The sequence below is a fragment of the Gracilinanus agilis genome, chromosome 1, assembly GCF_016433145.1.
Source record: "Gracilinanus agilis isolate LMUSP501 chromosome 1, AgileGrace, whole genome shotgun sequence".
NCBI classification, from domain to species: domain Eukaryota; kingdom Metazoa; phylum Chordata; class Mammalia; order Didelphimorphia; family Didelphidae; genus Gracilinanus; species Gracilinanus agilis.
In genome coordinates, this window is record NC_058130.1 from 498,187,205 (window position 1) to 498,259,293 (window position 72,089).

Genomic DNA, 72,089 nt, shown 5'->3' on the forward strand with positions numbered 1-72,089 from the left:
GTTTTGTTACCCAATCTTCTGGTAAGTCATTATAAACTTAGCTCAGTTAAATCTGATGACCAACATGTAATCTATCCCTAGGTCATACTAAAAATTAGTGTTAATTTTAAAGGTAGGTAATATTTTGCCAAATAAGCCTTCAATTTTAAAGACCTTCTGGATAAAATACTCCCTTCCCAAAGTATCTATGTGAATATAGTGAAAAAAGCTAGTCAGATTGATCATACAAATATAGAATTTTGTATAAAACCATTATTTGACTGAAAGATTCACATCGTAACCCTATTGTTGCAATGTTGCATATTGCTAACCTATAGTGATAGATAATTGTTGCTTCAGCATTAAGCTTTTTCTAGAATAGGGTTCCAAGGTAGCATAACCATTTGCTTTGGGAGTCAACTGGATGTTAATGTTTCAGTAATATAGAATATTCTCAAGGGTAAATTTAGTTGTGTTTGGAATTAATCATATATATTTCTTTAAGCTTTTAAAGCCTGCTAGCTTGCTGTATGTATGTTGCATCTGTTTATATGATCCATGAGTGATAGTCCCTAAGTGTATTGTAAATACTTGCTATGTTTTCTATGTAGCCAAAGTAAAATAATTTTTGTACTTGTCTACATGTAATCTACAAAAGTAAACGACATTAAATATTTTTAAAGAAAATAAGACACATTGGGTGTAGCCTTACATGAAATGAAATTGTCTCTTCTATGCCTATTTTCACAATCTGTGTCATCATAATCATGTGGATCTGTCTTCCTGATCCCCAACATTTCCATCTGATATTACTTGTGAGAGACACAAAGGAATATGGGGAAAGACTTGTGAATAGGAATGTTGAAGTTTATAGTTTTCTGTCTCTAATAATGTTGACTCTTGTGACTGAAGGTGGAAAAGAATGAATGATTTGACATGGAGTGGCCCTTTGAATCTATCAGAGCTTCCCTAATAAATGATGTAACAATAAGACAATTTTCTAATCTTACTCTCCTCAAATCCTCTTCTTATATGCTATTGAGAAATGGAGGTTCCTAAGGATTATTATACTAATGGTGCATAACTCTGGCATGCTTTACCCAGTTGGAATGGTTATAAGATCATAGAGAACTAGAAAGGATCTTAGCAATAATCTAGATCAAGCCCTTGATTTTATAAATGAAAAAACAAAAAAACAGAGGCTTAGAAACATTAAATGACTTGCCCATGGTCATACAGCTAATAAATGTTAAGGGGGGGAATTTAGACTAGGTCTTCTTGATTCCAAGTCCAGCATTCTATCCATTTGACTAATTTTTTGTATGATCTATGGATGGATTGCATATCTGTAATCTGAGGCCCAGCAGAGATAAGTTTGAAAAGACTCAACACCAGAAGGTTGGACAACAGATTTTATACAACACACACATTTACAAGAACAATTAATTAATGCTTTGAAATCATCGTAGTTAACATTTATAGAGTACTTTGAGGTTTGCAATGCACTTTACAAATGCCTCATTTTTTTCTCTCACAACATCCCTGTGAGAGAAGTCCTACAAGCATCCTTATATTAGAGAGAAAAAAAAACTGATATATAGATAGAGGTTATGACTTGTTCGGGGTCACACAGTTATGATGATGCAGAGATCACATATGTCAAATGTTATACTAAAATGTTCATAATTTTTCCAATTAAATAACTCAACTTGACTTGTAGGTCATCAACCTTGATAAACACAGGAAAATGCAGCTACTCTTGCTTTTCAGCATAGCCCATTCAAATATTCAGGGGCTGATAATTTGCTGTTTGGATTCCACAAGTATTTCCTTCTTTTTTCCTGACTTTTGGGGATTTCTTTGGTCATCAGCATCTCACCAAAAGGGAGAAAGAGAAAGGAAAATAATGGAAGTCCAAATGTCCATGAATTTGGTTGTTTATTAGCATTTAGGCGAAAGGTCTGGTAAGAAGGGAAGTTGAAATGATTGAGTAAAGTCTAGGGATTAGTTGAGGATTTCATTGTTCAAGGCAGCCCTGGCTCTCACCATCATATTCATTTCATAGCTGGATGTACTTCATTTTTCTACTTATGGACCTTAGGCTACCTAACTACCAGGCATGTCACAGAGCACTTACTTTAAGTGCTTAAATGATGCTATGAACTGCATCTACAACAGAAATGTCTCTCAATGTCATGCAAAGATTTATATAATGACAAATATATTTGATCGTCTTGCTAACTATTTAGCAGGTATACAAATGGTGAAGGAGCCCAATTAATCTCATTTCTCCCTGACTTATATCCTCCCTACCCCCTTTATAGGCCCACAGAAAGGGGGAAGAATATTTTACCTTTTTCCCACCCACCTTGCTTAATAATTAGCTTCACTTAATACCTAGGGTACACAGCATGTCCAGGTGGCCCTGGGGTTTAATTAATCATCAGATAAATATTTGATTTGGGTACCTTTGAAGATTTTCTGCAACTATTTTGTCTTGATGAACTTGTATGTCATTGACCAAATTCAGCTGTCCTGAAGAAGGTAGGTGGCCCACAGTATCTACAAAGGGGAAAAGAAGAAATGCTATTAATTGCTTTCAGTCACCTGATTTTCCCATCTTATGGATTTTGTCCTTTTGTAACTTCAAAGAGAAACAGCATTAAGAACTCTACACCCCCATTTTGATCTATGCTGAAGATTTTTTATATCCACTTACAAAAGTCTTTGAAGCATTGTGATTGAATCAATCCTCTTATTTTCAATTTTGATCCTCACCTGACTACATCCTTCCCCTAGCTCCTAAAAAATAATAAAAATAAAAGAGAGAAGAAAAAAGATTCTGCTAACACAAGAGATAACCTAACTAATCTAGTTAGATAAGAAAATAAAAAAAATCTTATCAACCAGACTAATCTCATTATCCTTAAGAACTGATCTGGCATTAATAAAAATTTAGTTTTGGAGGTTTTGAAAATGTTTTCAATCTGTGAGGCCTACTTTTCAAAAGAAATATTTCAAAAAACAATTTCAAATTTCTCTTAAAAGATTCTAAAACATTGTGATTTTTGTTAAATAATAGGAAAGAAGATGGGTTCTAACTAGTATCATTTACCTATTCCATTGATGCCTGAACCAATGTCTGGATTATCTGGGTACTTTGAGGAAAGATAAACTACTTTTGATTCATTAAGTATGGTGTTAAGCAATCTTGCTGCTATGAAAATTACAGAACAACTCAAGAGCTATTTTGGACTGGCCCTGTGATTTCCTTGGTGCAGGGAATTCCAATGAATTGGGTATGACTGAAACAACTGAATAACAAGAACAATTTCCTGAGAGAGCAGGAATGAAACATATATAAACATAGTCCTCTCTGTAGAAATTTCAGACTATGGGTGCAAAATGCTCCATATATTTGCTTTATTGTTCAATCTAATATCTGAAAGGAGAGTTCAAGGGAAAGTTCAGTGTTTAGGGAAATATTGGGAAATACCATTTTAGAAACTTCAATTAAAAATAAAATTAAAACCTCATCTAGAACTTTCTATACCCAACCCTGGCAAATCCTTTTACATAATCATCAAAGAGACAATGAGAAAATATAGTGCCCAAAGAGTATGTTTGCTCTAGTTAACCCAGGGATCTTAGATCAAAGATTTAGATCTGGAAGGTATCTAGGAAGTCAGAGTCCAACACACTAATTTTACTGATGAAGTTACTAAGGATATGAACAGTGAAATGAATTACCAAGAGCTACATAGCTGGAAAGTATCTGAAGCAGGTTTTGAACCGAGGTCTGACTATCCCTAAATCCTGTACTCTATCTCTTCTAAGGCAAGTCAACAGAATCCACTCTGGTCTAGAGCATCTCCTCAGATCTCAATTAATGATGCAGAGTATCAGAGTGCAAAGAGTACCAAATTTGGAGTCATGGGACCTATGTTTGAACCTGGCAAGTCAATAAAACTCTCCAAGATCCAATTTCCTTACTGACTCCATGTCCCAAGTGCCAAGCACTGTGTTAAGGGTTATGGATACAAAAGACATTGGTGAAATTTTCCTGACCTCAAATAGCGATAAGTAATGTAACATTTGTACTACCTTAGTGGATTGTTATGATGATTATAGGGATCATAGATTTGGGGACAAAATGTACCTTCAAGATAATCTGGCCAGACCCCTTCATTTTACTGAGGAAACTGAGGCTAAGAAAAATGAAATAAATTGTTCAAGACCAAAGAAGTAATATGTTTCAGAAATGGCTTTAAGGGCCAGGTCCCCTGACTCCAAATGCAGCAATATTTCCACTATACCCTACTGCTTTCTAGTCAAATGAAGAGAATACACGAAAAACACTGAATAAAATGTTACGTCAATAGAAATGTTTTCCTTCTTCCATTAAAATCCTCCTCTGATTCCTCATCCCTGTGTGGAGGTGGTCCTGAGTGGCTGAAGGCTGTCCTCCAAAGGAACATAAAATTTGACTGGTCCTACCAACTTGGAAAGGCTTCAAGTACAGGCCCAGTGCCTGATTCTATGTTTGTTGTCTGAGGGACAAGTTAGCAAAGTTTGGAGAGTTTCATTGCTGGTTGACTGCAGAGTGGCAAAGGATTTGGCCATGGTAATTTGCAAATACCAAGTTATAGAGGGGTTGTGATCGGCTTTGGTATAGAAAGTATCCATACTAGTGAAATTATTGGATCTTTAAATATTTAAATACTACTCCTACTCCTACTCCTACTCCTACTCCCACCACCACTACCACCACCATAATCAACTGTCATTACTATTATTGTAACAATATCCTACTTGATCTCTGTGACTCTATAGCAATCTGATCTTTATGCCTCTGCCATGCTAATATCTTTATTAAGCTTTACTTCCTTTATGAGGCTACTGGCCTCTAAAACCTTCAATGATTTTCATTTTCTTCTCATATCCAGACTAGTTTTCTTTGCCTGACTTTCAAAGTCCTTTGTAGCCCTTACTTAACTCCAAACACATTGCCAACTATTCTCCAACACCAACTCCTCTACTTTAGTCTGACTTACGTCGCTGTCTCATTACTATACATTATTTGTTCTTACTTCTCTGCTTTTCTTTATACATGGTCTTCCCCAGATTTGTATGTTCTCCCTCTTATTATCTCTTTATCGAAATCCTCCCCATTCTTCAAGGATCAGCTGAAATCATATGTCTTTCTGGAAGTTTTCCCTAATAGCTCCAGCCTTTGTTAATATCCCTCTCACTTGAAATCACCTAAGGTTCAAATACACCATTAGAACTTTCAAATTTGGGTTGGCTTGTATAGTTTACTCTTATTTGGTGTACCCAGTCATCTCTTTCTGAGTGGCCCATCAATTTCTTTTTGTGCTTCATAGTTCTTGTGTATCTACAATCTCCCTCCCTACTCATTATCTAGAATTGTAAGGATGGGGGATGGGACAAAAAGAGCCTGAAGAAAGCCGTTGGTGACAGGTGACAGTTGGGGACAGTTGGGGATCAGAGAGAATTCTGGGTAATTCTCCAGAGGAAGAAGGAGAAAAAGGACTTTTGGTAGAGGACTAGAGAGAGGGAGGAGGTGGACATCTCAGCTTGAATACAATCCTGAGGGCTTCCGGAGGATCATTCTTTGGACAATGATACCCTGATTCCCTGGTCAAAGGCATCCCATTGCTTCTCATCCAGCAAGACTTCAGTCAGCTAAGTTTCTGGACTCCATTTTGGGAGCGATCTCTTAGGCTCCTTCACCATTACCCATCCTTGCTGAGAGACCCTTTCTGGTCTAACTTGCAATTATAGAAATAGGAAATAGAAATAGAAATTGAAGGAGAAGTGGCGAGGGGAGACGCTTGGGAGCAAGAACCCCAAAGTTTCTCATCCGAGTGACGGTCCCCATAGAAATAGAGAAGAGGACACCCCAAAATCCCTCTGCCCTTCACCCCTCTCCCCAATCCCTGAATTGTGATTAATAAAAGCCATTCATTAGTCAGACAGCGTTCCAGAGTGCCTGAGAGACAACAGGGGAGGAGGGAACCACAGATTGGTCTGGCTGCCTCCATCTTGAAGCCAGACCACTTATGGTGAAGTTGGCTGACCTCGGGGGAGGGTGCGTGAACCTCACCCTCATTTGGAATCGGATTGGGGTCCCCCATACCTTCTCTTATAGGGAAGCCTTGCCCCTAACTCCTGTGGGGTGGCACAACCATCCAGATCACCCAGTTTTGGGGTGACACCCCCTCAAAGTCTCTTAGTATATGATCGGCAGGAGGGGAGAGCTAGAAAAGAGTCTCACCCCTACATAGACTCTCTCTATCTCCCCTCCATCCCTAACATTTGGATACTGGCTCTATTTATTCTTATAGAATTGACCCTTAATTTCCTCATCTGAAAAAAGCTTCTCCACAGAATTGTTAGCAGTACTAGATGAGATAATATATGTAAAAAAATTTTCAAACTTTAAAGTGTAAAAAATATAATGGTGATAATGATGATGATGATGATAATAGTTGTTAACATTTTTATAGTACTTACTATGTTCCAAGCAGTAATATGAAATGACGATGAAAATTATAGAGAAATTTTCCAAAATACATGCAGCATGACAGATGCTACAGAGATTACCAGGTATGACTCAGGAAGAATAGCCTCAGAAGTCTGTGCAAAAGAGACAAGAGATCTTGGATTCAAATTTGATCTCAAATACTTTCTATCTAGGTGACCCTGGACAAGTCAGTCACTTAACCCCCACTGCCTAGCCCTTAACACTCTACTTGGAATCAATACATAGTATTGATTCTAAGTTGGAAGGTAAGGGATTTTTTTAATGCACAGAAATTGAGTAGTAAAATTAACTTGATAACGTCAGTCCTGGCTGACCTGAGAATGAGACAGACAGGAATGATACAACAAAGCTTTATTTTGAAGAAAGGAAGGGGCAGAGGGAAATGGGAGGCTGATGGCAATAGAAGTGGTAGTGGAGTGGGGGTGGGAGAGGAGGGAGAATGAGGGAGAGTGGGGGAGGATCAGAGCCAGCAAAGATGGCTGTGAAATCTCCTCCTGGGTGGAGAAGGGGGCAATCTTTCATAGGGTGGTAGTCTGGTATGAGGTAAACTGGATTGCCTCTATTGGTCAAATTGGAGTACTTGAGTTCAGTTGATTGGGTGGTCCTAAAATGACTGGGAACCTCTGTCTCTGGGGGTGGGAAGTTATCAGGCCTTATGGTCAGTGATTTGGGGGGTCATTTATGTAGGCCTGACAGCAAAGTCCTGATGTTCTGCAGGGTTTTACTGGGGCTTTGTCTCACAGTTTGGACAGGTGCTGGGGTGAGGGCTGGGCTACTGGTCTTGGCAGAGATTGGGGGTAAAGAGGGCTTTGGTCCCAGGGTCTATCAGATAACTTAACCTAGGGATCCAAATACTGTCTTACAGGTATCATTGACCTGATCAATGAAGAGAAAATCTTACTCAAAATGATCAGTATAGTAGCATTACATGTACTTTTACTTTTAGGAAGAAATCTATTATGATGGAGAGAATCTGTATAAGGGCAAAAGAAAGGAGAGAACAAAAACCATATTGTTGAAGAATGATGCAACAGACTGCTTTATTAGAAGTTATAATGGATAATAAATTCTGGAAACAGGCACACTGTGGTAGTGGCAGGGGATTTAAACTATACAAATTTTACCAGGATGATATTGCTTTTCTAAAAGCAGAATGGATTACATAGGTCTAAAATTCTTTGATGATAATTTTATTCTTCAGAATGTGGAAGAAGAGATAAGGAGAGCTGCTGTCTTAGACTTAATCTAATAAAGAACTGGTTGTTGAAGTAGAAATTAGAGGAACTTTGTGAAAAAGTGACACCAGATTTTGCCTCAGATAAGAAAGTATAATTTTATCTGCATTATAAATTTTGAGATGTTAGATTTTAAACAATTCAGAGAAATGATAGGTAGAAGTCCATGGCCTAAAATCTATAAAGGAAGTTAGTCTATTAAAAAAAATTGAAAATAGAAGCAAAAATAAATGTGATAAGAAAGAAAAAAGGAAATTATCTAAAGAAAATAAGGCATATCTACTAGGAAATTCAGATTTAGATTTTAAAATCTAAATACTCATTTAGATATTTAGATAATAATAATTTAAATAATTAGATATTTAGATACTAGATAAATATTTATCTAGATATTTAGAAAATAGGGAAAAAGGGCTAGTGATTGAGGCTCACTATAAGAATAAATTTAGAAATGTGAACATTCAGAATGACCCTGTGAACTATGGTATACTTAAAAAATAGAACCTTAAAAACTAAGCTTGGGTTGGAAGAAGAGGCAAGAGGAAGAGTAAAAATGAGAGACCATTACTAGGAGTAGAAGGTATGATAAAGTAAAAAACACTGAAATTAGAACAGAATCATTCAACTGTTTTATTGTGTTGTTTTGTTTTGCTTTTAACAAGGGGAAGAGAAGGTCTTTAAAATTAAGGGGGGAAGGAGAGAATAAATATTTTATTAATTACTTCCTATGTACTAAGCACTGTGCTAATTGCTGAATGGCTATTATCTCAGTTGGTCCTTACAACTCTGAGCTATTGTTATCCCCATTTTACATTTGAGAAAACTAAGAAAGACAGATTAAACTACTTGTCCAAGGTCATACTGCTAGGCTATTAAGCATATGAAACTAAATTTCAACTCAGGTCTTCCTGAGTCAAGGCCCAGACCTCTGCACATTGCTAACTAGCCACCTAGGGTTTATAGAAGAAAAAGGAGAATGTGGAATTGATTCCAAGATAGGAAGGAGATGCTGACAGAGTACTTAATTATCCTCAATGAATTTCAAACCACAAAGTGCAGATGAACTATATCTCAGGATGCTGAAAGTATATTTGCATATGCTTGTGAAACAACTGTTGCTGATTTTTGAAAAATCATGGAGAGCAGGACAAGTGCTAAATGACTAGAAAGGTGAATGTGGTCCCTATTTTGACAAAGGAAAAGAAAATAGAAACTTCAGAATTTTAGCCTGATTAGCAGGACTCAAATTCCTTACCAATACTATAACATGCATGTGTGTGCAAATGGCCTCGGTGACAATATAAATAGGCACTTTAAGAACTGGTGGAATGATTTGAAGCAAACTGTTATGGTTTATGGATTGATGTCAACCTGGAAAGAAGTACATGGTGGAGAACCAGTGAGATCTGTCCATGGTGCTGTTTTGTTCAACATTTTCATCAATAACATAAGAATACATGCATGACATACTTATTAAATTTTTGGAAGATACAAAACTGGAAAGGACAGCTAATATGTTTCTATCCCCAAAAGATTATCTTGGGCTCAAGACAATCATATAAAATTTAAATGAGATAAATTTAGACCTATACTTGGATTAAAAAATGAACTATCCAAGTTCAAATCTATATAACAGTTCATATAAAAAATCTGTGTGTTTTGTTGGGCTACAAACCTACTCAATGTGATTCAATTGTATGTCATGGCAAGAACAATAATGCAATGAAATGCAGGGGGCAGCTGGGTAGCTCAGTGGATTGAGAGCCAGACCTAAAAACGGGAGGGCCTAGGTTCAAATCTGGCCTCAAACACTTTCTAGCTGTGTGACCCTGGGCAAGTCACTTAACCCCCAATGCCTAGCCCTTACCACTCTTCTGCCTTGGAGCCAATACATAGTATTGATTCCAAGATGGAAGGTAAGGGTTTTATTTATTAAAAAAAAAGAAATTAAATGCAAACAAGCTGTGTTTAGACATCTATTGTCCAAATATAGGTTTGGGTAGTCATGCTGAAATCTGGCCTGGTCAGATTATGCCACATTTGGAGTGTTGTGTTCAGCTCTGGACACTAAATTTTAGGAAAAGCATTGACCAGGTTGAGAACTTGGAGGAAAAGAGCCAGGCTAGAAAGAGGATTTGGAAAAATACATACCATGTAGGGAATGGATAAAGGAATTGGTCCTCTTTAGAATCAATAAAGGAAGTCTTCAGGAAGGAGCATGATAACTGTCTTCAAGTATTTAAAGAGCTAATTCATGGAAAAAGGATAGGAATTGTTTTGCTTGACTTAATATGGCAGACTTGAAACAATGGATGGAAACTGCAAGGAGGTAGTTACATCTCAGTATATAGAAGAATTTCCAAAAAATCAGAGCTAAACAAATGTAGAATATCCTACCTTGGCATATAGTAATAGTAGTACCTACTATTTATACAATATTATGCTTGAAGATTTACAAACCTCTATACACGAATTATCACATAATGTAGCTTCTCTTTCATTAATATGTCTTCAAGTAGAGACTGGATAACTATTTGCAAGGAATATTTTTGAAGAGAACCTTATCCAGTCTAAGGTGGGGCAAGATTGCCTCAAAAGACACATCCCACATCTGAAATTATTATTTAAATAGAATTTATATTATTTAGAATAGAATAGAATAGAATATTATTTAACCAGAATCAAGGAATACTTCCAATGACCAAAATACATCTATTAGTGCAGTGCATTATTTTTATCCATAATGCAAAGAAAACAGAGACAAAATGAACTTTTTATTTCAAAATAAAATTATAATTAAAAATTTGCATCACTTAATGTATCTGATCTATGTAGTCATAATTTTTACCATCTGACAAGTTTAGCTGAGGAATTTAGAATTTAGAAATGCCCTATCTTTGGAACACTGTCTTTACAATTAACACTTGATCCTTATTCATTGATGGTCAAGATCGGTTTAAATGACTGAATTGAACTCTCCTGGATTCCTCAATTGTTTAAAAATTTAGTTGCATTTCCTGTATCTCAAACTACATGAACATACTGGATGTTTCTGGGAAACATTAAAATTATAGCTCTAGGTGGAAAACACTAGCACCATTCATCAATAGAGAGACTCTGCAACAGTAACAGGTACTTTTAAACAGTGTTTGGGAAGCAATTTTATATATAGTACCCATATACATATTTAGACAAACCTATGTGTAGTAAATATTTGTTTCACTCTCTTATCCTTTAACTGTGTCCTAAAGCTGGTCTTGGCCCTATTATTGAAGCTTGTTTCATTCTTCCTTTTCTTCCCCGCCAAAAATTCAAATCAATCCAGAAACTGTTTTCCCTTTGGGAGTTGCTGCTGGGTCCAAAATGTCCTCATTAGGGAAGCTTCCCTGAACTGCACAAATCATACCATTGTGAATGATGAATGCATGTGGGACCATTACTTCACACACAATGACATGAGAGTCGAAAACATGTGAGCAGGAAGCCAAACCCAAGAGAAAATTGGAGTGTTTCCAGCTTTCCAGTGAACATAGAAACTCAGCACAAAGAAACCATCCTCTGGAATCAGGTATCTGGTGTACCATACTGCCGGGACATTGCTAGAAAGAAAGTCCCATAGAATGAGTATGCCCAGTGGCTCAGACAGCACCTAGCTGTAACTCACCATGATGAGGTTTATTAAAGTAATGACTGCCTATAAAGTCAGGGTTCTAAAGGAACCCTGCAAGAAGGTTCTGAAGAATGAGGAATACTGTATGCAGGAGTTTAGTAAATGTTTCATTTCTACCCATGTTAACGCCGAACATTCTCCAACACATCTTACTCCTTATTTTAAAATGAAATATACACTGGTACATGCAAATATGCAAAGGAGCTGTGATTTTGTCAGTGTTGGGAGCTCCCCCACTCCTTCCATTAATGCAATCTATCTATGACTTAGTTAAGTCCTAAGGAGTTGCCTGAGTAACACAGCTAATAAGTTTACGGGATGGGATTTTTGCCTTGGTTTTCCTGACCCCAAGCCACGCTTTGCATCCATTGTACCATACTTCCTGTAAACAATTACAAAGTCTTTTAAAACATTCTAATAAATGACCCACACTCTTGAGTTTGAATTTTTTAACTCATATCCAAATGCCTGAAATAAAAAAAATTCCTTCCTATGTTTGGTACTTATATTTACTCAGCTGCAAACTTTAAGATTGAATTTACATTCTCTATATTATTGTGTGAAAAGAATCTCAGCTTAAAATAAATCAACATTTACCCTTCTCAGATGCTAAAAAGGCATGAGATGACTAGTTATGAAGTCAATCATTAAAAGCCAAAAGCCTTCTAGATGCTACTCAACTTCTATCTTTCTAATAAGTGATATTTTTCAGACCTCAATCTAAATGTAGTGTGGTTCCATGGTGGAAATAGCATAGGGCTTTGTGAAACCGTCTATAAGGTCTTAGGTTAAACCTCCTTTGCCAAGAAGGTAAATAGCATATGCTATTAAGTTTTCAAGCAAGGTATAACTAAAAACCAGCAAATATGATGGAGGCATTGCTATAGAAGGTTAAGTACTGAGGCTAGAAAGCATAAAAGGATAAAAAAAAACTAAAGTTTTCTCAGCAAAATCTCCATGATATAAAAAGTTATGGATTTTTGTTTTCAGTACAAATAAATATCATTGAAAATACAAAGAATTTCTTTTACTAATACCAGACTGGCAATGGACAGTAACTAGAATGATGAATAACAGAAGAGGGGCAAATTCAAGTGAATGCTAGGTAAATTTCTGGGTAATAAATTATCTGTATTTTCATACCTTCATTTCTCAAAATAAGTTTCCTGATCTGATGACAATAATTATTCCTGGCTGATTCCTCTTTGCTTTTTGGAGCCTCAGTTGGATTAAAAGACTCAAATTAAGCACCACCTCTCACTTCTTCCTCTCCAAATTACCTTGTATTCATTTTGTAACTACTCTGCATATACTTATTATATATGTACATATCACTTCTTCATTATAACATAAGGTCCTTAAAGACAGGTGCTATTTTGGCTTTGCCTTAGTATCCTCAATTCTTAACAATCATTTAAATGGTTGTTGATTGATTATGAATAGCTTCTGGAATTGACCATTGAACCCATAGAAGTCTTTATGAATCTGGTCTCCCTATCTCTGGTCCCTTGATCTCATTCAGAAGGCACAAAAGTAGTTTAAAAATTAATTAGAACCCTTTCTTATTTAATCTGAGAAAGTCAAAACTTATCCTAGGACCCTGTTGGTGAACTTATGGCATGGGTGTCCCCTTCCTCCTCTTCACCCATACCTGAAGATATTTCTCACATGACCCACTCCTCTGCCCAGCAGCCTAATGGTAGCGCTGCCTCCCTCCCTTGTCTGGAGTAAGGAAGCAGCCCACATGTGGCAGTTTGGGCACTTACTTGGTCTCTAAAAGGTTTCCCATCACTCCCCTAGAAGGCGAACTTAACCTTTGGCAAGGCTGGGCTGCTCTTTCTAAATATGAATCTTCATAAAAGTAATAGGGATAATCAAATCAATAGCACTGATACGTGGAAGATGACTATGAGTCCAGTGACCAGGATAAAAGTGTTACTGGTCATGGGACCAGTTTCAAGAGCCTTTATTCTCCTACTCAAAATCGAAGTAAAATTATTTGGCAGTCCAAAGAAAGAGCTTCTGCCCTCATACTGCTTTCCATTTTTACTACCGATTATACATTTCAAACATTGATGAATACCCGCATTTAACCACAAGGATCACTCAGGTTTGACTAACATTAAATATGAGGGGAATAAACAGAGCAATTAAAACCAATAATTATTAATATTATACCTACTTTACTAAAACCAATTGACAAGACAACCCTTTTTGCCTCATTAAAAGTTGAACATTAGCCAGATCTATTGGAATAATGTTAAGATTATGTCTCAAATTGGTATCAATCAAGTTCTAACTTTAGCTATAATATCAAATTTTCAACTAGGTGCAAAGAAAATGAAAATCCAGCCATACAGAATCCCAAACAGAAATGCCAGTCACAAAAAATACTGACAATAGAAAATATTCTTATGGCTCCACTGCATTCACAAATCTGATGATATCTCTACTCAATCCAACACATTCATTTACCCTATCATGTTTATTACTGACTTTTTGTATCACATAAGCTTATTTTATCACTAAAAGTTTGGCTATAAGGTGATTAATTGTCTAGTTAAGCAATATGTGAAAACAATCTTATGAGGAACACCTTACTTTTTCTCCTGCTTTAGGGGCTAGAAAAACTGCCCTGTGTTTTCTAGGCTTCTTTTATTTTCATTAATTTGATTTACTTTCCTTAGGGCCATTGTTCATGCCAGAGGAGGTCATAGTCAGATTGATGAATAGATGGAGAAATAATGAGGCGTGTGACTATTTGGACCACTTCACCATTTCCAAACATTCATGATTTTATTGATGAAACTACTCCCTGAATAAGTACAGATTACTGCCTCTCTCTCTCTCTCTCTCTCTCTCTCTCTCTCTCTCTCTCTCTCTCTCTCTCTCTNAACTTGTCCAGGGTCACACAGGTAGTGTGAGGCAGGATTTGTACTCAAGTCTTCCTGACTCCAGGCCCAATACTTTATCTACTGCACCACTTAGCTGCCCCTACTACTTCTTAGCTATGTGGAATAGGGGATAGGGACTGGCCCTAGGATTTCCTTGGTAGAAGGAATTCTACCACTACCAATGCTATGCAGCACCATCTCTGTAATTCAGAGCTTTGCCTAGAGCATAGGGATGTTAAATAATTTGTTCAGGCTCTCATTGCCATTATGTGTCAGTCATAGAACTTGAACTGAGGCCTCTCATTACTTAGCTGTGTGACCTTAGATGTCACTTTTTTTTTTGCTTCAGAGCATCATTTTCTTATTTTAAAATATATTATATAAATTATTATATTTTAATAATAATTTAATTTAATAATAATAAACAATAATAAATTATCATCATATAAATATATTATATAAAACTATATCTTGCGTGTTTCTACTTAACAGTTCTTTCTCTAAAGATTGACATACACAAATTACTCTTCAAACAATATTTCTTTTCTCTTTGTTCTGTGCATTATGCTCTTCATAATTTCATATAGGTCTATTCTTTAAAAATTAACATTATTTTCCTCAATTGTGAACTAAGAATATAATGATTCCAGTAGCATCCCCACTCTACTACCCTAAGAAGTCTCAGGGATGCTCAATAATGCCTAAGTCACATTATTAGGAATAGGACCAACAAGTCCTTTTCCTACCACTGAGGGGATTGAATATCAACTAGTGCACAGCTTTTCAGGAGTCTTCCCTCTCTCTTCACTAGTTTGAAAGAGTACAACTTCCCATTTTGAGGTTCTTTTCTCCCTTCCCCAATACCTGGTCCCACTACAACTGGACAAGAATTCTATTAAAACCTAAGATTTTTTTATTTTTTAATAATTTTTTATTTTTAGAAAAATTTTCCATGGTTACATAAGTCATGTTTTTACTTTCCCCTTCACCCTCTCAACCCCCCGCCCCACGTCCGCCGTAGCCAATTCGCATTTCCACTGGAAAAACCTAAGATATTTTTACTGGTTTGGGGGCATACCACATTCCCCTTGGGGGTCTCATTGGGGGCGCCCAATTTGACCACCATATTCCCTGATAGCCTTTCTTATTGTAGGCACACTATCTCAATAAAGGTGACTTGCTTTATTGTCTTGTGTGCTCTGTATTTTCATACACTGGAGTATTGGTATCTTTGATTGAATCTTTCTAAAGTCTTCATTAAGACAAGGAAGAATAATAATACTTGCCCTGCCTACTTCACTGGTTTGTTGTTAGGATTAATGAGATAAAGTAAAATAATCACTTAGTAACCACAGTGTTATATAAATGTAAACTATCATTATCATTATCATCATGAAAGATAATAATGACGACAATTCGTGACTCTTGATACCTTATTTTCCTACAGTGTGTGCAACATGTTCCCCAGGTTTTGAATAAAAATAATTAATAATCAACAATAATTATAAAAATGAGAAGTAGTGTGGCAAGTGCTGGATATGGTAGACTCGTTCTCAAAACCTTCTTCTGATGCTGTCTATATGACCACCAGCAAGTGGCTTAAGTTGCCCAAATCTAAGGGAACATTAACATTATAAGCTACATAGGTAAATTGCAAGTATTTGATATGTTACCATAAGACAGTGGTAATGATGAAGATGATGATGATGATGATGATAGTGTAAACTGATCCTGTGAACTGTTAAGGATCATATCACATAGCTTGAATCAGGGTTTCTGAAATGTATAATATTAATATTGGAAAGTATCTGAGAGGTACTGTTAGTTCAATTCCCTCATTTCACAGGTTAGTTTAATTTAGTTAAGGAACCACACCATTTGTATCAAGCTAGGACTGGAATATGATTGGTTAGCCCACTAAAAAGTACTTCTTTGTATGAAGCTTACCCCTCCTACACGAGTTAGCACATATATACATATATATGCTTATGAAAGGTTGCCTGGATAGGGAAAGCATTATTTTAGAACCAAGAAAGATATAATCCAAAGTCCCTCTGTTTCTTCTTACATACCAATGATAATGCCTTGACACAATAGAAAAATGGATTATCCAAATAATCAAGAAACCTGACAAAGAACAGAAAATAAGCATCTTATGACTATGTCGTCCCATTATGCATCAAAATATTTATAAATATAGCTTGGTGTGAAGGTATTTGAATTCACATTACTCAAAGTTATAATTATATGTAAAATATTGTAATTGGATCCAACCCAGTGAAAATATGTGGTGCAAAGCAAAATAATGAGGCATTTGCATTAACTAATCAGGACCCAGCTGTAGAAATTATGATGCAAAGATATTATGTCCATGGGAATTGATGTATGGAAGGTTCAGATTGCCTGCAATTTTCCTTTCATGTTTAATTTTTTAAATATAATTTCCACCTGGAGATCTTTTAGGTGAGCAGAGGTACTGTCTATCACCAGCATGGTTCAACTTCACTGGGATGCCTCCAGTGTAGTCCTGCCTGAAAGCAAAAAGATAAGCACAATAATCCACTGAAGCTTCTTCCACGCCTATCATGTAAACCTTTTCTAATTGCATTTATTCGGTGGTGCCCATAATAAAGTATATATGCAAAAGATTTCTCCCTTCCAGACAAGAAACTAATGCATAATATACAATTTCCCAATATGAAGCCTATTAGTACCCTTTAAAATTATTCATTACAGAAATAAAACTTGAGATGTCAGATTGTTTTCTTCTTCATGAAATTTACTATAGGAAGGTCATGAATATTTGCTTTGGGCTTTGGATTCTAAATGAATTTTTTACTAAGTACATAGAATGCAGGACATTATTTAATCATTTCCAAAAGATCCATACTTTTCATTCCCAAACAATGCTTTCATCTTCATTTTACATATGGAGAAACTGAGTCACAGAGCTTGAAAAGTCTTGATAGCAGGATATATTAATCTGGTTCAACAGTGCCAAACCCTCAGATAGTGGATGGAATGAGTACTGGATTTGGATTCTGGGAGAACAAGTTTGAAAAAGACCTAGCTTTGTAGACATAAAAAAAAATATAAATCTAACCTCTCTGAGCTTTGGATTTCATCTCTTTCAAATTAAGCATAATACCTACAGCATTTAACCTCACAGAATTGCAGGGAAGCTCTAATTAGATTAAACAACATAAAATTCTTAGTAACTCTTTTGGAAAGGGAGGTCCGGGTGAAACTGGATGTTTTATTTCATTGGCTGTAGATAGCCTCTAGCAAGGAGATCCATTCTAGCTCTGTGACAGTTTTTGAGAGACATCTGGAACTTGTCCAGAGTTATATAGCCAATATATATCAGAGGTGGTGGAACTGAGACATAAGTCCTGGCTCCAAGTCCAGCCTTCTAGTCACTATTCCTTGCTACCTTTCTTTAATAAACATTAAAGGCTATCTAAATATAATTTATTGTTGTGATGGTGGTGGTTCTCTTTAGGTTATAAAATGATAGTGATGTGAAGGCTACAAAATAAACATTTAAAATAGATTGGTCCAGCTTTACTCCACTCTCAATGCCATTAAAAAGTCTTAATTCAATGCCTATTTACCCGTTGTGCTCCTTTATATACCCAAAGCTCTGTAGATCAAGTAAACAGATTTGAACACAAGCCTCCTGTCCAATGAACATGTGCTAAGCATACCCTTTCCCTTTCTTCTGTGCCATGAGAACCAAGCTAATCAAAATAGAGTCCAAGTCCTCTTGGACAAGGGTTCATTTAAGCCACATCTGTTGCTCATCAAACTTCCATTTGGAGAATGGATAGTTCTTTTTTGCAGTTATAGTCTTCTGGGCCTTATGGTACCACATACCCTGCCTTACATTTCCTAATTCACCCGAAGCATCCGCACTGTCAGGTCCCTGGCCTGAACACTGCACTCCTTATCCTTCCACCCCACTTCAAAGGATTCCTCACTTGACTAATTCTAGAGCATAAATTGATTTTCTCTCATTTGTTGTGGTTGACAATAGGAAGGCTGACACAGCAGCATTGCTAAAATGACAGCTCATTTCTATTCCAGGGGAAGGAATTCCTATTAATGCTCTTAATGAGGAGCGTCCCTTTGAGAGATGGGGAATCATCTATGCTTAGCAGTAACCTGATTAGGATTGCAAATACTTAGTACTTAGAAAGGAAGTAATCAGACAGGGGGGAAATGATTTAAGCAGATCCAAATTAATAGAAAGAATTAGTTCATTGCAGTTTCATAATGGTGGCTTGTATATTTGACATAGAAAGATCACAGGGCAGAAGGCAGTTTTGGTACTAGCCTGCAGATGCACTGGTATTCCACTGGGAAGGGAACTCACTAAACAGATAGACAGCTATAGCAAAATCCTCTTACATTTTCCTAGGGATGAGGATGGAGGTGGTGGTGGTGGCAATATTATAAATTTCAGGTCACTGAGGAAAAGTAAAGAAACTATAAGTTATGTTAAGGCTGATATATTTGAAAACATTTATTAAATTCCCATTATATTCGAGCTTATAATATTCCTATTATCTACAAGAATATTCCTATCCAGTACAAGCAATAGTTTACCTAAAAAATGCAATCAAATGGATATTTATTACGTGCAAGATAGTGTGACACATATTGAAGTACAAAGGTAAAAATGATTCAATTCTTGCCCTTAAGCTTAAAATCTGACAGGGTATACGTATGTGAAACATAGACATAACTAGTGTGACAATGATATGTCCTAAGATTTTGTTAGGAAATGAAGACAAGATCACTGACTTGTATTCTACAGATGCCATTATTTTCTTTCCCTCTTTGAAAACTGGAATGACAGCTCCCTTTCTCCAGTTTGGCAGTGCATCTACAATCCCTCACTATCTCAGTATCTTTCAAGGATCACCGACAGGGGAATATAGTTCATTTTGACCTAGTGAGTTAAGCTCATCGAGGACAGGTCAGTGCTCTCTTTCTCTCTGTACTTGTTAAATACCAACTTCCTAATAATGATCTTTGCTAGATCCTTTTTCCAATTATTTGCCTTGGCAGAGAAAAGAATAGCAAAAGCAAAGTTGAGCAACTTTGCTTCTTCTGCTAGCCATGATCATTTCACTGATTCTGAGAGCAGCAATCCCATTTTTTATCCTACTCTTTTCTCAATATAAGATTTAAAAAAATTATTTTTAGTTTTCTTTGTCTTTCCTCACCAGTCTTACCTAAGGCATTTTGTGCTTAGGGTTCTTGACATTATCCCTATGGAACTGTGCCCCATTTTTGTATTTGTATGAACTAATGGAGAATGAAGAAAAAACACCTAAAATAACAAAATGTCTTGAATGATTTAAATTAAAAATAACAATAAAAGTAAATCTCAAATGAAATTCAAAGAACATGCTTACTTGGGAGAATAACATTTCCTTCTTGATAGAGAGGTGGGGGATTCTGGAAGCTCGTAGAATGCCACATATGATAACAGACATCACTGCTATGATGGTTTTGTCGGAATTTTTGTGGTGGTTTCAAGGTATGGTCCTAGATGAGTGTGTGTGGAATATTAGGAAATGACTATAATGTTATCCATAAAGTTTAAAAAATGAAATACAATACAAAAAATAAACTCTTAGTTGACTGGTGAGTTCCCTTTACTACTAACTCTGTTGATTCAACTCACTTTTTTTCCTTCACTAGAATTGGTTTTTTGTTTCTTTGGCATTTCATCCTTGAGAATTTCCATATTTCATAGGCTGATTTTCCTGTTAGAATTTTAGTGAACAAGATCTTACTTCTCCCTTTTCTGAATAAAAATTCTAGAAGGGACGTCAGTTCATGAAGTATACAAAATGAAATAAAATACAAAAATGAATAAATTTTTCCCTTAAATTGAGGATATAAATGAAAGTATACTTAGCATTTCCTCTATCACTGATTGGAGGGATCATTTCACCACCAAAATTCCCATCTTTTCCACCACAGTGACAATTTCCTCCTTGTTGGTAAAAATCATATTCAGAATAGAATTTCCTTTTGTTTGTTCTTCTACCTTATGATTAAGGCAAGTCAAGATGTTATTATCTATTCTGCTTTTGGTAGAGATTTTGCTCCAGCATAATTAAAATCTCCAATCTCTGCTATATGATACTGGTTTCTATACTGGGCCTCAGTCCTGTGACATAGCAAGTGGAGTACTAGCCTTGGAATCAGTAAGGCCTCAGTACAAAACCCACATTTGACATGTACTAGCTTTGCTTGATTGGGTAAGTCACTTAGCATATGAGCCTCAGTTTCCTTATCTGTAAAATAGTGTTAGTTCCCTCATAGTATTATTATCTGACTCAGATGAGATACTTTATCCAGAAGGAGAAGTGGTTAGAGAGTCAAATGACTTGAGTTCAAATTCTGCTTCTAACTTATTACTTGTATGACTTTGTTAAAGTTATTTAATATCCTCAGATTTCAGTGACTTCTCTGTAAAAGGATAAAATTGGGCTAGATGGTCTCTATGGTCCCTTCAAGCTTTAGATCTATGATTCTGTGTGGTGTAAGTCATCAACATTGTTATCTCTTCCTTGTCCTCCTTCTCTTTTTCCTTTTTAAGTGTTTTGTAGTAGACTCTGATGTTTGAACTTTATCCAAGTGCTCTTCATTGCAGCCTTAGCTCAATGTTTCTTTTCTCTGGGACTGTGTACTGGTGGATAATTAGGACAGGGCTAAGGAAGGGAGGGGCAGGACACAAGGAAGAAAAAGGGAGTATTTTTGTTTTGTCTTTTTTTTTTAAAGAATTAGCTCAGAATTGTAAGCGTTAGCCTCTTTGACCTCCAGTCATAGAGAACTCATTGCCTTCATTTCATTTTTCCATAAATATTAGAATGACTATATTTAAAAAATCACCTTCCAGGGAGATGTGGCAAAATTGGGACATTAATGCATTGCTGGTGGAGTTGTGAACTGATCCAACCATTCTGGATGGCAATTTGGAACTATGTTCAAAGGGCTTTAAAAGACTATCGGCCCTTTGATAAAGCCATAACACTGCTTGGATTATACCCCAAAGAGATAATAAGGAAAAAGACTTGTACAAAAATATTTATAGCCATGCTCTTTGTGGTGGCAAAAAAATCGGAAAATGAGAGAATGTCCTCCGATTGGGAAATGGCTGAACAAATTGTGGTATCTGTTGGTGATGGAATACTATTGTGCTCAAAGGAATAAAGAACTGGAGGAATTCCATGTGAACTGGAATGACCTCCAGGAATTGATACAGAGTGAAAGGAGAAAATCCAGGAGAACATCGTACACAGAGACTGATACACTGTGGTAAAATCGAACATCACAGACTTCTCTACTAGCAGCAATGCAATGATCCAGAGCAAGGCTGAGGGACTTATGAGAAAGAAAACTAGCCACATTCAGAGGAAGAACTGTGGGAGGAGAAACACAGAAGAAAAACAACTGTTTGAACACATGGGCTGATGGGGATATTATTGGGGATGTAGACACTAAAGGATAACTCTAGTCCAACTATCAATAATATGGAATTAGGTCTTGATCAATGATACACATAAAACCCAGTGGAATTGTACATCAGCTAAGTGGGGTTAGGGGGGCTTGGGGGAGAGGGAAAGAACATGAAATATATAACTATGGGAAAATATTCAAAATAAAAATTTTAAAAATTTACCCTCCAGGCCCAAAGATACTATAGGCTACAACAGCCTACATCATTCTTTCCTTCATCTCTCCCCGCCCCCAAATTCTTAGCACGTTCCACCTCCTTCTGGTTAATGTTAAATTATCTTCAATGAGTATCTGTTCCCATTTCCATTTACAATACACCTTTTTAATATACACTGCACTATAATGATTTATATGCCAGTTTGTTGTTATTTATATTTATGTATATTTATTTCTGTATATTTATAACTTGCAAGTTTGCTGCATCCTCATTTTATATTGCTAACAAAGTGTTATCATCAGTGATTAGACAAAGGAAACTTGTCAACACTAAATTCTACTTTCTAATAGTTGGCATATTTTGTCTTATACCAAGTCAAGCATCTCATGCCATAGCACTCAGGCATTCCTAATAATCACTGGAGTTAGAACTTCACACCATCTATTATCTAGTTTGCAATGAATACCATCTATTCAAACATAAGCACAAAAACACATCTCAAAAACAAATGTTTTGATTCTATTTAATTCTAGCATTTATCAGGTTTCTATTTTGTTTAAGGCACTGTAGTAGGTTATAAAGAAACAAACAAAAGAAAATATGCTTCTTGCCCTCAAGGAACTTACATTTTCTTGGAGTAGAAGGAAAAATGAGATGTATGTAGTTAACTATAATGCAAGATAGGGAGTAATAGGGTCAAAAACCAAGTATTCTAATGATATTTGAGGAAGGGAGGAATGTAGTCATCTAGGAAGCATCTGTCCAAGATCATGTAGTCAATATATGTCAGAGGTAGGACTTGAACTCAGGTCTTTCTGACTCCAAGGTGGGCTCTCTCTCCATTAAATCATATTACCTCACTTAACATTTTCATAGAGCTCAAGTTAGATTCCAATGAACATCGAAGCAGTCTGGAAGGAAAAATAAAAGCAATCCCCAAAAGACATGGTGGTGCCAAACTGCCAATGGGCAGGTAGGTGGTATAGTGGAGATTGGGGAGGAGGCAGAGAGAATAACAACTGATCCCATTTATACAGCATGTCCCCAAAGTCTTAAAAGTATTTTTAAACCATTAAAACTTAAAAGTTCCCCTAAGACTTTTGGGACTTTTTATATGGTGCTTAACAGAACAAAGCTTTGGGATATTCTTTGTGGTGCTTTACAAAAACAAAAATAAATAGTTCTTTCTTAAAACCAACACTATTAGGCAAGTCTTACAAGTATTATTATTTGTACTTTATAGGTTAGATAACTGAGATCTAAAGAAATTAGTTGACTTTTTTATATTCACATGAATAGTAACTGAATGTCTATATCTTCTGCTGACAAGGCCAATGCTTTTCCTATGAAAGAATGAATATATGAAAACCATTTCTTATACATTTTCTATGAGCCATAAGTTATATGAAAAATTGTTTTTCATTCATTTCAGTCATGTCCATCTCTTCATGATCTCATTTGGCGTTTTCCTGGCAAAGATACTGGAGTGCTTGACCATTTCTTTCTCTAGTTCATTTTACAGATGAAGAAACTTAAGCAAACAGGGTTAGTGACTCGCCCAAGATCACAGAGCTAGTATGTGTCTGAAGTCTTATTTGAATTTAGGTCTTCCTGACTCCAGACTTGGTGCTGTATCCACTGAGCCACATATTGATTCTGTAACAGAAGGTAAGGGTTTAAAAAAAAAAGAAAGGAGCTAAGGGCAAGTCTCATCTTTGGCAAAGCTGGATGGTATTACCAGAAGGTGGTGGTGGTAGTGATGGGATTACTAAATGTGTGGGAACCTTTGCCCTCTTTATTATCTTCTGGTACAGCTATGTTTTTGCCCTTGTACCCTAGTACCCCATCCGAGCTGCTGCTTAGCAGGCAACAGCATTGGTCCCTTCCCTTTACTCTTCAAACTTGGGTAATAGTGACTAGTACCATTCGTAGTACTCTAGGGATTTTTATGGCCAGGATCTAAGGGTGTGGTTTTAAAAGAAAAATCTCCCTTTAAAAATATTTGGGTGGTGACAACAAAGACAGACAGATTCTGATATCCAAACAGTGATGCCATATCCTTTTTTGTCACACCCTGTCATACTGAAACAAACAGAATATAATTTGCTACAGATTTTCTAGCAAGTCTATGTTGTATCTATAAGATAGTGGACAAATCATTTGGCACAGAAAACTGAACTCGGTTGGCTTTGTCAAAGGTTGTCGTGGAGGCATCTAAGTGAGGAGAGTGCTAGGAGGTGTTCCTACGTCTCTTCCTTCTCTCATCACCTTTTCCCTCCAGTAAAGATGAGCTACAGTGAAACAATCCTTTTGAATTTGAACATGTGGTCTGAAATGATTGAAATGATTTTGTTATATGAAGTAGACTGATCAGACCTGTACACCACAGCCATACCGCTCATTGTGTGATGTTTGTGCGTGTGGGTAGCTCCCATCACCTTGAACTTTTTTCTTTTTGAACAGAGCCTAGGATATAATGTATTATCACACTAAAAGGACACTGGAGGGGAATTTATATTTGGAAGATGTTCCAATTTTATTCTATTATTGTTTTTGACAATAAAACAAACTTTCTCCTGAAAAGTACAGAAAAACAACTAAACGACTGATTTATAATGCCAAACTAGAATCATGGAATGTTTCCTCTAGAAAAGTCCTGGGAGACTTAACCCTCTCATTTAGGAGATGAAAACTGAGCATTAGAAAGACTTCCCCAGTCATATCTATTACTTCCATTTCATTGTCTCCTTTAACATTCACTATCCTAGTTCAGGCCTTCAGCACCTATTGACTAGAGTATACTAATTACCTTCTATTTGGTCTTTCTGCTTCCAATCTTTTCTTTCCTCCACAAATTGCAAAAATTATCTTCTGAAGGTACAGGCTGACTGTGTCACTGCGCTGTTCAAAAACTTTCTTTGGCTCTCTATTGCCTCTAGGTTAAAAATCGACTCCCAAATCTGCCACTTAAGGCTTACTACAATTTTCTTCCAACATGCTTTCAAATTAAGCCCTTCATTTACACTTTGTATTTCATCCAAACTGTACTAGTAGTTGTTTCCAGAATACGACCTTCCTTCTCTCACCTCTGTACATTTGTTCCAGACTTGGAAAACACTCCTTCCTCATCCCTGTCTTTTAGAATACTTCTCTACATTCAAGGACAATCTCTTCTATGTGGCCTTCCTTGGTGTCCCAGACAAAGTTTATAGTATCTACTTCACAGGATTATTGTAATGAAAATAGTTTGTAAATTTTAAAGCACTATATAAATATGAGATATCATATTTTAAAATTATTTTGTCTTAGTGGAATTTTATAATAAATATTAGTAAATCTCATATAATTAGTCTATAAAGTATGGTGATGAAACAAAGGTGCATTCTAATCTTTCTGTGATGAATTAGCAAATAGAAAGGAGTATACCGAATCCAGTAAGAAAAAGTGGGAGGAATTTTACATATTCTAGTCCTACTTCATATATACCACATATATATGTATGCGTATGAGTATAAAGAAACATACATATACATACATATATGTACAGAATGTCTCCCCCAATAGAATGCCATCTCTTTGAGGGTAAGGATCATTTTTATTTAGGTCTTTGCATTTTCAGTATACAGCAGGACTTAATAAATGCTCATTTTTAGTGTATTTTAGGTAAATCTTTCCAGTGACTGTTGTGACATTTGAATAAGAGTAGAATGGGCATTTCCTCTTGCAACATTAAGATGACTTCTTCTAGAAGAGTTGAGAATGAGGCATGGAAAGACAACAGCTATTTGATGGTAGCTGTGAAAGGTTGTAATTATCTCTTAGCTCAGCTTTCATCTTCTTTCTTTGAATACAAACAGCACAAAACAGACATTTTCATTCTACTAGATGACTCCAACATGAAATGGGAAGGCAGAAGATATTTGCTATATTAGAATATTGGTTTGGAAAATTCGTTGTAAACAACTGCATAAAAATACTCTTGTTGGAATTCATGCTTATTTTTGAGGAGCCTTCCACAGTATTTGTTGTCATGGGGCTTGCCTATTTTCATAAAAGGGGAAATGGGCAATTATTCTGCCACATTATCCACACATTCTCAATGGAGTTTTGCCTTTCATCGGAAATTATAATATTTTTAAGCCTGATTTCTTTATAACTTCAACCAGGTTTGCAATCACATTTTTCCAGTGGGTTGAAATGAGACCAAATGACCTTATGGGTATGAATGGAAAAGATATTTCTCCCACGGCATATTTCTTTCATTGCTCTGGAAATCATAATACCTCCTTCTTAAAAATTAACTGGGAAAAAAGTGTAATATCTACCAAAGTTTTAAAAATAATATTTTAAAAAATCAAACTCATTCTTGGAACTAACATTCCAGAATAGGCATTTCCTTTTACATCATTAAGATGTCTATTTCTTCTTAGAAGAGTTAAGAATGAGACACTTGTGAGGGTTAAGTTAAATGGTCATGAAATAGATTCGTGACCCAATAATCATCACTTTTAATTATATTTGAAAGTGAATGAACAGGCCTTCTTAAAACATATGTAGTGCATCGAGTCCCTAATGATGCTACTATTTGTTTTCCTTTTGAAAAACTCTAGAATTGGTAAGATTATTTAAATGTTTTATTTGAAGAGAGATCTCAATAAGATTACATTTCCTTAAATAGTGAAAAAATGTGACCTAATTTTAGACCATTTTTCATCTGTCACATTTTTAGGCATCCAAGTGTTGAAGATTGTAGAAAAGGGTTTCCTAAAACAAAGGTATAGCCACATTTGGCAAACATCCTATTTCAACATGGCTTTGTTTCTCTACTTACAACAAATTATTTATTAAGCCTATAAATCTGGGTCATAAATGTTTTCTCTGGACCTTGTCCAATAATATTTATTGAGTATGACAAAACACCTTAACTGTGTATTCTGTACTACCAGAAGGGATTCATCAGCCTAGACGCGTTGCCTTGGGAGGTAATAAGTGACCCTATCACTGAAGGTCTTGGAGAGATTATTTATTCCTTTGTCAGGTGAAACATAGGAGATTCTTACTTGTGCATGGACTGAGCTAGATGACCTCTAATGTCCCTTTCAATTCTGAGATTCTATGAAAAGATGATCAGAGCACTCCACAGTTCTTTTATTATGTCATCAAGTAATTCCCATAAGAAAAATCCACCCAGATAAACCAAACTATGCAGGAAAACAAAGAAAAAACAATAATAAGAAAAGTTCTAACAGCTTAGAGGACAAAAGAGAGTTGGAGGTTTTGTTGGAGGGAGGAATTTCTGATCATTTCCTTTTTCCCTTTTGTTATAAGGTTGAGCTTAAGGTCCTACAGAATAGAAATGTGACTTCCAGCAATGTTTTTGCTTTTCTAGTAATGATAACGATAACATTAGCTAGTGTATATTATAGTACTTTAAGGTTTGTAAAGTGCTTTACAGATATTTGTTTTCAACTGTGTGGTGCTGATGAGAACTCATTCATGCCCTCTCCTTTGAGATTTATTGTTTATGCCTTTCCATAAATCCTCCTTAAAAGATTCTAGCTGTCTTTATTTTATAGCAAAATCTTACTTCAGAGAAACAATCTACAAGTTCTATGGAGTTTATGATGAGATTAGGTTTGTATTACAAGGTAGATGTGAAATGAATATAATAGCCTGAACTGCATCACTGGAACTTTCCCTGAAGTTCCGGTCCTGCCAGGAGCCTCAATTTTTACAGCTCCGTTAGGACTAGATTTATCACCTTCTTTTCAGTTCAACTGTCAAGAAAAACTAAAAAACATTGGGATGTCCAGTGTGACTGGCATTTGAGTGACATCCTGCTATGCAATTTCACATCTAATCAAGTAAGATGGTAGTTCTCACTGGCCTATTGTATCTGAGTCTGTTTTTGGATGAGTTCCAACTGGCTCAAATTCAACTCTGGAAAATTGTGTGCAGAAGATGGAAAAAATTTAAGCCAGAATACAAGAGGATAAGATAGTGCAGGAGTGTCTTCCCACAATGTCAAAATAATATCTATTGTAGGAGTTGATTTACTGTTGATTAGTTCACCAAGTTTTCTCAATTGCTGAAAGGTAATTTTCCACTTTTAGCTGGCTACATGCCAAAATGGATTAGGAATAGGAGGGGATTGGAAGGCTGGACAGAGGTATTTCCATCCAGGGATCTAATCAGCCTGGTCTCTTAAATTAGACAAATTGGACTCTGTATCTACTTCATGTCTTATAATTGCTTACCAATTTGAACACTCCTGGTGCTCTCATGTCTGAAGTTTTTGTTCCTTTAAAGAAGACTCCCTAGAAGAGAGCAGGGAGCTGTTAATATGACTTGCTATGAGGTGGGGGCAAAGAAATACTAGCCGAGAGGCAATGCGGTATGGTGGATAGAGCATGGGACTTGGAATCAGGAAGATCTAGGTTCAAATTCTACCTCGAATGCCTAGTAGCTGGTTGACCCAATCTCATTCAACTAAAAAAATTATTAAGTACTTACTGAATATTAAATTAGTATGCTCTATGCTGAGATTACAAAGATTAAAAAATAAAATAATCCCTGCCCTCACAGAACTCATAGTCTAATGGGGGAATGTGATGTGTACACGACTAGTACATTAAAAGATAGGATATGGTGAAAAGAAAGGAGAAATTTAAAAAATGCTCAAAGAAAACCAGATGAGAAAGTTAATGTTAACAGCTAAAGAGGAATTAGAGAAAAGTTTATGTTAGGGGAAGTGACATTCATATTGAGCTTTGAAGAATGAGAAGGATTTTGAAAGGCAAAGATGGAGGAGTATATTTCAGGCATGGAGGAAATCTCTGCAAATGAATAAAAGGCAGGAAGTCCCAGACTGAGTTTCAGAAATTGCTATTAACCCAACTGCCTGGGATGCTGAGTTCTGAGAGGGGAATGTGAATTAAAGCTAGAAAGGTGAATTGGAGGCAGATTATGGAGGGCCTTACTTGTATTTAATGCAGTAGGCAAAAATGGAGTCATTGAGGGTTTGTGCTAATTTGAAAAATAAAAAATATTTTACTGAAAAATGTTCTTAAAAAAAGTTTCATACATGACAAAACCAGTGGAAATGTGCGTCAGCCATGGGTGGGGGGATTTTGGGGGATGAAGGGGAAAGTAGGAGCATGAATCATGTAACCATGTTAAAAATGAATATTAATAATTGTTTAAATTTAAAAAAAGGCAGAGAAAAAAGTTTCATGTTTGTAGGTAGTGTTGTTCAACAGGAAGTATAATGGAATAGAAACAGAAGCGCATGACTTTTAATTTCTACTCTATTATTTCCTTGCTCATGTGATCTTGGGCAAGTCAATTCTCTGAGCCAAAGTTTTGTCACTGCAAAAATGGGTACAATAATTGCCCAAGGAGGATCAAAAACATTATGACAATAAAATGTGATCATGCAAGCCACAGTGCTTTGGAAAGACTGAGACACTATTGAAGTGTAAAGATATAATTATTTTTTTAGCAATGACAGCAAAAATAACAGTAGTACAATTATTTTGGAATTGATCTCTCACTCTTAAATTCTAAAATATTTTAGGGAAACATGCCTATTCTGAAAAAGGGACAGGTTCTAGAATTGGAGCTAAAAGAAATCTGGATTCAAATGCCATTTCTAACACTATGTAGCCACAGACAATTCACTTAAGACTTTTTGAAGGCTGGTTCTTCCATTTTATGGTATAATAAAATGAACATAATATCTTCAGTGCTTCCGTTATTGGGAGGCTCAAACAACATAACGGATGTAGTAGAACCCTTTGTAAAACTGAAAGCATCATATAAATGCCATCTATCATTATTTGTGCTACACTGAGTTAAATCATTAAATTATCGAGCATCTTTAACATTAAGCAAGTCATTATTGGAAAAAGTGCTAAGTTGAATTATCAAGGGAAATCAGTAGATTCATGTCACACAATTGGAATCTTTCCATTGTCCCACTTTAGTCTTTTTTTGAGAAGTAGGCTGAATTGCATCTGACCTGAGAATCTGAGAACTTTCCCAAATTTTCCAATTTAGAATATTTAAATTCAGGCCCAGGATAAAAATTGCAGTTGAGACCGAACAGGTATGATTAGATATAGATCTGTGTCAGGTTGCTGCTTTTAATTAATTCTGAGATTGGACATAAATAGTCCTATCCCTGTAAGTAGAATTGACAAGATTTGGCAAATGATTGATTATGGGAGTGGAGTGAGAGTGAGGGACTGGAATGTGAACCTAGGCAACTGTAAGGATAGATGAATTCTCTAGGAAACTTAGAGGGAGAGGTGAGTTTGGTAAGAAAAGTAATGAGTTCTGTTTTGAACATGTTGAGTTTGGGATGTCTATGAATCATCCAGGTGGCAGGAATTTAGAGATGTAGGAAGAGAGCTCAGGAGATGGACTCATACCATTGTCTGTAATAAATCTTAAGCCAGCCATTATTTTTGTCTTTTAATTTGCCAGTCGATTTTTTCCCTTAGTGATGACACAAAGATGATAAATAATAAAATCAGTACTTTTTTCCTATCTAGACAGTGCAAATTGTTACTCATCTAGGGCGAGTGAGATAGCTATTTCCAAGATGGTTTATTTATAAGATTTAATTAATATGTTTATTTTATATTTGTGAATTTTGGATACTTCTGTGAATCTACATTGGGCTTATTTCATAAATTTAAATATCCAGCAAAGCATAAAGTAAAGCTTCCTTGAGGGCAAATATTTTTTTTGCCCTCTTTGTATCTCGATCACTTAGCCCAGTAACTGGTACATAAGACGCTCTTAATGAATACTAGTTGATTAACAACAAATACTTTTACTGGTGATCATGGTAAATTTGGGAACGGATTGGACTTGATCTTGGATTATTGTTGGGTAAATAAGCCAATAATGTGGAATTTAAGAGCAGAAAATGTGTTCTATATAGTGACTGCATTCCTTCTTTAATTCAAGTTGAATTTAATATCCATCACGTTTTGCAAGTCATTGTATACTGATTCTATGGGGAGAAGCCAATAATTATAAATGAATTCAGAGAATATCTGGTATCTAAGAACAAGGATATCTAATCACCACACGTCCAACTCTTTCCTCACTCCTGCTTTTGTATACAAAATAGTGTTGGTAGATGGAAATATTAGTTAATGCCAGTGAGACAACTGTCAAGTATTTCATTTAGGCAAAAACTACAGAATATGGCCTCTCTTTAACACATATCACACACACACACACACACACACACACACACACACACACACACACACACACACAGCTGTCACACCACCTAGAAACAAGACTCTCTGGCTTTTTTTGGTGGTTAGAAGATGTTTTGGGGGAGAGGGAAGAGAAGGAAGGAAACATTTCAGCTACATATGGTAGATTAATATGGAATCAAACCAGACAGCTGATCTGGCCCTTTGTCATTCCTACCTCCATGACCAGTGAAGTTCTATATTAGTTCTAAAATGTGAATCCCAGATCCAGGAAGGGCCTACACTAGAACTTTCTTCCCAGTTCAAACTGGATGGCTTCCTGATAGACCTAAATTTCCAATCCCAAAAGATTGTTCTCATGGCAAAACCTGTTTCTCTTTGTAATACCAAATTCAAGAGACCTAATTTCTATATAAAGCAGTTAAGTGGAAAACCCTAATTAAGGATATCAAATATACAACAACCAGTAAGACAACTTGTAATATAGGCAGAAATGCTCATAAGGTAATGAAATGACTTATAACAGGAAAATATTTTAAGCCAATTTCTCTGAATGGTCATGATAAAAAGAGAAACAGGATGTTGGATTGAATATATATATATATATATCTTGCATTATATGCATGTATAATGTATAAATATAGATCTACTAAAGTGGTTACTATAAAAAAAGGATGTCTATCCAATATCAAAGATAGTGTTTCTTTTTTCATTAATTTTTCCAGAAGGATATCCTTGCCCAGATAAATATAAAGGAATGTATGAATGAGTTATGAATAAGGCACTCTCAACACTTCTGACTGGTAATGGCCATGTTAGATATTCAGTTATTGGCAAAAACGTGCAAAGAATATCCAGTCCATCCTAATTAGTATTAAGGAAGTAGCTATTCTGTGCAAAGCACTGTACTATAAGCTGCTGATACAAAGTCAAAACAAAAAGAGTTAGGGGCAATTAGGTGGCTCAGTGGTTTGAGAGCCAGAGCTAGTGATGGGAGGTCCTGAATTCAGATCTGGCCTCAGACATTTTCTAGCTGTGTGACCTCAGGCAAGTCACTTCACCCTCATTGCCTAGCCATTGCCACTATTCTGCCTTGGAACCACAGTTTGGATTCTAAGATAGAGGATAGGTTTTTTTTTTTTAAAGTGTCCTTGCCCTCAAGGAGTTTGCATTCTATATTCAATGATATATTGTATTTTATTAAACAGTATCAACAACCAAACATACTAGAATGTTCATAACTTATTAAAATATTAGGAATGATTCTTTATGTCAAGAATCTATATTTGAGCTAGAACATTATGTAACTCTGTAGTAGGCTGGTAAAAAAGCCATAACTACTACTTGTTGTTCAGTCATTTCAGTCACATTCTTAAAAATAAATAAAAAAAAACCCATTTGGGGTTTTCTTGGAAAATATACTGGAATAGTTTGCCATTTCCTTCTCCAGCTCATTTTACAGATGAGGAAACTGAGGCAAACTGTGTTAATTGACTTGCCCAGGTTCATACAGCTAGTGTCTAAGACCAAATTTGAACTCATGAAGACGAGTCTTCATGATTCCCAGCCCAGCGCTTCATCAACTGCATCTCCTATCTCCCCTTCTGATAAAGTAGCTGATTAAAATATTAAAAAAAATTATTAAATGCCTTTCATGTGAAATTATTTATTTGAAGCATTCAGTTATTTAATTATTTGTTTTGGTTAATTGTTTTGTTTTAAATTATTATTAAACAATAATTTAATAATTATTTTAAAAGAGTTTATGTTTGCCCAGACTAAATAGGGAGGCATTTATAAAAAGACACATATTATTGAAACAGAAAGGCTAATGACAAAAAGCAAAAAGACAGGATGACTGAAAAATAAATACTTGCCTTCTTTTACAGAGCCCCTGTTCTATTCAGTATGAGATGACATCTGTTCTTTTAGCACAATATATTAACAAATTAGAGAGATTGGATATCAACCATGTTGCCATTCCATTTCTCTCTAGCCCCCTTCTCCATCTCCTATATTCTCTGAGGGGAACCATACTTTTCAGTTCCAAGGAGGCTTTTGCACCAGTGAGGCAGTATTTGTTTCTATAGTAGTGGTATATACTACTTTTTATTATTGCTTCTTTGCTTTAACATAAAAACATTCATCTCAGGAAATACAGACTCAATATTAACCCAATGGATTTAAAATTAAAAATGAATTATAACCATTTAGCATTAATGCCAGACTATATTGTAGAAGGAATAGGATGCAAACATACAAACATTAATACTGCAGACTGTTACTCCTTTTGTTGGAACTGGGAGAAAAGCTTCAAAAAATCAAGTTGGATAAAGTAAGAACCAAAAACTTTATTTAAAATTTGAAATAAACCTCAGCCTCTCTAGAAATATTTAAAAGTTTTTTAACTCGTCCAGCCTCGATATATTTCTATATATTTCCTGTTTCCCAATAAATTTTCAGTAGGAAACATTCTCGAAAATGAAGTATCATTTCATGCAACAATCTTGATGGAAGTTATTTTGTAAATTAAATTGATTGTTTTAGGAAAAACATATGGAATGTTTTCTAAGCAACTCCTCTTAGGACAAAAATATCTTATCCAGGTTCATGGCTGACCTGAAGACTACACATTACTGAAATCTGCCTATTCAAACTATCTCATCATTTGATTATGGCCATCCAAAAACATCATGTATGTAAAACTGCTTAAAAAAATACAAAGCACATTCAACACTTTTTTATTCTGTTATGGTTACTTAATAGGTGGGGCAAAAGATGACCTTCCACTATAAATAGCCATGATTTGAAAATGATGATGAACAAAATGAAAGAAGCAGAGATGAAAAAGAGAGAAAACAATAAGACTAAATTAGTATGAAGAGTATGATTTGAAGCTGCCCTTTCAATTCCTTTCAATGCAATTCCTATCAATCTCAAACCAACCAAATATGTTCATCGTCAAATAGTTCATTGTTTACCTCTAGAAAAAATACAAACACCTAACTCATCATTTTCATTCATTTACTCATTCATTCAACATTTTGGCCAATTTATTGCTCCTGTAACTTGACAGCTGAGTTGCCAAACCTGTATTTTTTACAAACTGTTCTCCATATCTCCTCATTAAATGTACTTCTTAGAATGAATGTGCTTTCCTGTCTCACTTGTACCCCTCAAAATGCCCAACTTCACTCAAATCTTAACTCATTTGTCAGTTCTTTGGGAAACCTTACTTTGGCTGAATGAGAAGGCAAGACTCATGGAAAAGATTGAAAGCAAAAGAAGAAGATGGCAGAGGTTGAGATGGACAGATAATGTCATGGAAGCAATGAAAATGAGCACAGATAGAGTTTGGGAGATAGTATGGGGACAGAAAAGCCTGACCATTCTATGATCCATGGAATTATGTGGGAAGTTTTTCTTTATCTCCCTAATTATTAGTGCTTTCTTTTATCTCTTCAAATTTCTAACCATAATATAATTCTTTACATGTTATACCCTTTCAGTCAAAAGCCAGCTTCTTGAAAATAGGTCCTGTTTTTCATTTGGTTTTTGTATCTTCAGAGCCTAATGCTTGTTGGATTCAATTAGCCTGACTGTTTGACTCTAAAATTTTATTTCTTAGTGATACTATCATTATAGTTATAAAACATTTAAGCAGCTCCTTAAAATGGGAAAAACAAAGTCACTTGACTTATATATCAGACCAGAAAGAGGAGGAATTGCCATTTATTTACTAAGGACAGCTATGACATATGGAAAAAAAAAGTCATGATTGAAAAGAGACATTCTGTATTTGATTCAATTAATCTACATTTTATAACCATTAAAAGCCTCTATTAATCTGTTATATTTAGGATGCACCTGACTATCTTGTTATTACTTTCTTAAGCACTTGAGAAGATGGAAATACAAAATGGTTTTCTGATCTTCTCTCCTCTGGAGCTCACCTCTCATTAGTTGAAAGTTAAAAGCTTAGAATCTGATGACTTTACAATGCAGGATGCAACACAGTAGTTTAATATGACCTTCTGTTCCAAAGAAGATTGATTATTGGCAGGTGAAGGGATGACTTTAAATAGACATTGGTTCTATCAACAGGACATATTACAGAACAGTGGTTTGGGTGGCTTAGCCATAGTAATGAAATACAATTGAAGATAATTTTTAAAGATTTGACAATGTTATGCATAGGTGCATAATGCTAAATCAAGTGATCAATCAAATTTTTCAATGCAATTAATTCATGCTGTCCAGAGCTCTATTATAGCTGTTATCCTACAGCATCCTTTCAACCTTACTTGAAAGTACAGCAGATATGACCTATGAGCTATAACAAAAAATCACGAGCTTGGCCTCTATTCAAGTAGTGACATACTGAAGCTGATGAATCTTAATTTTATAGTTTGGTAGGATAAAAAGCTGCAATTTTTACAGTGAAAAAAAAAACTGACCAAGAAGAAAAAAAGAATAACTATTAGGTGGCTTACAGGGATATTTTCCTTGTTTCCTCATTAAGAAATGAAATAATTATTTTCCAAATAATTAGATTCATTTATTTAAGTATATACTATGCATATAGTATATACTGGGTGTGCAACAATTTAAAACAATCCTTGATTTTGTTCTACTGGAAGCATATAGAAGTGTTTTGATTTACCTGTTAACCCTTGAAAGAGACTAGTTCCAGTATAACTTCAGGAATTCAGATCACATTTTAATTATCTCTGGAATTATATTTTGTGACAGAGAAGGAACATGTACTCTAAACTTCATTTTGCAGAAGAAAAAAAATTAAACAGTCAAACCTGGTAGTTCAGAGTCCCGATTCATGGCAGCATCTGGAGGCTAAGACATAACTACCTAACATCATTTGCCAAAAGGACCTAAATAATGCTGTTTACATTTATATGAAAAAAATATATACACCTAGATAACTGTATCCATTCTAAGGTTTCTTTAGCCAAACCCTAAACGGAAGCCATAGAATCCTTTTACAATATCTTAGGCTATGTGGTTCGATGGAAATAACACTGGATTTAGGATCAGGGCTTGAAACCTCGCTCTTTGACTTAGTATTTGTATAACTGTGGGCAAGTCACTTTCCTTTTATCACTTCACTGATTTAGGATACAGGTTCCTTAGCTATAAGATAAGATGGCCTTTATGATTCCTACCATTTCTAAATTTAGAATCCATTTGTCATTATTTACAGTAAACTGTTTTGCTGAACATCTTTTCCCCCCTTCTCTTTGTAACCAGTTACTAACTTTAGGTAAGGGTTTAGCTATGTATATCTCTGCCTAAGTTTGTTTGTTTGGTTTTTGAGGATTGGGGATCTGGGCTATGATTTCATGAATGTAGGGCAACTCTTCATTGGAGGTCTGCAGCTTTTTTTCAATTTAACAGTCTTAAAAGAGCTGTCTAGGGTGCTGAGAGACTGGCCCAGGATTACACAGCCAGTGTGTTTCAGAGGAGATTTTGGAACCCAAGTTTGACTCTCAAGCCAGCAATGTTTCTTCTATGCCATGCTGCCTCTCATGCTTATATATTACAAATAAATTTTCATTATTATTGTTTATTATTTAGATAATATCTTTCCTCCAAATGGTTCACAACAATCACTTTAGACCTTTTCAATCTTATCTATCTCATTCTGATCCCTTTGCTATGTTTTGCACTTTGGCCAAAACAAAGTACTCAATCTCTTCCCAACTCCTTTAGAATTGTTCACCTCTTTGCCTTTGCTCATTCTGTCCCTTTGGCTTAGAGGGCTTTCAATTTCTCCTTAACCTTTTGATATTCTACACATTCTTTAAAGCCCTACTATAATTCCATCAGTTCTGAGATCTTCCTCAGTCTCCAAATGTTTAATGCCCTTTCCCCACCTCAGACCCAAGAGACTTTTTAGACTATAACTTTCTCATGTTTTGGTTCAGTCCTGTCTTACTCCTCATGACCCTGTTGACCAGAACATGTCAATACTATCCATGGAGTTTTCTTGGCAAAGATACTTCAGTGGTTTGTCATTTCTTCTCCAATAGATTAAGGCAAACAAAAGTTAAGTGACTTACCCAGGGTCACACAGCTAGTAAGTGTCTGAGACCTGATTTGAATTTGCACCTTCCTGATTCCAGGCCCAGCACTCCATCTACTGAGCCACCTAGCTTACTTACTCAAATGCAGAAGTGATTGGGAAGTTCCTCCAAATGTACAGATCTCAACCCATTCGTATTTGCCTAGCCTGCGTGACTCTTCCATTTCTTCCCATAAGTTTGTCACAGGAGGACATTCAATGTACTGCAGGCTTTTCTTTATTTCTGACATTGTGAGGTTACCAGCGAAAAGATATGAATCTATTTATTGTCTCTGGTACTCACTACATGACCAACCTCCTCTTCTTATCATACAGTTCCTTGATGACATCTTTTTCTCCTGTTCATCTTCAAAGTTCTTCATCGATTATTTATTGTAGCTGGCTTATATACAAGATATGTCTTCCCCTTGCTCTCCTATATTATTTTGCATTGTTTCTGAATTTGTTATATCCCCACTCTTAGAATGTAAGTCCCATGATGATAAAGAACATCTCTCATCTAAAATTTCTGTCTCATCCTTGGGTCTAGTACAATGTTCTTCACAGAGCAAACACTTTATACATACTTGATGAGTGATTAATATGTAATATTAAGCCAAGCAGAATTCAAAAGTGGAAGGAATAGGAGAGGGAAGAAAAGTAGAAATGAAGACCTATGGCCACCAGAAAGGATTCGGAGTAAGAGCTAGACTGGCAACGTTACAAATACTTCCCCGCATCTAATTGACTGCACTTAGAAATAAATGAGGAACTCATGATATGAGAAGGTATTCCTGGCAACAGAAGAATATGATGCAATAGCTCAGAGAAGTAATACAGAGTAATAGGTGGGGAAGCAAATATGGAATCAGAGAATTTGGGCTTGAATATCAGCTCTGCTGATAATTACCTATGTGACTTTGAACAAGTCACTTAGTCACTTTGAGCACAGTTCTTCATCTGTAAAAGGAATAGATGACCTCAAAGTTTCCAGCTTTAGAGTTATGATCTTGGGATCCAAAGGATTTTGGGAGAAGTAATATCATGAAAAAATCTTTCTACCACGAGGCTAAAGTTTATGCCATGGACAAATCTTCCAGTAAAATGACCTTTCTCCTTAGCTTCAAACTAATTCCAGTTAACCATTCTCCTGGCTTATGGCTTTTGATGCAGGAGAATGACTCAGGGTGGACTAGGCTGGGTTGCATCTTCTTTGATCCATCTCAATGATCTTAGAAGAGGGATAAAAACAGACTAGGCCTAAAGGGCATTCATTCTCTGGGACACTGGCTTCATGGCATTTGATGCTTTTTTAATATAATTCTCCTCTCAGCTCTCCTTTTGGGAATGTTTTATCACAGAGGAAAGATGAGATGTTTAAAGGTGGGATGTAGTGGTAGGGAATAGGCAAGGGCTCAAAGTGATTTTAAAAAACTAACTTTTCATCATGTGTAGTTTAAATGGGAAAGATAGTCAAATAGTTTAGGCTCCTTATTCTGTCTAAATGGTATCTTGTCTTACCAATTATTTCTGGAAGCTTGACCTGACTCTCCACGATGTTTTCCAAAGTTATTATTTCTATTTAAAAGTGTGCAGGAGAGGAAGGAAGAGAGCCACATGACCCTCCTGTGAATAAAATCTCCCCACTGAGCCTCCACTGATCTGTTCCTTTGTTTCATCCCAGCACTGGGGCTGAGCTCCTGCTCTCCATTAACCTTTGGTGCAGGGCCCGGTGCTCTCTTTCTCTCAGTGAAGTTTATTCAACTGTCACCATCCTATCTATTTAGTCCATTAACTCAGTTGCCCCAAATCCCCAAATGCTAAAATAAGTTGACTTTTTTAGGGGTTGCACGGGGTCTGGCAAGGGGGGAAATGAAAGGTGCATAGAAATGATGGAATCTATGTTTGATATTAATTGGGTTAATGCTTTTCTTCATTTTGGTGTTTTTCAATGCCCACTGATACTTTGAAATTTGACTCCTGAGAGGAGAAGGACGTGTCATTTCTAATTGTCTGTGGGAAGAGGGGATGCAAGCATAGATGAGTTTTAAAGGAGCATCCCCAAACCTCATTTTAGGTAATAATTTAAAATTCTCCCCAATAAACCTTTTACCAAAGTTGTCAAAAAGTAAAATGAATCAGTTTTACCTTCCCCCCCCCTCCTTATCCAGAGATGCTAAGGAGCCCAAGTGAAATGGCCTTAAATTAGGTAACTGAAGAAGGGCAAATCCTAAGCTGAATCACTCACTCAACAAGTGGCTATTAAGTACTTTATATATGTATAGGATTATTCTAGACCAGTTTCTGGCTTCAAGGAGTTTGTTATCTAATTGAAGGGACAAGAGAGACCTTGACACACACAAGTAAATAAGACGAAACAATAACACAAATCAAATGAAGAGAGGAATTTATGATTGTGTGCAAATAGTAAATGCTGGATGATCAGAGCATAATTGCTGCCATGGAAGAAAGGGTTAAGGAAGATTTCATGGGGAAAGTGAGACTGAACCTAGGTGTTAGTGTTTACAAAAGAGGAGAAAAGGAAAAGAGCAGATGTGGAGAGAGTGTGGGGGTGGGGGACTGCATCAACGAGACTCTTGGAGGCAGGGCATTGAGTAAACCAGTCTGTCTGGAGCAAAAGACCCCTGAGTTAGAGATAGGGTTTCAAAGGAGAGATTTGTTGCTAGATTGTGGAAGGCCTCGAGGGTCAGGCTAAGAAGTTCGGACCTCACTTTCTTGGTAATAGAGAACAATCGAGGATTTCTGAGCAAGGGAAAATATGATAAAAGTTGAATTTTTAAAAGATAATTTTGACATCTGTTTGCAGGATGGTTTGTAAAGATAAACACTGAAGGTTGAGACATAGTAGTCAATCAAGATAATTTATAAAATAAGGGTTGACAACTTCATTTAAGAGGGATGGAAGGAGGAGTGGGAGGAATAGAAAAAGAAGAGATAAAAGTGGGAGACACTGAGAAGAAAGTATCAACAGGCCTGTCAATTGTGGGAATGTGGAAACTGAGCAAGAAGATAATTTGCCATAAAAATGACAATTAGACTAAGTATAACATAAACAGAAAGTCTGCATAGAATCTTTTCTCCGAAATAACTTTTTGAGAATGAACATACATTGCAAGACATATTGTCTCTCTGGGCCTCAGTTTTTCAAATTTATAAAATAAGAGTGTGAGACATCTGAGATTCTTTCCAAATCTAATTCAATGATTCCATGACCCAGTAGGATAGCATTCCTATGTAATTTGCTTTGGAGGCATTTTTTCCAATTAAAGTCTTAAAACAATGAATATTTTAATCCATATTTTAGAATATGAATATAGAATTCATTATATATCAAGACTAATAAATGTTCCATCTTATTCTGTTTCTCAAAGAGTATAATAATTTGTCTCATATCTAAATAAATCTACATAACATTTGAAAAGAATCTTCAAAGTCCTGAAATATTATTTGCATCTTCCACATGGGACTTCCTTTGATTAAAGCCAACAACATAGATATTAGGACCAGAAGTTTTACATTATGGGTTTTAAAAATAAATCCCCTACCTCCAATATGAAATTCCAAAAGGACTAATCCCCTGTCAAGCCATACATTGGCACATAATCAAAGCAAGAAACTTGGAGTCCTCCTCAGTCCCCACTCACATCAATCTCTTGTTTCTTGGATTTGACAAATTTGTATGATATTGTTTGTATTGTTTTACTGAAAGTGGACATGAGCAAATATATTCTAAAGTTAAATGTCTCCCCAGTTAACTGAAAAAGAAAACTTCCAGTTTCTTTATGAGGATTACCCCTCTACAAAACTCATCATGAACTCCATGACAGATAATCAATAGCTTACAAAGATAACCAGAATGTTTTACCATTCTCTTCAAGCAAAATTTGAATTCACCATAAACAATGCAGTAAAACTTTGGGGAAGTTTTCATCAAGCTTTCAAATTGCTTGGCAGGAAGCAGACCATAAGGGATGCTATGAGATTCAGAACTACCTGGATTCAAAGCTTATCTCTGACAGTAGCTTTGTGACCATAAGCAGTCACTTAACATCTCTGATCTTCAGTTTCCTCCTTTGCAAAGTTGGAATAATAATCCTGCTAGTACTTACCTCATAGGGTAGTGAAGAGGCTCAAGATAATGTATATAAAGTTGCTTTTTTTTCTTTCAAATTTGAAAGTAGTATTTAAACATCAGTTATTGTTATTTCTACCTTTAGAATACCTCACCTTTATCCAGTCATCGAGTTATCAGTATGCATTAAGATATACCACTGGTATGGACTCAGATATTTTCCCAACAAATTGTTTTTACCTTGGCTAAGAGGGACATCCTGCGAGCATGAACACTTTTACAGCTGTTAAGATGCTGATGGGAACTTCATGTGTGTTGTCAGCACAAGTGCTGTCAGGAAGAAACCAAATGTCAAATTGAGGTATGTAGAAGTCACCATAAATATGTCTCTGAATGTTTACCATCTGGAAGAGTAGAATTATACTTTGACCAGAAGCTAGATTACCCTGTGGGCATTATCTTTGGAATTAGCCCCCCCTTTTTTTTACAATGAATAGACAGTCATTTCCTATTAGTTTAGATAAGGCCAACCCAGGAAAAAAAAGAAAAACAAACAGACCACAACCTGGCTTTTCAAGGTGTGAATTAATGTATTTCAACATTTCCTCTCTCTTTCTTCAGTTTATTATGATTTTAGTTCTACCATATTACAAAGTTCCTTAAAAAAGACAGTTTTCTGGTGAGCAGCAGGCCATTTGCTTTGAAAACTTTTCAGCTCAAATTCCTCTGACTGCACCTTATCTAGATTTGAATGTGATCAGACATTATCTACAAGGAAGAACTAATTGACCTTGAGGAACTTTATTTCTCCCCCTGCCCCCCCAATATTGATGGTACTCTAAAACAATGTCTTTCATAATAATAATAATCCCTAAACCAACTCATTCTACTTTGAAAACCAAGATAGGAGAAGAGACTTAAAAAAATTTTTTTTAAATCTCCGGTTCTGGAGATGGAAATAAAGCTGAGACAGAAGAATAACTAGAATTCCAAAAGGGTTCAGCTTATGAACTGTAGTCTTATTTGTGTTATGTAACAATATTATTAACATTTGGCTAAAATTCTATTAGAAATAACTACATGGCCATTTATAAGAATATTTTCTCATCAAAGAAGATTAGAGAATATGAGCTGAGAACTACCATTAAAAGAGCCAGCCAAGCACCAGACTACTCCTCCCCCCTCCCCTTCTTCTTTTTAATAGAAAAGAAAACTTGGTCCAAGGGCAAAAATAGAGGTGGATCTTGAAACATAGTTTTATAGGTACCTTTATAAGGTTTAATGCCAAAATCACAAAGCACCAGCCATAAATCCTGTTATTCAACCTACTAAACAGCTCTTATTTCAGAATGGATTATATACAGTATTATTTATAGAATCTCTCACCTGCAAGGGGTGAGGACAGTTTTAGATTTCTCTTGCAAGCATAAGAGTCCAGTAAGACCAATAATTCATGAACACCACAGGTATATATGAGAATTAATGTACGTCTGAGAGGAATTAAAAAGTTGTGAAAGAAAATGAAGAATTCTCACACCTTACAAGTTGTTTTCATTAAAAATTCAATATTTGTTTAAAGAAAGCAATACGATATTACAAAATACAGAAAATATATTCTTTGTGAGGTTTTGTATTTATTCAGATTTTTTTTTTTTTTTTTTGCTTTGGGCAGCATAAACGAAGACAACAAAATACACAGCTTCAGCACCCACAGACCAGGTATTTGCAATGGGAAAATGATAATTAAGACTCTCTCCTAAGAACCAAAGGCGGAAAATCTATTTCCATTTAATTAACACTTCAGATAGCCCGTTTAAAACCTATAAATGTAGTGACTTTAATGACCCATTACAGTGATGCTACTTTAGTTTTCAATGACTTGTAAAACTTTCACAAACAGATCTGCAAATGAATTACATCCATCTGCTCCTCCGCAGCTGCGAGGGAGGGCTCGGTTCAATCGTATTTTGCTACTTCCTCCTTTCCTGGTTCTCTTTGAATTCTAAAAATGTAGTTTTTATGCCAGTCTATCTACCCCCAGTCAGTCTGCAGCCCAGCCCGCGCTCTCTCAAAAGGAGTCCTCACACTTTACAGCCACCTCCAAATTACTTTAAAAACATTATGGTTTGCTCCGTGATGAGTCAGGCAGAATCCCCACTGCATAAATGAGCCCAGAAAGCATCTCCATCCCTGCCAGGAGTTCTGTGGTGGAGTGTTACCAGAATCTTCATACACAATGTAGCATGTACAACTTTAAAAGTGATCTGAGTCCTCTCTCGGCAAAGCGAGGACAAGCATTCAGTTGGCCATCCCTACACTTTGCTCGGCGGAGCTTAGCTCTACTTGCGGTCCTCGAAAGGGCACACCGAGGGGATAAAGCACTGCTCCCAAACACATTTTCTACCCTACACCTTCCGAAGCATGGCATTAGGAGTGTTTGCGCTCTAAAGACAGCCACGCTTCAAGCTCCGCTCCCTGTTATCTGTCAGCCATACAATAGCAGCATTGATAAGACCTTAGCAACTGGCTTGACAAGTGTGCTGCGCTAGCATTCCATTCAAAACTATGCTGGGGGGAAAAAAAGGCATCAGATGTCTTTTACTTTACCTGAACAAACTGCTTTTCTTGGAGCTGCTGGAAATGAATTCCTCGCCTTCTTCCAAAAGCTAGAATTCTATTGCTTGCAACTCACACTAGGAGAAGACCACACAGCTCCAGCAAGGCAGTCTTCCTTCTCTTAATCCCCACTCGAATGTGATGACACACACTAACCCCAACCATCTGTTGAAACACGTCCTCAAGCACTCAGCACAGTGGTGTGTCAAGACAGGCTGCCCAATCCAATTGCTGGGGCTGGGTGTCTCTTAAGGATTGGAGGCTGAGACCAGGACAGAAACTATAGGTCTGAGAACTCTCAGCAAAGTAACCTGAGATTTGGAGAGAGAAAGGAGGGCTATAAAAAGAGGAGAAGTGGGAGGTGCTAAAGAGAAGGTAGAGGCAATGAATTATTCTGGTGACCAGTTGTGTTACTTTTCACAACTCCTTATATTCCCGAGGGACCACTGGGTCCCTGAGTAAACTGCACAGAAGCAGGAGAAAACCCCTAACAATCTTTTATTGCTGGTCTATTTGGGGCAATCTCCTCAGTGAAGCACTTTTCTCTGAAGGAGATAAAAGATTCATTTGGACACACTGATAAAGCCAATGTAGGAGTTATTTGCACTGAAATGTGACATCTGTATTTTGAAATCCAAACTCCTACCTTACTCTGATTAACTTGGGGTTGCCTCCAACATTCCTGGAAGAAAAGAGGGAGGAGGTCGGGAGGGGGGCAAGAGGGCTAAAAGCACAAATCTCGATAGATCTGAACTGTTAATCACAGACTTTGCTTCTCAAATAGTAAATAAACATAACTTTCATTCTACACAGGCAAAATAGTATATTTCCCCCTCTAGGAGATAAAGGCTGCTTTTTATCATTTGCTTCTTTCACAGATATCTCTTTGTAAAAAGCTTTTGCTCCAAGAGCTCTGGGCTCACTCTGTGATTGATTATTTTTATTGGCTTCTAGCTAATTGCACTTATAATGCCCATATAGTTCAAACAGCTCATTAACAATTTCTCTTTGAAATGTTTTCAATTTTTGATCATTTCAATGCCCCCCTTCTTGCATTCATTTTTGTAGCTTTGTGAACTGTGAGTTTTAAGACCTAATTGCCTTGATGGCAGCCGGAGCCATATATGGCTCCACTTGTTCCAGTACTTTAAAAAGAGATCTGCTAACAATTTAATTGCTGAAAATCTCCCCTTTTCTGATTTCACAGTCTTCGAAGGTTTTTGGTTACTACCACAGGGAAAACAGAGAGCAATTTTCGTTTTTCTCCGGCCCCTTGACAAAGTTTGTAACACTGATGTTTTACATCTTGACACCTTTTGAATTCTTGGAAGTGGGAGTGGGAAGGCAGAGAATTGTCATAAACTTGCCTAAAGTGCTAAATGGGATGGGGAGGGGGGCAAAGTGAGTGGGAGAGGGATTTATCCATGCAGACTTAGCATTCATGCAGGGAGCACTGAAATTTTTAAAAAGGGAGATTGTTTGCCTGTCTAGGAAGAGTGACTTGTTTGTTTTTTGTAACATATACGCTGTTGCAATACATTTTTAAATGACTATTACTACTATATTCTGGAACCTAGAATGAGAAAGCTATAATTTGTGTCCGGCTAGTAGTTCCCATAACTAAATCATAGGGGGTGTATGTGTGTGTGTGTGTGTGTGTGTGTGTGTGTGTGTGAGACAATGTTAGAATCCTGATTACATTTGTTCAGGTTCTTCCCAGAAGTGATTATATGGTGTCTGTTTCAGACAATGTCGTGTACTCACTAAAGCACTACTCCCTAATCTGCTAAATCCAGATAAACAATCAAACAGCAATATTTTTCAACAATGGCAAGTGGCAAGATTGGGATGAAACTATTTTCCCCTGGGCATTTTAAGATTTTCATAGTGCCAATTATAACTTCGAGGCCTTTTTTTTTTTTTTTTTTTTTAATCTAACCAGACAGGTCTGGAAAGACCCTTGGATGGTTCTAACTTTGCAGGTCTGAAAACCCAGGAGACACTTTAAAGATGTTTTGGATCTTCAGTCTTGAAGTAGAATTGCAGAAATTGATTTCTAAGAAATGTGAAAGATTAAAGAAGAATAGACATGCTATTTATCATAATTGTGTTAATACAACTGACTGAAGTGTGCTCTTTGCAGAAAGACCTGGACACACGACATCATCACAGGACATTTCTTAAAAGGTTTTTGTTTGAAAAAACGTTGATTGTGATTTTAGATTTAAAATTCGAATTTAAATCTAAAACCTAATTCATCTCACTCATTCCACAAATTGCTTCCAACAATGAACTTTTTTCTTTCTTTCTTTTCTTTTTTTCCCCTTCTTTCTTTTAGCTCTGAAGCATTTGAGTGAGGGAAAGAAAGGCCAGACAAAAACCTGAAGCTGGTGCTACAGGATAACTTCCCAGCCTCTTTCTCCAGCCTGGAGCCAGTTCCCTTTCTCCGTCGAAGTGTCAGTCTAAAAGTTAAGAATTTTCCATTACCTCCCCTCCTTTCTCCTGGCCATCTGCAAACAGTTTATTTTTTAAGAAAAAAAAAAAAGGTTGAAATGGATGCTGTGTTGAAAGAGCTGCACCTAAAATGTAATGCCTCCTTCAAGATGACGCTCTCGAGTTTACAGACGTGCATGGTAAGGGGGTGGGGGCTGTAGGGAGGAGGGTGTCAGACTCTGTGTGTGTGTGTGTGTGTGTGTGTGTGTGTGTGTGTGTGTGTGTGTGTGCGCGCGCGCGCGCGCGTGAACTCCCAACCGAGCGGAAGGGTACAGCATCATCAGAATTAAGTAAGGGCACTAGGAAATGAAAATGAAAGATTGATGGTAGGTAACGGGGATATTGAAAAATAGCCGCTTCTATTCAGTTCCCACAGTCAAAATGTCCCTTTGCTTATTAGCTCCAATTAGTTTCCATGGTAACCGACCAACCCCCCTTGTAAAACCCCCTACTCAGAGCAGCGCTCATCTTTGTCTAGACTGAACCCAGGATTCTTCTCCCTTCGCAGATGGCAGTGTGGTTGAATCTCTAGCTCTATCTCCAGCGGTCCCCCTCATTGCACCCCAGGGGCGCACGCACACGCGCACACTCTCACTTTATGGCTCACATAATGGGGGGATCAGGGCAGCTTGGGGTGGGATCCAGTCCCCAACCTAGGCTGCCCGCATCTGCTGCTACACTAATGTTTCCCCCTCTCGGTTATTGTTTCTCCGGAGCTCTCTCCATTATCAGCTGTTTGCTGCTAGTAATTTCTTTTCAGGGGAGCCAATACAGTATAATAAAAAGCTCATTAAACAGGAACACCTATCAGCCTCCTCAGAAAGCCTGGGCCGGCTCCTTTTTGTTGCAGGACCATTAAAGTGAAAAAAGAAAAACCACTTGTTTGTCATGCTTGGAAAAAAGAGAACAAAGCCCCCATGAAGGGTTACCAAGCTAAGGGGGCTAACATGAAGATTTAATGCACTTAAGAAATTGTGGTTCTTTTCCCCCACCAAGGGCTGCCAGTTGGCCAGGAATCCCAACTTGAGCACAGTAAACAAATGATCAGCCAGTCTGAGGAGAGCTTACCACACCAGACAGTGGGAGGGAGGTAACTGGAATCGACAGCATCAAGGCCAGGCTCTGTCACACAGCGGGGCTGGTGGGTGAGTCTGAGCCGATGGTCCCCCCGGTACAGAACGGACAAAAGTTGAGGGGGGAGGGAGAGGGGACTTCAGTCAATGTTTTTAAACTATGAGAATGCAGCAAGCCATAGGCTCTCATAATTTGTGCTGACTTTACATCTTTGGACCCAGCTCAATTTCATTACAGTAATATTTTGAGGTAAACCATCCAATGCTTAGGAAGAATTGAAAAGGTGCCAGCACTGTGGAAGCCAGAATGTCTTTTGTGCTGGGAGTGTTAAATATTAGCATGTTGTGGACAAATGGAAGCTTCCTTCTCTCATAAACAGGGCTAGAGGACATGCCACTAGTTTTGAAATCAGAGTAGCTGGAATAAAATTATGATTCTGCCAATTACTGAATGAGTTTAGGCAGTTCTCTTATCTCTCTAAGTCTCGGTTTCCTCATCTGTAAATGTTGATGCTGTTTGCTTAGCAGTGTGCTGGCTTCCCCCTTCTTGGGGGTTTTCAAGCACAAAACTGATGAACTCTTGACAGTTATGCGATATTGAGGATTCCTTTGGAGATAGTTACCTATAGCCCTTTCAACTCTCAAATTCTGGGATTTGGGAATAGGACTAGATGACTTCTAAAGTCATTTTTAACTCTAAACCTGTACAGTGTTATAAACTCCTGAGTCAGCCCCTCTCTATACTTGTGAGATGATTCAGAAAAAAAAAATCCAACATTGAGAGTAAGCTCTAGTCAGGGCTGATGAAAGAGATGATTTGGCCTCCCATGGTACACAGAACGAAAGAAATAGATATCTTAAAAAATATTCTGACCAATTGAGCTCTATCTGACAGGGTGTGGGAATCCACGTAAAGATTCATTTTTCTCCTTCAATGCTTACATTCCTGGCAGCCGCACAACCGATTACCTTTGTATCTGCCTAAAGACAAATGATATCTATATTCCCATGGCACTAGAAACATGTATAACAATCACCCCTATTGCCACCACATCATAAAACAGCTGTAGGTATATAATAAATCACAATACAGAGCCCCTGAGCCCTCCATTCTTCTGTCCTACATAGCTTCAAGAAGTCCTTTCCCATTCTTTTTCTAAATAAGCCTTCTCTCCTCCCTGAAATGGAACCAAGCATAAACCCAAGGGAGAAGAGAAACAACCTTTCACTTATAGTAATCCATGATATTAGCATGATGCATGATATAGTCCTTTTCTTGGAAAGATGGCAGTACATTGTTGTGAGTTGTGTGCATGCTAGTGGTAGCATCCTTCAGATATCATTCATTGGGTAGGGTTGAAGTTCTCCTGAAAAAGTGTCACAGAATATAGTGAAGAGTTTCGTAGCTATGTTTTCAAAAAAGTCAAATGTACTTTATCCAATCTGCAACTCCCAGAAATAAGCGCAAGAAAATCAGGAGGGCTACAGACAGACTGGCTAACTGACCTAGTACTAATTAGGCAAGGAATCTTAAAACAAAAATAATGTTCTATTTTCCTCTATGTATCTATTTTGCATGAATGGGAACCTGTGTCTGAGAGTAAATTCTCAGTAGACAAGCAAATGTTTCTGTTTTCCTGGAGAGGAGTATAGATCAGAGTAGGAAAGGGAGGGCACTGAATAGGAGGAAAGTGAGGATTTTGATAATGAACAAATAAATTTGTCAGTCCCAACTGGAGAGTCCCTAAATAAAATCTGAGAGTAAATTAGCTGACCTGCATTCGTATTTCCAAGCCCAGGTAATTATCAAAAAATGGAATAGCTATAGACATTGTACTTGTTGAGAGACCAGACAATTATTTTAGAGTGAGAAGTTAGAGAAAGAAGACTCAGAGAGATCATAAAAAACCAACTGACTCACTCTACAGATGAGTAAAATGAAGCCCAAAGAGGACAAATTTGGTATCCAAATCTTTAATGAAATTACAAATGATATTCTGATCTCTTCAATTTAATAGTTTTATTATATCATACTGCTTGGGACAGCTAGGTGGCACAATGCATAGAATTCTAGGCCTAGAGTTATTGTTCATCTTTCATTTTTGAAGAGGACCAATGACACCATGGAGTGATTTATTGACTTGTGTATGAATTAGATTTAAGTAAGTCAAGGTTACACAAAGTTGTTAGCCTCATTCTGTCCTCCACAGTCACCCAAGTCCAGTGGCAAGACAAAAGTTTGGAGGAGTGGGGGTGGCCCGGGACGTAGTGGAAGACTTTGGTATCCTTGATGTCTGACTAAGCTTGGAGCACTCCATAGGGTCTGCTTAGGCAGTCTTATAGGCCAAAAAGCCCGAGGGACTTTAAAACTATGTTGCTGAGTAGGTGCCTATCAGAATTGGTAAAGGAAATTTCCTCCTCATGAGTTCTCTAAGCCAATAAAATCACAGGATTGGTCAAAAATTTTAAAAAATGGAAATGTGTGAAACCTGACAAAAAATAAGCCAAAAAAAACCTGATCCATGAAGTCAATCTTGAGGAGCTCGTTCTTTCTAAAAGGGCCTGGAGTAAGGAAGACCTGGGTTTGTACTCACTAGTTGGGTGATCTGGGCAAGTGACTTAACCTCTTTTTGCCTCAATTGCCCCATCTGTAATGGAATAATGGCAGCTGAGTGGATAGAATGCTAGGCCTGGAATCAGGAACTCCTGAGTTCAAATCTGACTTTAAATACTTGCTCTGTTATCCTGGGCAAGTCATTTAACCTCTATTTGCCTTAATCCACCGGAGAAGGAAATGGCAAACCACTGGGTTATCTCTTTGGCAAGAGTTGGTCATGACTGAATAACAATAACAGTGGGAATAATCATAGCATCCATCTTATGGGATTGTTGTGAGGATCAAATGAGATAATTGTAAAGCATTTACCATGGCTCCTATAACATAGTTCTCCATAAATATTATTGTTATTATTTTTAAATGCTTCTCATGGAACAACAAAATGAAAATTAACTAGAAAGAGAAGTTTGAGAACTGCAGATATTTTCTTAAACTGTATCCTCTAAAATTTTATTTTTGTTTTTGAGAGAAATGAGAAGTTACTTGAGAATGGGACATCCACATTTAGAAAACAAAGCAAATATCTCTTTGCATTCCACTTTCATCCGTCAATAAGTTTAGGACAAGGCGATTGTTAAGTGGATACTACACATGATCAGTGATCATTAAGGATAGTCAAATGCAGACAAGGGAAATTTCCTGACTTGGAAGTATTTTTAAAAAGTGGAGTAAGGCCCAAGGGACATGTTATCCAACTTCCTTAACTGTATGGTCATCAAATTTATTTCTGTCTTTTAAAACAGAATTTGGGATTCTAGATTAACTTACCTGGATAACTATTATGTAAACTGCAGGAGACATAGAAATTTGGTTTCATATTTTAATAGGAATTCACAAGATCATGTGATTTTAGTCTTTGAGCTAGAAAGGATCCTAAAGGTCCAGTCTAATTCTCTTATACTATCGATGAGAAGACTTTTACCTATCTCTAAATCCCTTCATGACTAAGCTCAAGTCCTATCTTTTTAAAGAGCCCTTTCCACAGAAATTAGGGGCAGCTAGGTGATACAATGGTTAGAGTGCTGGCCTCAAGTCAGGAAAATGCATCTTCCTAAATTCAAATTTGGCCTCAGATACCTGCTAGCTGTGTGAGCTGGGTAAATCATTTAACCTGGTTTTCTTCGGTTTTCCCATTTGTAAGATGATGTGGAAAAGGAAATGGCAAACCACTTCAATATCTTACTTTCAATAAAAATAAAAGAAAACCCCAAATGGGGTCACAAAGAATCAGACACGACTGAAAAACAACTAAATTAAAACTCCCATAGTAATTAGTACCTCCCATATGTTTTTTCCTAATTATTTTAGATTTATTTTGTACATATTTTGTATTTACTTATCTGTATACATGTTGCTCTCACTCCCTGCTCCAAGAAGAATAAATGCTTTTTGAGGTCAGGTACTGCATCATTTTGTCTTTATATTCCCAACACCTAGCATGGTGCCCGGCACATAGTAGGCCCTTAATTGATGCTTTTTAAGTTGATTTCTGAAGGGTACACACATTTATTAAGTGGCAGAGCTGGGAGCATATCTAAATCATTTGTTTAATGCCGGAGGTCTGCTATTTCTGCAGATCTTCATAGCAATTAAGGCTTCTTGAGATTTGGCAAAGGACATTATTATCCAGCAGCTAAGGGGCAGTTTGAAGGGACATCACTTAATTCATCTGATATTCCTAGAAAATTGAGGAGTCCTACCTGGACTCAGCAGAAGAAACTACCTGGACCAAGTAGAAGAAACAAAAGGTCTGATGCTGGAAAATTAACTTTCACTGGGTGAAATAACAGTTAACAGTAGAAAATCAATACAATGAATGATTGTGAAAATGGATAGGACCAGTTTAAAGCAATGCTACCTAGTGGGAATTTCTACTTATTATTTGACAGTGAAGGAAGGTGAATTTTCCTTTCTTAGATGAACTGCCAGTCTTGATAAAACTTTTAGGGTGCCATCCCTCAAAATCTCATTGGAGGGAGAACTAGAAAGGGACTTCATTCCTTCATCCAATCCCAAATCTTCACTTATTAGAAGAAGATACTAAGACCCACATTAAGTGACTTGTGCATTTACACAACAGGGTACTCAGGTTTTGACCATAGGTGTTCTTCCTTGAAATCTAACCCTCTTTTCATGACCTAATGTTGCCACTTGGGGAGGTCATTTCTGTAAAGTTGGCCAAAGCTCCTTTCTTAGGAATGAGTGGTCCCCCTGAACAAGGGCAATTGGATGAATTAGGGAACGTATCATAATGAATACAGTCCCAGGAATTATCTTTCCTTTGCCATACTAAGGCCAGTTCAAAGTATTTGTGTAACATTTTCTGGGAAGCAGATGGAAAACAGCTGGATGCTCATACCTTTTGGTATCACAGTCGTCCTAAGAAACCAGAACCTACAGATGTTCACATTCACAAAAAAGTTCACTTCCTTGAATAGAATAAATATAATTTACACTTTAAATACACAAAATCTTTGTTGACTTCTGTAGCTTGGGCCATGTCTATGAACTAAGTAAAAGTTTGGATTTTCTTTTAGAAAAACCTCAGAATAAATGAACATTATTAGCCTATCATTATCCTGGAGTATCTTACTCTTAAATCTCTTCACACTAGCATATGTAAAGAAACAGTAAAATAGAAAACCTTGGGCATTTTTTCTTTTGATGGTAACAAAACAGAGTTTGCTTGCTATTTTGATGGCCCTGCTTTCTATTTGAATCAGCTAAATTTCCCAATATGACTATTGAAATAGCAGTAACAATATTTTTGCAGTGGCTTTAAAAAAAAGATCATTTGGTGTATTAGCCAATAAATTCCTTTCTTAAAAATAAGACACCCAGAGCCCGGTTAACTCTTTCTTATGCTAAATAGACCTTGCTAGTTTCACTTAACAAAAGCTTTGATTCCAAGTGTAAATATGTCAGCCTGTGAAGTCAAAAGAGCTCTGTGGGCCATTTCCTTCGTGCTTTGCATCATAGTCATCTCCAGATAATGATTGAATTGCAGCCACTTCCATCAATTACAATGTCAAAGTAAAACCTTTAGGTTCTAGTAAAATGGTCAATATTTTTACTTGTTATGGAAATTGACTTAAGTGAACTTTAAAAGACATAAGTAGGCTTCAAAATACCTTAGGGACTACTAGTTTAAGCAGCAAGTTTTCAACTTTTCCATATTTACATTGGTATTTAAGATCTCATTTCGATTTCTACTACTAGAGTTGCCCTTAGGAACAACTTTCAATGAGATGGGTAGATGTGACTTTAAAAAAAAAATCATTTCATCTTCCCTGATTTTGTCTCCTTAAACTTTCCTTTTCTTTTTCTAACCCTAAAACAATGGTGCCCTCCCTGCTTAACCAGCCCTTCTGGCACTGTCCGGGTGACATAAAACCTATTAATGAACATTTTAGAATGGCACTGCCTCTTACAGCTTAACTCTAGGCTAACAAATCCTGGCCAGCTTTATATGGGATTACAGGAGCTTTTAGAACCACTGGGGCGAGCTCCAGGATGTTAGATCTCTACTCCCATCTTAAAATGAGAGAATAGAGAAAAGCATTCTTGGAGAAGGCTCAGAAATGAAAATCCGGCTTTGCTAAGTTTTTGCAAGGGTCCTCAATTCCTTGTGGTTTATATACAACTAAATAGGACTACAGCCATGAAGGTGCCCAATAATGATTAAGTAACAATGAAATTGTGAAAATTTACCTATTTACCACCTGTGTACATTCACCCTGATCTTGGTGGTGAGTCTAATCTACCTTTTCAATTCTCTTCATCTTTATTGTTTAATAGCCATATGTGTTTAATTTTAAAAAATATAGGTAAACACCCCCTTGTAACCATTAAATACCATTTTCAATCAATCATTTCCAATTCTTTTAATTAAGCCTAGGGGAGTCTAATGGACCATGTGTTTCTTGCTCAGGACAACACCATTCAGAGTTTTTTCATATGTCATTTGAACCAGAAATGAGTTATAATCCCCCAAAGATGTCTGATAACAGTTTACACTACTCTGAACTCAATTATGGGATTAGAAATTAGATTTAAAGGTAGCCAAAGGGTAAATTTAGGGACTTTAAACAACCTTTTAAAAATGATGCCTACATTTTTCCCAGGCCATTTAAGAATAAATGGGATAAGAATCCTAAAAAAAGTTAATTTTCTATGGTGCCTTTAATATTTACCATACTGCTTTCTAAACTATTTAGAAAATTAATTGAGGCTGATTGCTCCTTTTATAGATTACATGTCTAAAAAAAACAGTGCTCATGTACTTTTTCCCTCTATTACAAAGAAAAGGAGACCTTCTCCAGGCCAATCTGGATTCATCTTTCTTTTTTAAAAAAATCTCTGAACTAGGTGCTTCAGTGGACTCTGTTGTCTGAACAAAAGTCACTTAGCTCCTGGCCCAGTGTGTGTTTAAGCAAGTCAGGTGATTTGTTTTTAAAGCAAATAAATCCTAAACTTGTATTCTCAGGCATTTTATTTCTAGAGAAAAGCTTCTATGGGTACCCTGGCAGTGGAAGTTACCTTGTGTCACAGATCAACAGATATCAAAGGTTCAATTGGTTTAGGTTTAAAATGACTGCTTTCTGACCTTCCAAATGGATGGGTTATCGATCACATACCTTGGATTTCAAGCGAAAGTGATATTTTCAAAGGGAAGAACCTGGGTTTGTTATTGCCTTGGAATGATGCTTTTATTGAATAGTTATTGTGTGCTATCTACATATTAGGTCTAAGCTTAGAATTCAGAGATTCTTTCACTTTAGATGGCAGCCTGGAAGTAGTGGTCACTAAAAAAGCCCTTTTGTACCATGTCTATACAAATGAAATCTCATGTTAAAAAACTCAGAGGGATATCAATTCTAACTTAAATGGAAGGCAATTGTTAAAAAGTGTTGAAAGGATAAACCTTATTTTATATTATTCAACTATACGTACTCTCTGTTCCTGTCAAAGTGGCTTACTTATGGTTTCTTATTCATTGAATAGTCATCTCCTGCCACAATGGTGGTTCATGTTTAGAATACACTTCCTTCTTACCCTTGTCCCTTAGAAATCAGAGCTTCTTTTAAAGGACCACTTAGCTGCCACTTCCTCTAAGTTCCTTCCCAAGTCCCTCATTTTCTAGATCTCCCATTGTCTTAAAATGACTTTGTATCTACTTCATGTTTTCTCTTCTGTGTACATGCCCTACATCTCGGTAGGCTGTAAGATCCTTGAGGGCAGGTGCTGCTAATTAAAAAAAAATTGTACCCCACATATCTAGTTAGTTTCTTGTAGTTAGCAGCAACATAAACTAATTGTATAATTCATAATCATAAACATATTGTGTAAGTTATATAGTATATGAATTTAGACATGAATTTTAATAAATATTTATAATAGTTCTGCTCCACTGCTATTTGTGAGGATGGACAAGTCACTTAATCCCTTTGGTACCTAATATCTTCAACTGTAAAAAGAAGTTGGATTAGATAGTTTCTGAGGCCCTTTTCAGTTCTAAATCTATGATCCTGTGAATCATTAACAGTTTCTGATTTAAAAGCACCCAAATGTCCCCCAAAAGTTAAGTACCTTCAAATTGTCCCAGGAAAGATGGTTTCTTGCTCTTTGAGGGGTGAAAGATATGATTTTATACCTCTCTGAAGGTGAAGGTGAGATCCCCAATGTTGGCCATACCAGATCCTTCCTATTACAGTTATCCAGCTGGTGGTATAGGCACAGAGCCTATACTTGCCAAAGGGTGGGACAGACCTGAGATCATACCATACCTCCATAAATGTCTATATACCTTCCCCCCTGCCCCCATGTGACAGTTACATAAAGGAAAGATTATCAGGCCTTCATCTAGACTAGAGTCTATTTAGAAGCAGTTTTATCCAGTTTACTTATCTGATTTCTCAAAGCTGAAAAGAAATAGCAAATTATAAAAAATGAGGACTGATTTAGGGATATTGCTAGACCCCGGCACTGGGACAACTATAATCAGAGTGTTGGAAAGAGTGTTGGAGTTAAAGTCAGAAAAAATTGATTTCTAACATTGCCTTAGATATTTAGTAGCTGGGTTATCCTTGGTAAGATACTTGGCTTTTGCCAACCTGTTTCCTCATCTGTAAAACTGGGTTAATAATATCATCTACCTTACAGTGCCCTGAGGAGTAAATGAAATAATATGCTTAATGTGCTTGGCAAATTTTAAAATGTAATATAAATACTAGCTCTTGTTATTATTATTACTCTTATTATTCATCTGTATTCCAAAGAATTAAAAGTGTGGTCTTTGACTAAGGGGAGCTCAAAGACAATTTATAAACATGAAACAATTAGCAATAATAGTAAATAGATCATAATTAAATGTATAATTAAATATGGTACTGATTATTTGATATGGTGGTTGCCCATGAGAGTAGAAATCAGTGGGGGCAGAAATGGTTGATAAAACCATGAATATTCCAACAGGTGGTGAAGGGGAAGAAAGGATTGCTGGGGGAGAGGGAAAATAGTAAGGGAATACGCAAGAGTGAGCATGGCATAAAATATTTTGGGGAAAATGAGGAGACTGTCCTAATTACAGAAGTGTCTGTTGGCAATAGTTGGGAAATAAAGTTGGATAAGCAGTATAAGAAAGAATGTAAGTAGCCTTGGAAATAAGAGCTGAGACTTTATCCAATGGAAATTGGAAGCATCGATGATTTTTGAACCAGGGAATGAAATGATGAAAGCAATATTTATGGAAAATTGGTATGCATCAGCTATACATATAATATATTGATGATTCCAATGGGCATAGAGAAGAGGATATAGTTTGAAGTCCAGGAAGTTTGTTGAGAGGCCATTGCAGTGAGGTCATTTCAATAATTCAGGCATGAGATGATGAAGCCCTGACCGAGGGTGTTAACATGGGAATGGAGAGATGTGAAGGAAACCTTTATTGGACTTGGTAATTGACCTAGAGAGGAACGACTAAGAAGGATGAGCTGAAGAGATCAGTGAGATGGTATAGTGGAAAGAACATTGGACCCAGGGAGAAAACTTGGACTCTCATGTTATCCACCATTAAATAGATGGGAACCTTGTATAAGTCACTTCTCTCTGAGCCTCAATATCTCTCTCATAAAATGAGGGATTTGGATCAGATGTTCTGTGGAGTCTTTTGTAGCTATAATAACTTCTGTTTCTATCTGTCCAACCCATTTCTGCCACCCCTTTGCTGTGGGGTCTTCAGCAAATCCTTCTACCTTCTGGTTGCTAGTTTCTATAAAAGGAGGTAGTTGATCTCTAAGGGCCCTTTCTATCCTGAGAGCTTTAAGAGAGATAGGGAAGTAGGGAAGGGGAACTATTCTGAGAGGAAGATGACTTCATTTTTGGATATGTTAAGTTTGAGGTGATGGGACATTCAAGTGGAAATGTTAAGTAGGCTCCAGGGACATGCACATTGCCCTAGTTCTCGGCTGACCTACAGTCAAAAGAAATTAAGTTGAGGGCGATCTTATATTCAGCAGATTTGGTTTAAGGGAATATTGAATAATATTTGGTGGATGGCATCTTTTTTCCTCAAATCTGGATTGCATAAAACCAGAGTTCAGCTTATAATCAGCGCTATTTTTCAGTGTATGCCTATGTATCATTTTCCTTTCAAAGAGATCTTATTTTAGGAATATGACCTATATTCTGAACAATACATCTTTTATACATGTGCTTAAAACATGCTAATTAGTATAAATAAATACATGATCATGGGACTACTGATAAAATTACCTTCATCATAAGATACGAATTCTTCAGGACTTAATTACTCTTGAAGAAATCAGTGTCAGAGTGGCTTTCTAAATGTCCACTGAGTTGCCTATGTTCTCACTACCACCAAAGCACTCCTTTCACTATTATGTGGTATAAAATGCTATGCTAAGTCACAACTGAACATTATTATAATTGTAAAATAATGAAGAGATGTCTCTGTTAATCCTGAATAAGTCTATGCACCATTTGTCATTCTTATACAGTAAAAAGAAACACTGGATTGAGTTCATTTCCTGGAGCTTCTTAAAGTGACATGCTGTTACTGCTTGTCAATTTCACATGTATAATCTCTATCTATTCAGAGCTGATGGCCTGAATTTCCCCACCATTGTCCTACCGGTCCTACTCTGGCTTCCCCAGCCTTGCATTCTGTCACCTTTGCCCTTTTATTTGGCTCGGGCCAAAATGCCACCTAACTAATGTACCAGAGAAAATGGGAGCATGGAGCTACATAACTGGCTATTCTTTTCTTTTTTGTCTGTGAAGGTTATCATTAGAACTTATTTTAGAAAATTTTAAGTCCCTTCCAAATATTGTGGGTTAAATTTTCTAATGGAACAAAAGCTATTGATGTTGGATGTTAGAATGCTGTGTAGATATCTTAGAATTGAAATTTTTTATACATTGGTAGAGTTGATCAAAGACACTTTATTTGAAGAAAAAAAGTCAATTGCCTTTACCTGTGGTTATTTTGTGTTCTCTGTCCTATTATTGCATATTATTCTAAACCTTCCCCTTCTTTGAAAAATCAACTTTCTTAAGACTACATCAGCTTTACCTTCTTTTTTGATCCATGGGTGAAGCCATCTGGAAATGATCCGGAGTGACGTCACAAATCCAGGATTGTAATTTCAATGTGGGATCAAAGAATGGGAGGAGGTAAATGGGGGAGAAGAGAAACTATACTTAACCTTTAAGCACAGATAGCTAGCATCTCGTGGGGGAAAAAACATCATGAAAATAGAATGAAAAAATAAATAAAGAATGAGAGATTAAGGTTACATCCTTGAATGTTTGCTCTGGCACTAAATTCCTTAAAGATGAGTCTAAAAGAAAGGCCAGTTGGCTTAACTTGAAGTTTAACCAATCTAATATTACAGGCACCACTTTTGTTATTGATGGTAGAAAAAGAGGTGGAAAAGCAATGATCCAGAGATAACATTGACTCCTGATGCCAATACTAAAAAAGTCTTTGTAATTTAGGGTTCAGTTGTGCTAAATGTAGAGGAAGGCTATTTGAAGATTCTGAATCTGGGGCCAGAGGTCATAAGCAAGAACAAAAGAAGCTGGAATTTGGAGGACTTCATAGTCTGTCGAAGAATTCCTGAACTACTGACAGAAATAGAAAATTGCCTGGTTACTAGGGACACCTAAAAATAGGTCCTTGGATGTTAGGTGTCATTTTGCCTTATTTATTCTTCATAGCAACTTTATATGATAAGTAGAGCAGGAATAATTAACCCTATTTTACAAATGAGAAAGCAGAGATCTAGAGAAACTAGACAATTTGTCCGAAGTTGCACAGTTAGTGAGTGGCAAAAGTGGACCTATATCAAACCATGTGATTCCAATTGAGACGTCTTTCTAGCATACAACATTGCCTCTATTAGAAGGGCTAATTCAGGTAGCGTGAAAGGGTAGGGAATCAGAAATTTTGAGATAGAGAAGCCACAGAAAAATACAAGAAGTTATTTTTATGATCTTCCTGGAAGTGAAGGTATTGGAGACAAATAGGCAGACTAACTGTATCTTCTCAGTACCTAGCAGGGTGAATTTTGTACTTATGAGGGCTTCTAATAGATGTTTAAGAAAGGAAGGAAGGAAAGGAGGAAAGAAGGAAGGAGGGAGGGAAGGAGGAAAGGTGAGAAGGTAGTTTTAGTTTTATTGCCACTCAATTGTTGAACTGCTGGGCAGAGCAATGTGCCTTTGTATCAGGCCACTGAAGCTCACCTCCTTTCTCTGAGTTACAACAGGAGATTGAAGGAGGGGTGAATGAGATATAAGGCTTTTTGTAGGCGAGGGACAGAAATGACTTTCTCATCTTATCCATGAACCAAAACTAAGAATAGTTTATGTTGCCTTTTATGAGCTTTCTAGATGTAATCCAAAGTACTCAGAGCTTATTATTCCTCTTATTACCACATAATCTTTTGATGCCATTTTCTTAACATCTATAAGCTTTGATTTTTGGTCATGGAAGCCATATTTTTGGCTACAAAATAGTACCAAAAAGAAAAAAAAATAACAAGAAAACTCTACTAATGAGATTTCTTTTTTAGGAGGTGAAGAAAAAAAGGCTATCATTACCTGCATATAGAGAGGAATTAGGAACCATTCATACCAATTTTCCTATTTGGGGACACGTATTTATAATATTTTGATGAAATAATGTTTTGACATTTTACATGTAGGCCTTTATGACATGGTTCTTACATTTATGGAGATTGGTATTGGCCATCTCCTATTCTGACTGTATCATTCTTCTTTTAAAAACATTCGATGGTTCCCCATTGCCAAATAAATAGAGTCCAAATTCATTTATTCATTTGTTCAATTACTGTTTATTAAGTGCTTCTTTGTGTAGAGCACTTTGTAAGGTGCTGGTGAAGATACAAACTTTAGTTAATCACAATCCTTGACCTCATGGAGCTTACCTAAGCATGATTTCTAAGGCTTTCCTCAACTGATTGCCACCTAACTTTCCATCTCTATCTCACCCTTCAGTTGTGCTCCAGAGTGCTGTATGCCTCAAGTGCCCTCATATTCTATGTTCCTTACTCTTTATTTTTGTCTACTAAGATCCTACCCATGCTTCACTTTTTTTTTAAACCTCATACACAAAGCCTTTTCTGATATTTTTAGCCAGAAGAGACCACCATTTGTGTGATCTTGGAAAAGTCACTTAACCATCTTTGCCTGAAGTATCTTAATCTGGAAAATGAGGAATTTGGACTAGATGGATCCTGAGGTTCCTTCCAGCTCTAGATTAGTGTGTGCCTCAACACTGCTCCTATTAATTATCATCATTTCTCACTCTTTTATGTACTTGTGCTTTATTTGGCTTTATGATTTGTATACATGGCTTATTCTATGAAAGTGTAATGCAAATTTCATGTCTTATCTATGCAAATATTTTCCCTAGCTTTCATTTGATTTTTATTTTCTTGCCTCATATTGGCCCGAAGTTGATCTTTAGCTCATGAAATCTGTACTAGTGGAATTCAAATTCCAACAGGTTCACATAAACTAGAAACCCTTCTAGGACAGGTTGGCCTAGCAACCTGTCTAAATATGAAATGTGTTCTTTGAGAAGCAGGCTACTTCAGTCCAGTGAGTTTCATTACTTGAAATTTGGCCACCAGTTAATGAATTTCCTTGGCCATAGCAACTCACAAATTGTAATCTAAGCTAGTCAAGAGGGCTCCTTCTTGATGAAATCAAGGATCCTTCAGGATGAAAGTATAATTCATGGTCAATTATATGAGGTTCTGTATGGTGGAATGGGGTAGAGAGTCCTGGCCTGGGAGTTAAGGAATAGCTAAATTCAAATTCTTCTCCAGACACTTAGAATCATTGTAATCCTGGGCAAGTCACTTGACTTTAGCTTCAGTTTCCTTGTCAAAAAAAAAAAAAAAAAAAAAAAAAAAAAAAAAAGGAGATAATATCTCTCAGGAATTATTGTGAGGATCCAATGAGGTAACATATAGAAAGTACTTGTGAACATTAAAGCACTCTAAAATATTCGCTATGACTTTTCCTGATGTAGTGTTTTGCACATAGCAAGAGTGAGTTACATTCATTGAATAAAATCTTCACTGCAGATTTCAGTGTAGGCAATCTCTAGTTTATGAGACTTTATTTCAAAAACCCCTCTGTAATCTGCCTATTTAGAATTCTTATGTATGGCAGCAACAGAAGCAGTGCCAGTCTCTGTGTCTACAGGCAGAGGCAGATCCTTGAATATGGCAACCAGAGAAGATTATTGGTTTTTAGGGGGATAGAGAGGGAGTAGATTAGTCATGGACTGGCTGTGACTGAGAGAGGTGGGAACCCTGGTATTGATCTGTTAGTCTTTTGTGTGTATGTATCATTTGCCAAGTATTTATAGATTTGGGACTAGTTAGAAGCCACAATAGCTAATGGGATGCTATTGACTAATTTACAAAAAATACTATCTCCCTAACTATTGTATCTTATGCTTAAGTCCTCAAATTAAGCTATTCTTTTATTTAATAAGGTACTTCACTACTCCAAGCTGCTTTTCTGTCTGAACTACATCCATGGAAAACCTAGCAACACTGTTGAATGAAATTGGCAAATATTTAATTTTTAAAAATTGGAATTCAATTACACATTTTGTCTGTAGACCATAGTAAAATAGGATGGGTCTTTGCAAACTCCAAATTATTTTTAATACATTTGATTTATATGTTATCATTTGCACATTGTCCCACACATTAGACTACGAATTCCTTGAGAGCAGGGATGCCCTTTTGCCTTTCATTGTATCCATAGGACATAATACAGTGTACTATAGGTATATAATAGGTGCTAAATAAATACTGACTGATTGTAGACCAACTTCCTAATTTTACAGAGGAAACTAAAAATGTTGGCATATTTCTTTTAGAGGAGTAAAGTTAAGAAGAAAGGACCAATAGGAAAGTAAAGGGGGAATGAATAGGTATATTTTTGGCAGAACAAGTGGGAAATTAAAATATGTGTCCTCGAGAATGAACAATTTTCATTACCTGAGTATAGAATAAAATTTCCAAATTAAGTAAAACTATGGATCATTAGCCCTTTACTAGTGATTAAGTATAGTTAGACAGATTTGATAAACTTGATCATTTTCAACTGTTGCCCCAAGATAATTTTCCACATTTGACAATATTTGACATATTTCAATATTTGACAGAACTGGAAACTTCTTGCAGTATCTGTTTGTCTACAGGCAAAGAAACACCTTTGAGTATTGCAACCAGAGAAGATTATTGGTTTTAGGGGGATACAGGGTGGGTAAATGACTGGTGAGCTGTCTGTGACTCAGAGAGGTGGGGAAGTTTTTATTTATTTGGTCCTTTTTTGGTCCCATGAGATTAACTATTCTTTGAATTAAATTAATCAAATGTTTCTTAAAAGGTTAGTAAGTACTTAGCCACTGTTCTACTTCCTAGGCATACAAAAAGACAAGAAAGGAGAGCACCCTTGTGTTCAAGGAGCTTACCTAAGATTGGAGAATGTAAAGGTGCAAAGATAAGACAACAAAAGGCAGATGATTTGGGAGAGGGCACTAACAATTGATGGGGATGGGGAGGCTTTTTCTGGAGGTAGAAACTGACCTAAGCATTAAAGAGAGATAAGGATTCTGAAGGGGGTAAATATTTGTATTCATCTCCATATCTATAATTTTGAGTCAAGTTGATAGTCTATATCAATTGGAAACCAAAACTATTGAAACCATTTTATCTTCATTTTTAACTAAGTAAATGAATGATTGGCCTTTCCCATCAAGTTTTAGGCTTTCAAGTTGCCTGTAGGATCCCATGGGATCCAGTATTTCAATGGAATGTTTCCAGCATATTTTTTATGATAGATAGCCTCCAAATACATGTAATCTTAAAGTGTAAAGTGCCTGCTTCTTACAATACAACAAATATTTATCCAATATTTATTGTATACAGACTACTGTGGTAGGTGATAGTGCTGGTGAGATGTAAAGCTGAGATAAGAGTCCAATTCCAGTAAGAGTTCATCATATATAGGGCATAAACACTGATAGCTATCATATACAATATAACACAAAAAGTACTTTTTAAAACATTCTATTGAAGGACTCAGGAGGTTAACTCAAAAGAGAATTTTGTTTTTCTTCAGAGAGGAAGTCAACACAAGTTGTTTCAGGAGAGTGAAGCTCTCCTTCCTTTAAGGAGAGGAATGGGTTTGCCAGCCAAGCATCAGAAAGGTACTGGAGCTCTTCATGTCTGTCTGAACTAAGAAGCACTATTAATATCCAGATTTGTAGTCCCTTGTCTTAAATATGGGGTCAATCTCTTTTAAGAAGGTATTTTAAGAACTAGCTCAATCTATGTGGTGAGGGACTCTGGGAGATATTCCTCTTACCATACCTGTTTTCAAAGAATTTACATTCTAATGGGATAAGATAATACTGTGGAATGATGGCAAAAGAGGAGTGTTTTGGATAGACAAGTAATAGTGGTTGGTGCAATAGAGCAAATGATTGATATATCCTTCCTAAGCTGTAGATTAGATTAATAATGTTGACCTGATTACTATTCTCTGAGTTAGTGGTGGAAAAGCCTGTGTGTGTGGGCATAGTATGCATGACAAAGAGATATCTGAGAAATAGTTCTGTGACTCAAAGACCAGACAAGAATAGGTGAAATCCCCCCACCTCTAGGTCTTGGGTCACACAAGTGGGACTTTCAGTTTTGGACCAGTTAGAATGGTGAGAAGAAAGCAGGGAGTGACTCAGAGCTGGTAGGAATTGGTCGCATTGTTGTTGTTCAGTCCTTTCAGTCCTGTCCTGACTCTTTGTGACCCCATTTGAGTTTTTCTTGGCAAAGATACTAGAGCAGTTTGCCTTTTCCTTCTCCAGCTCATTTTACAGATGAAGAAATGGAGGCAAAGAGAGTTAAGTGCAGGGTCACATAGCTAGTAAGTATCTGAGGCCACATTTGAACTTGGGAAGATGAGTCTTCCTGACTCCAGGACTGGCACCCTATCACTACACTACCTAGCTGTTCTATGAATTGGTTGTAGCACGTTACAAAGAAAGTTATTCAGAAGAAGTGAATAGGATGTCAACACAGAAATGGAAGACTTTGAAAATAAAAAAGGACCAACTTGTCAGGTATATGACAAGACTAAATTATCACTGATGGAAATTCCGTGTGTTCTGTTGGAATCCACACGACAAAAGGATGCTAGGAAGTTTCATGAATACAGCAGATGGATTCCCTCTTTTAAGTTTTCAACCATTTATTCCTTTCCAGATGAAGTCTACCCAATATGATATGTACCTTACTCTCCCTTCAAGCCTAGCATCTGGTCCATTTTTTTAATGTGATACATTTTGGGGGTGATACCCTTCAGCTAGTTCATGACCCCCATGGGCCACTCTGATGTTGAATGCTTTTTGGCTTTAGAATCTCATGCTGTATCATCAAACATAACTTAAAAAAATAGCAATAGCAAAAATTGGTAACATCAAGTAACTGGTTATGGGGTGAAAGGTTGAATTCATACTGATATATGCACATAGCCTAAAAAAGACTTCTTTATATGGTGGGTTTAAAAAAACCCTTAAAAATCACATTTCCCAGACACTGTAGATATAATCAGAGCCATATACTTGGCCTGTCAGAAGGAACAAGGCGCCACATGATCTCTTCATTCACTTACTGCAACAATTGTCTACTACATTATTAAACTGAAATGAATTATGGGAAAAAGTAAGTCTTAAAAAGCAGTGTTTAGATCTGAAAAAACCTCAGATCCACTTTTTAAAAAATTTTGATTTCTTTTAAGTGAAGTATGCTTTAATCAGTCTAGATTTAGGGAAACATTTTTACTGGGAAACTGAGACTCTTCTCATGAATTTCTTTGGGTTTTGATTCTGCAGCACAAAGGGAGATTGGGAGGCCAGAAACTTGAAGAGGAGAAAAGAAAAAGACATGACCCCAACACTCCAGAAAATCTGAAAAAAAAAATGGGCTCTACAAAAAGACAAAGAGGATGTGGTATGTTAAAAGAAAATTTTGCTAACATCTTTGAATTTTGCTCCAATTATCTCTAATTTTTTGATATTTGATGAACTCACAGTAATAGATGAAGGTTCTGGAATATTTTATCTTCTATAGAAGATGTTTGTAATAAGAGCTATTGTGAATGTGATCATTTTAGTTTGTCTTATTTATAAAGTAGAGGACTGAATGGGAGTTTTTTTTTCCAAAATTCCACTTCTCCTTTTGTCCATGTGTCTCTGGAAGTGATAAATCCAGAACAGAGAAAAAATAAGCAGTGACTGCTCCAAAATTCTAAAGTTATTTTAATTCCCAAATTTCTGTTAAAAAAAAAAAAACAAAAACTAAAAAACATCCTATCCCACACAACCAAACCTTCTCACAAAGGGAACAAAAGACAGGCCTAAGCTGGGCCTTTGCACCAAATGCGTCTCAATGCTGCGGAAACATTTCATTTTCTAGTGATTTCAAGGTCTGTACATCCCCTGCTGTTTGTAGTCTTTATTAAAAAAGAGAAAAAAGAAGAAGAAAGAAAAGGAGAAACCCTACATGACAAGAACATGAAACCCTGAGGGTGGTTCATTTCAATTTTGAAGCCTTTCTTCACTTCTCCAGGGACACTTATGTCAATGTCTTAATAAGGGTAGGAAAGCAGTTTCTATGCCTGAAAGCATGTGCTTCAGCCCAGAAAATCGTCCATGGAAGGAGTGAAAGCAACCAACACAATCTATGTGCTGGAAGGGCTAGTTAAGTGAGGTCTCCATGACTTAATGGGCAGAGACTAGATTGCAATGTTATTTCTATTTAAGGCTGGAAGAGAAAAATCTATGAAGAGAGGTTAGGTTCTCTACACCCTCTCACTCCCCAAAATAAATCTTGTCCTCACCTCACAGTATATTGGGGAAAAAAATCCAGCTACCCATAACTATTATCTTCTGTTTTAATGTTAAACTAAATGATTGTATACTATTAATTGAAAAGACATTTTTATAACTTGAGAACCACTTTATTCTGATGGAACTGCTATTTAAGACATATTTCAATTCGTATTTCTCATTCTTGTCATTCATGTATTTAGAAAATAAAGAATGGATTCAGCAAATGGCTTTTTGTATTAATAAGTCATTCTAAATATTTTTAAAAATTAGTGGAACTAGACAAATAAATCCATTAAAATTTTAAAATATTTTATTAATACAATTTTCACAGAATCTCAGTTAGCAAAGATGTCAGCTCTATTCCAAACTGCCAAAGAAAAAGCTCTAAATTTAGAGTCAGAGGACATGGATTTAAAATCTGACTACTACTTATGTACCCATGTGACTAGGAAAATCACTTACCTTCTTTGGGTCTCATCCACTTCTCATCTGTAAAATGATAGAGTTAGACTAGATATCCCCTGAGGATTCTTTCAGCTCTCAATATGATTCCTTCTACACCAATCTGTAACAAGTTATGAAAGTCCTCAAACAAACCCTTGCTTGATTAAATAGCTACAAAAGTTTCTGTAACAATGATCCAGATCTTTTCTTTCCACTATGTCTTGTAAAGTAAACCTATTAAAATATATTGGAAAGATTTCATAGAATATTTCTTCTTTTCTTCTCTTGAAGGATTGGAAAAAAAGGTTTAAAATAGAAGAAAGGAGGAAAAAATGGCATTCTGGGCAGAGGGAAGAATCTGAACAAAAAGTATGGGATCAAACAAGATCTCTTAGGAGGCTATTATAAGAGTCCAAGCTAGTTTTGATGAGAACTCAACTGATGTCAGTGGGAATAAAGAAGTAGTGATAAATTAGAGGAATATTTAGGGGGAGAGGGAGAGAGAAGAGTCAGTGATGGAAATCATGGGTCTTAGTGACTGGGAAGATACTAATTAATAGATATTAGGCAGGGGGCAGCTGGGTGGCTCAGTGGATTGAGAGTTAGATCTAGAGACTGGAGGTCCTAGGTTCAAATCTGGCCTCAGACACTTCCTAACTGTGATCCTGGGCAACTCACTTAATCCTCATTGCCTAGTCCTTATCACTCTTCTCCCTTAGAACCAATACACAGTATTGATTCTAAGATGGAAGGTAAGAATTTTAAAAAATAGATATTAGGCAGAAAATAAAGTTTAAGATGAAGGAGAATTAAGATGATGGAGAAAAACTTAGGTTTGAATACTGGCTCTTCTACTTACTAATGATGTGACTTTCGGTAAGTCTTTTCTGTACTTTATTAAATAATGAGTAGTTTCTAATGTCCCTATGAATGATTCTGTGATTTTATGATTCTACAATTAAAATTGCAGCACGCAGAGAGAAAAAAGTCTCTCAGAATATTACAAAATACTTACATTTAAAAGGGGAAGAAGATAAGTAACGAGCAAATGATACAGAGAAGGAATAGTCAGAAAAGTAGGGGAGAGGATAATGACAGAGAATCTAAAGGAGTACAGGGTATCAAAAAAAGAGAGGATAGTTCAAAGTATCAAGTGAGATAAAGGAAGAAAATATAAATGAATGATAAATACCTCATTTTTCCCATGATGTATTTGCAGATGAATCAATAGTATTTTTAAAAGCTAAAATATTACTACAGAGAATCTGCAAAAGTTGAAATTGAAATCAGCAACTTAAAGGCAAAGTAGAAGGACAGAAAAGTATTAAATCTGTCAGGACAAAGAATGAAGTTCTTAAAAATTTTAAATTAATTAATTTTATTTCTGATTTGCCTTTAAATTTTTTAACATTTATTTTAAAAAAGTTTTGAGTTCTAAATTTCCTTTTATCTTTCCCTTCCCTTCCTCCTTGAGAAGGCAAGCGTTTTGATATAGACTATACATATAAAGTCATATAAAACATATTCCCCTGCTAGTTATATTGCAAAAAAAAAAACCAGACAAAAAATAAAGTAAAAAAATATCCTTTGGTCTCTGTTTCATCTTCATCAGTTCTTTCAATGGAGGTGGTTAGCATTTTTCATCATAAGTCTTTCAGAATTGTCTTGGATCATTGTATTGCTCAGAATAGTTTAAGTCATTCACAGTTGATTATCATACAATTTTGTTGTTACTGTAGACTATGTTATGGTTTTGCTCACTTCAATTTGCATCAGTTAATGCAAGTCTTCTCAGGTTTTTCTAAAACCATCTTGCTTGCCTTTTCTTATAGCACAATCATATTCCATTGTAATCATTCCACAATTTGTTTAGCTATTCCCCTATTAATGGGTATTGCCTCAATTTCCAATTCTTTAAGTCCTTTTCCTTTTTCTTTAACCTCTCTGAGATATAGATCTTGTAGGAGTTATTTCTGGGAGAAAGGTTTTATAAACTTTTGGGCATGGTTCCAAACTGCTTTCCAGAATGTTTTGATCAGTTCATAATTCCACCAAGTGCATTAGTGTCCCAATTTTTCCATATCCACTCCAACTTTTGCAGTTTTTCTTTTCTTTCACATTAAGTGATCTGATGAATATGAGGTGGTACCACAGCTTAATTTTAATTAGCATTTCTTTAATCAACAGTGATTTAGAACTTTTTTCATATGACTATAGATAACTTCGATTTCTTCTTCTGAAAAGTGCCTGCTCATATCCTTTGAGAATTTTTCAATTGGAAATGGCTTGTATTTTATAAATTTAGTTCAGTTCCCTATATATTTGATAAAGAAAGCCTTTGTCAGTGAAACTTGCTTTAAGAATTTCCCCCCAGTTTTCAGCTTTGTTGGCTCTATTGGTTTTGTGTGAGCAAAAATTTAATACATTTTTATTAATAAATTTTAAATTTAATAAAATTTAATAAAAATGATTCATTTTACATTCTACAGAGAATGAAGTTTTTGAAGAAGTTTATATATATATATACATATATATGTATGTATGTATGCTATAAGATAGTAGAGACAATATGATATAATGGATAGAGTGCTAATCTTGTAGACCAGGAGTCCTAGGTTCAAATCATACCTCAGACACTTCATAATTGCGGGACCTTAAGCAAGTGTTAATGGAAGAGATTGGGGAGCCCATCTCACTCTTCAGTTTTTGACTAATGACATGCTAGTCAGCATTATCATGAGCTAAAGATAAGTGACAAGTAATCCTAAGACAAATGGAGCAGAGAATTTGCAATATCCTATTAAATTAAGTATAATTCAGTAATAATAGTTTTACACAGGGGTGTCAATCTATTGAACTGATTTTTATGATAATTTCTGGCTTAATAATAATAAAACAACACTAAATGCTTGGAAATTGGAGAGACAATATAGCACATTACTGCAGGTTATAAAAATGTAGTACCTAATAAACACATGGAAAGATATGACCTGGAGAAGGAGAAAGGAAAGTCAACAAACACTTATTAAGCTTATTATTAATATTTGGTACTATGTATCAAATGGGGGACAACTAGATTGTGCAGCAGATAAGAGTTCTGGATTTGGAGTTAGGAAGACTCTTCTCCTGAGAACAAATTTGACCTCAAGCATTTACTAGTTATATGACCCTGGGCAAGTTACTTAACCCTGTTTGTTTCAGTTTCCTCATCTATAAAATAAACTAGAGAAGTAGCTAACAAAAGAGACAGAGAAGGAATAGTCAGTGAGGTAGAGGGAAGAGTATCATGTCAGAGAATCTAAAAGAGCACAGGGCATCAAAAAATGAGAGGATAGTTCATAGTATCGAGTAAGATAAAGGGAAAAAATGTAGATGATAACAATTATCCCATTTTCCCACTTTAATATCTTTGCCAAGAAAATTCCAAATAGGGCCACAAAATGTCAGACATGACTGAAAAATAACTAAATAACAACAAAAGTATTCCAAGGACTGCACTAATTGCTTTACAAATATCTCATTTGACTCCAGTGATTAGTCATGCATCTGAGGCTCACTATTTTTCATGGACTGATAGATGACACATCTCCATACTATAAATTTAGACTTCAAAATATCTTTTGGACCTCATCCAATAAATTATATTAAAAGTAGACCATTATCATAGACCAAACTGTTGACTAAAATGATCAAAACACTGATTTGTAAAAACTTAGCTGTCACATTTCCAAATACATATACTCTAAGCTTACAGGCACCTTGGAATGCTTATCTTAAAATTATAAATTACATGGAATAACAACCTGGCCAAGGGGATTTAAATCACATGGGGAGAAGATAAAGTACACAACATTGCGTTCCTTCCTTTCTGCCATTGGAATTATACAAGAATGTTCTCAGTCTCCAGTGTTTGACCTCTGTGTGATCCATATTGCAGAGAGGGGTTCAAGCTTCAGAGAGGGGTTCAGGCTACATCACAGAATTCCATAGTGCCTCCCAGAACTCTAAGGGAGGGGGCAGTTAAAGGCAGTTGGAGTCCTGATATAAAAAGGCAGGTCACTCTGCTTGCTGGTCTGGGCTCCTGGGTCTTGGGTCTTGGGGGGGCACTATGGAATTCTGTGATGTAGCCTGAACCCCTCTCTGAAGCTTGAACCCCTCTCTGCAATATGGATCTCACACCTCATATTCCAATAGAAAATAATCATTTTATCAACCTATGCAATAAACCATTGAATGCCAAATATAAAGGAATAAGAGCATGTTATAAATTAATTCCAGGACTATTTCTCTCTGAACCCCTCAAAAAGATGCGTGAATGAAAAAGCATACTAGAGTTTTCTGAACAATTTGTTTTTATGGCATGGGAACTCAATCCTTATTGGTGGAGAACAGTGCTCTCTTCTTTTTTGAAGCTGGAAATCAGAAGTGCCCAAAGCAACTCAAAGCTGGAAGAGATTGAAGAGACTCTCCTTCTTCCCACTGTGGTCAACTCTACCATGCCCTACCTATAAATGTGAGACATGGATCTCCATCAATAAGGAGGGTCCCATACCAATGGGCCTTGGGACTAGGAGCACAAAAATAGTTGGGATTTGGATTCCCCTTTTTGCTGTAACCAACATTCTACATATAGTCTATTTCTTTTTATTCTACAACAGAGATGTGAAACATGTAGCCACCAGCTGGTCCATAGTACTGCAGACTATCAACCTGAATTAGATTAAAATGTAATAGGGAAAATTTAGCAAAATAAATAAAAATACAATAAAATACAGATAATATATCTAAAAACCAAGTCAACATGTGGCCTGCAGAGATCCTTTGTATAGTTTAGTTTTTTTTTTTCCCTATTTCTATTTGAGTTTAACACCACTTTGCTGCCATATCAGAAAAATACCGCACTGGAGCTTGGTGGTATCAGTGAAAGTTTCCATTAA